The sequence below is a fragment of the Anoplopoma fimbria genome, chromosome 10 (assembly GCF_027596085.1).
Source record: "Anoplopoma fimbria isolate UVic2021 breed Golden Eagle Sablefish chromosome 10, Afim_UVic_2022, whole genome shotgun sequence".
Lineage (NCBI taxonomy): Eukaryota > Metazoa > Chordata > Actinopteri > Perciformes > Anoplopomatidae > Anoplopoma > Anoplopoma fimbria.
In genome coordinates this window covers 171,224-243,312 of record NC_072458.1, presented here as the reverse complement: position 1 = coordinate 243,312, position 72,089 = coordinate 171,224, and the positions used below count along the sequence as shown (strand labels likewise).

The 72,089-nt window shown below is 40.4% G+C and overlaps 4 protein-coding genes across 5 annotated transcripts; 3 read left to right on the top strand and 1 right to left on the bottom strand.

The window, feature by feature from the left end:
* The first annotated feature begins 38,295 nt into the window (after positions 1-38,295).
* Positions 38,296-43,998, top strand: gjb9b (gap junction protein beta 9b). Of its 2 annotated transcripts, none has more exons than XM_054606068.1 (3): positions 38,296-38,337; positions 41,854-42,352; positions 42,832-43,998. In XM_054606068.1, exons 2-3 carry the CDS (start codon positions 41,963-41,965, stop codon positions 43,258-43,260), a joined length of 819 nt encoding a protein of 272 aa, XP_054462043.1. In that variant the 5' UTR covers positions 38,296-38,337; positions 41,854-41,962; the 3' UTR covers positions 43,261-43,998. The 2 variants fall into 2 exon arrangements, with proteins under 2 accessions (XP_054462043.1, XP_054462044.1); XM_054606069.1 differs by lacking the exon at positions 38,296-38,337 and adding an exon at positions 40,393-40,422.
* A 4,352-nt stretch (positions 43,999-48,350) lies between these two features.
* Positions 48,351-54,183, top strand: pef1 (penta-EF-hand domain containing 1). The gene is made up of 5 exons (XM_054606349.1): positions 48,351-48,430; positions 49,843-50,119; positions 51,668-51,823; positions 52,439-52,582; positions 52,767-54,183. The coding sequence occupies exons 1-5, from the start codon at positions 48,410-48,412 to the stop codon at positions 52,994-52,996; spliced, it is 828 nt and encodes a 275-aa protein (XP_054462324.1). The 5' UTR covers positions 48,351-48,409; the 3' UTR covers positions 52,997-54,183.
* A 2,423-nt stretch (positions 54,184-56,606) lies between these two features.
* On the top strand, positions 56,607-58,507 carry smim12 (small integral membrane protein 12). Its single transcript, XM_054606438.1, has 2 exons — positions 56,607-56,682; positions 57,608-58,507. The coding sequence occupies exon 2, from the start codon at positions 57,636-57,638 to the stop codon at positions 57,906-57,908; it is 273 nt and encodes a 90-aa protein (XP_054462413.1). The 5' UTR covers positions 56,607-56,682; positions 57,608-57,635; the 3' UTR covers positions 57,909-58,507.
* An 8,453-nt stretch (positions 58,508-66,960) lies between these two features.
* On the bottom strand, positions 66,961-70,957 carry gja4 (gap junction protein alpha 4). Its single transcript, XM_054605905.1, has 2 exons — positions 70,829-70,957; positions 66,961-69,131 (listed from the first exon to the last, which is right to left on the bottom strand). The coding sequence occupies exon 2, from the start codon at positions 69,120-69,122 to the stop codon at positions 67,974-67,976; it is 1,149 nt and encodes a 382-aa protein (XP_054461880.1). The 5' UTR covers positions 69,123-69,131; positions 70,829-70,957; the 3' UTR covers positions 66,961-67,973.
* Between the last annotated feature and the right edge of the window lie 1,132 nt (positions 70,958-72,089).

Here is a 72,089-nt window from a genome sequence, read left to right as displayed (position 1 = left end):
CGTACCCAACATTAGCCAATGTGAGAGGGTCCGTCCGGGCCCCCTGCACACTATTAACCCACTTGCAGGGCCACTGGACTTGGAAAATGGAGAATAAGGGGATTTAACCCATAGGAATACCCCCGTGTGTCTATGAAGGTGCATGCATGTGTGTGCTGTATAAGCACGAACATGCAGCGACAGATAAATGTGAGACTTTGCTAGCTGAGGCATGAGGCGCCTGTGTAAGTGTGTGTGTGTGGTTACGTTTCCATGTCAGTAGAGGCGAACACTTGCCTGGAATGTGTTCACACAGGCAGTCAGATGAATGAAGCTGAAGGGTCGGAGTTGAGCTGCGACAGTGGCAGCTGTCAGCGCTGTGGTGTGTGTGATGTATGAGCTCATCTGTCACTACCAGTCCCTTTTCTGCAGAGGGGCTGGAATAGCAATCCAACGTCATTTCCAATTCTTCCCTCGGTTAATTCTCATCTTGTATTTTTACCAGTTTTATTGTTTCTTTTATTGTTTGATTTACATTCATTCTCTTTTTTCTCTTTGTTTAAATGTTGGCACGGGTGAGTGAGACTGGGTAAATATTGGTGGTATCTCTCCATCGTCTTGAGTGTTGTGATGCAAATGTTTGCCTGTAGATGGGCTTGACAAGTGAGAAAAACATGGATATGCAATCACAAGATTAAAACTGGAAAATACATTAGTTCCAATCCATTTCAAAAGGCATATAAATCATTAAAAGACCCCCCAAAAAAAGCTTTGGCTATGTTGCTGCTGATGTTGGCAATAAATATATATAGATTTAAATATATACAGTTTCAAGGCTCTCTCATCTTAAATAAAACACATGCACGCACGCACACACACACACACACACACACACACACACACACACACACACACACACACACACACAAACACACACTCATGGTGACACATTTATAAACACAAATATTCATATGCACAAAGTCCCTGGCCAGCGTTCAGCCGCCAGACACTCGGACTGAATACCAGGGGACACTCTGGTGCCACAACGGCAACATGCAGCCAGTTGGCCACACCTGAGTCAAAACCCACAGAGTATGAGACACAGAAGCCGAGCAGAGACGCAACCAAACACAAATACATTCTGTGATTATTTGTGTAAAAGACTGAGATGAAGCCCAGGGGATACAATAAAAGAAAAGAATGCTGACAAAGAGAACGCAAACGACTCAAAATAACAAACTGAATTCCTTGTAGGCCAAAGTTGCTGATGCTCTGTGTGCTTCACTTCTCACCGATCTATACCCTTATGTCTCGATTATTAGGTGGTTTAAATAGATCTGCATAATGAATGGAAAAAGAAAAATAAGTTTTTTTTCCAAATAAGTGCTGCTCAGTGAGGGCACAGATGTTGAAAATACACTCTTCAGCCCCCCAGATACCCACGGTGTCAGATTCTCCATGAAGGAAATATTAATAGCCGAGTGTAAGGTACATCTTTGAGATGAAGTGCAACAGTAGGAGATGTGTTACCTCATGTCCTCCCTCTCAGGCCGTCACCACTCGGATCCCTTTATGGCCGTCCATTCTGTCCTCGTGAATTACATCACACATAATTTCCACCTTTGTTCATGCACGGCGGTGCCAAGAGCCCTACTACGCCTGACACGTGTATAAATCAAAAGAGAAGTTCCCCGTTTGGATTAACTTTGCCGGATACGAGCTATCGTCGGAGCCATGCTGTAATGTATGGACATGAGCGTTATCCGTACACTGTGCCAAGAGCACACGCCGAGCCAATCGAAAAAAAGCGTGACAAGTGCACATAAGCATGTTTTATATTGCTGGTTTAATGCCTCACCATGTTTACATCAATCACGTTAGAAGGGAACATGCCCTTCAAAAGCAGTGCGTTGGGTTTTGGTCTTACAGCAAGCTAGCTTTTTGTTTTTCTGAGGTTCACTTGTTCGCTGTGACACAGAACAAGTCCAGGAATAACAAATGGCAAAACAATATGCAAAGAAATAATCTGTATTGAATCTCTTCCTCTTGTGATTGTTTGCTTGTATTATTTTTCTTTGTCCTCCACCGAAGGTTTTTGTGTCTTCCTGTGGGGTTCCATTGCACGAAGTGACAGAGCACTTTGTTGCATTCAAAGGACTAAGGAAAAATACCACCCACACAGGCTGTGACTCATGCGGCGAACACACGTTTGCATAACTCAAAATAATTGCATAGCATCCATCTCCAAAAAAATTCTAGTTATGCCCTTCTCTCCCTTTTCAGACATCATGAAATAAAATGTACCACATCAACCAATTGTCTCTTAGGCCAACGAGCTTACTAGACACAATAACAAACCTGCCATTTAGTCAAAGAGTGAAAGAAATAGATACCACAGGCCACGATCTGGGCCAGCATCCACAGATTTGAAGAATTTTTGAACTGCTGCCCCCCAATTAACTGTATGTTCGTTTGTGAAAGTGCCGCTTTTCTTCCTTGATCTGGCATGCCACACACTAAGGTCTTTAAATTCAAGCCGGCTTAATGATGAGCCGAAGTGGTCACCGTGATCCTCTCCGACCCGTCTCTTTATCGTCTCCGGTTAATGGGATGTCTCCATTAGCAACAGCAACTCTTTTTCCATTGCAGGGAGAGGAGGAACTAAAATAAATTTGTGGGCTGGCAGTGCAAAACGGGACGTGGCAAGGAGTGGGATGGTGGATGCTTCACGGCATTGTGCTCTGTGCCGCCGTTGTCAAGTGTAGGTGTGCGTTTTTCTCTTGTTTTAAACAAGGTCTGTTGTTGAAAGCCGAGTCATAGAGTACATTTAGATCCCAAAGGCAATAAACATATTTTACTGTTGGTCCAGGGTGGCTGAATTCTTTTCTTTCTTTTTTTTTTTTATCCTTCAGGCTTCTAGTGTCTCTATCACTCTGTCTTTTGTGGGGCTGGTGGTCTCTGAGGCAGCAAAATTCAGTGTTAATGCATCACTACCACTTGCCAGGCCTGTTGGAATAGATTTTGAAGAGGATTTGTAAGGACACAATGCTAGGAAGGAGGAGATGAATAACCAAAGGCCCACATTTTTGGCCTTATTGACAAACAGTACAAATCCTTCACACATATATCTCACTGCCTATTTTCACGCCGTCTCTCTCGTTAGCACACACACGTTCATATTAAAACCACTAAAACAAAAGCGATAGTAAAAAAAAGTGTAGTTTCAGATTAATAATAAACAATATTTGATATAAAATGGTAGGGCATTTCCTTTGGCAGAAAAAAAACAAACTAATTTCCAACTGACAAGCCAAACTTTATGAAAATATGAAACATTAATTGTGCATGTTTGATGCTAAATACCTCTGCTGCAACCAAAATGCTGACATTACATCTTCATCCAGCAGTCGATTTCTGAATTATTAAAACAGCTCTAAAAGTATAAAGTAATAAGATAGATTCATTTTTAGCCAGAATAAGACATACACTATCCTGGATCATCAGTGTCAGTGTTCATTCCTCACTTTCACACTGTGAATAAAAAGTTAAGTGTCCAAACTGTGCAGCTCCTCAAGCAAACACGTCTGGAGAAAAATATCCCAAAAGAAGGATGACATGACCTTTGAAAATTCCTCAGGCAGCCATTTGATTGGCTGTGAATGAATGGCTACCCAAACCCCACTTGAAGGATACAGTATGAGAAATTGATTTATTTGTTGTTTGCCTAAAGGTTAGATAAGTGGGCTTGTTAGAAGAAATATGCTGATAGTCTTTTAAAGATTTTTGGTTTTTTAGGTTCATTTTCCATTTCCCCTGCACAAAGCTAGTTCTCCTCTGCTTCCATTCTCCACATCTGTCAATATCCCTCATTGCGATTCTGTACATTTGCGCCGGTCTTCCTCCATCATTCTCAGCTGTTTCAACTGGAGTGTTTCTTTCTTTAGCTGGTCTTTCGATCACCAGAGTCTTTTGTTCTGCCCTCCTCCCTCATTCTCTCCTCATTTTTTCCCGTCTCTACAGTCTCTCAGTGGCTTTGTCCCTTTCGTCTTTTTCCATCTTAGTTCTCAAGTCGTTTCAATTCTTTTCGTATGCTCCATTTCCTTTCTTCAAATCTCTATATATTCCCGTCTCAGTCTTTCCTTCACAGTAAGTCCCAAGCAGCTCCTCAAAGTACCCATTTCCATTTATTGTCAACTTTTTTGTCTCGTCATTGTTTTACTCGGTCTATTCTGTTGCACTTTTGGTTTCTTTTGTGTAGCTCTGTGAGGTCTGACGTCACCAGACAGGAGAGCTTGTTGTTTTTTTGCAGACACTAACATTCAACTTTTATAGATTTAGTTGGTTTATTCTAGAATTCTGCCATATTTTGCCTTCATTTTTGTATCCATATTTTCTCTACTGCCAGCAGCTGTAATGACAGATGTGGATGTTCCATTAAATTCCATTAAAAATTGGAGGTTTGATTGACAGGTTGCAACTCACCAGAGTGACCGTGCGTGTAAACTGCAGTCACTTTTAGACATGTCTAGCAGACACATGGAATTTACTTACATATTTACAGCTGCACCTATGTGCTAATTTGCAATTCTGCCCATGTGTTCTTCTTGGGAATCACAAATAACAATGAGATTAATTTTTCAAAATGTCAGAGAGTTCAACTCGTGTGAGAAATTAATTAATTATAAAGTTAGATTACAAAGTTAAAGACAGGCTCCCCAGTCTCCGCCAGCGCTCCGAGCAACATCATTTTTGATGCATAGAATAATCATATGCAGCAGTCATTAATTATAACTGAAGTACCTATTTTGTTATGTCACTTGGAAATCACTTGATACTAGGCGTATGTTTCCATAAAATGTTTACCAAGGCTTATACCTACTAAAAGACAGATTTCAACTTTCTTTTTATACTCAATATCAGATTGATTATTGTTAATTATATGGCATCTGTTCTGTCTTAGTCTTCTGGAACAATGTTTTTTTTTCTTCATATTTGTTAACCTTGGGGGCTTTATTTTTCTTGAGGTACACTTTAATCAGCAGCACAAAGGATAGCTCAGATTTCGATTATAAGACACTCTTATTCACTAGAATAAACCTGAAATGACAGCAGTATTTATTTAACATGCATGCTGTGGCTTCTAAAGATTAAATATTCTCTGTCAATCTCTCTTTTGCGTTACAGTATTTCTGTGGTAGGTAGGGCATCAGTAAGGTGGTCATTAGATGCTGCAGTGGAGCATCGGAGAGAACGAGTGGACAGTCACCACGGTGAGAGATTATTTAGCACTGTCCTGATAACTGTCTGGCTGCTGGAAGAATAACTGGCTAGGATGCCTTGCTCAGTAATCTCTCTCCAAACTGAACCAAGGCAACAATAAAAAAAAAGTCATACTGTACAGGCAGGAAAGCAAGAGTGTGCATGTGGATATTCCACTGGCAATCATTGATCTCCTCGGGAACTTGATAATAACTTTAACACCAGCTCCTCTAACTGGAGTAGAGTTTTCCAACATCTTTGAGGGTGGGGTGATTTTTATAAGGCAATGGTGTTATCCACAATGCAGATATTCAAATATTAACATGACAATGATATTAAATCACACACAGAAATTGCAGCAATACCAGAAGTCATAGTCTAGATACCATGTTGTCGATTGCTGCTTTCCCTTTTCATTTACAGTTTTCACATGAATCCGTGAATTGAAGTACTGTGTTCCATCAAAGATTCAATGAAATATACTGTATGTAGGAGGATTACAACGTGTAAAGCTTAAGGAAAATGTTATGCTCTGGAAAAGAAGAAGTTTGATTGACGGGTGGTCCAATCATGCTGGACGAACAAAAGTGTCTAAAGCCAATCTGAATAACCACACTCGGAACTGTGAGTGAAAAACTGGCCGCTGTTGAGGGTGAAGATGTGATATCATTGAATCATGGGAATAACGGAGCATATTTTCACCTGGAAGGCATTCATAGTGCTGCACTCAATCATAAAGTGCCACAAGTGAATGTATAACAAATGGAGAAAGACAGCCAGCCCCCCCCACCCATACCCTGAACACGTCTTTTAAATATTTGAAGCTATGAGAAATAAATGACTAAAAAAGAGTCAGCTGACTAGCGCTCACTTTGGTGCATGAAGGGAAACAATGAAGGCTCTATGAATCACAGGTGAGAAGGACAGAAATGCGTCAAGTTTGCAAAGCTAAAAAAAAAAAATCAAGGGCACCCAACTGCTTTCCTGATGTAACAACCTGAATCTTTTTACATCCAAAATCATGACTATTTCTGTTTGCAAGATGAATCAAACCACAAAATGGTTCAGAATGTATGTTGTTCTCTTTTGGTATCCATAAGCACAGGCTGTGTCGTAAGAGGAGAAACTGACAGCAATGGAGAAAATCATTTGGACAGTCCGGTAATGGAGGTTTGCTTTTTTGAGTGGTAGGTACTTGTTGGTTGTTTGGCATTTTCCCAAATCACACCTACTAGTGCTTCGCTTGCCTTCGCCCTCAATTGTCTTGCCAAAAATAACTCTCTGGTTTTAGAGCTGTGCATGCGCCCCCACACACACACACACACACAAACCTGCACTAACTAAATGGTCCTCCAACATGGCTCCCATGAGTGCACTGCAGATGTTAGATGTTAGCGATATGCCTTGTAATGATAATAACCAGAGTCTGTTTCTCAGCTTCTCACCTCATTCTCCCTGTATCCCTGCCTATTGTTTTACTCTCCATCACCCCCACACACACTCACACTCACACATAAGGCATGTATGTAGCCATCCTGTGATGTTGTTGCTAGGTCACATAATGGGTTAGGGGCCCTTCGGCCATCGGGTTCGGCCAGAATTAGCCTCGTTTCCTACCAGAGGATGGGCTGTTTAAGCATGTTACCAGGCAATTAAGCCCTTGTCTGACATTGGGGTTTCTTGTGACGGATGACAATCATTATCACATGCTGGACAAGAGGATGTCAAAGCATGATAAAATGGGGCTCATGCTGCCTCCATTCCATTCTTTATTTTTGCTTCTATCATGTGTACCCAGTGCCCACATGGTGACAACAAACCAAAGGGCAGTGAACCAGAGTGTGGCCTTAGAACCCATGTTAAAACAGGCTTATGAGACCCAAACCTCAGATGACAAAGACAAAGTGTTTTCAACAAAATTCTTGTGAATGTTGGCAACTCAGATAGAATGTGTGGGACTGTCACAGCCAACAAGCAGAGATATTCTTTGGATAATTGCTGGAGCATTGCAAGCCAGAAGATTTTGGGGGTTGATCACACACATTAGAAAGGATGAAGCAACGCTGGTCCAGCCACATAGCGGAGAGGCAAATCACAGATCTTGAGAAGTGATGTGTTGGAAGAAGACGTTAGCAAGACGCAACGCTGCAGAAACAAACAGCCTCGGTAGCTTCAGCCATGTACCCAAAGCCATGTTTTTTCAAACCCAATGACAAATTTTCTTCAATTTATTACATTATTGAATCCACTTCTAAAATAATTTCAAATCCTCAACCCTTTAAAATGTATTTTTTTTTTTCGGTTTCCATCATTTTCAAGTGAAATTACTGGATCTTTAGAATTTTTGAGAAACCAGGAACATGAACAGTGATGCTGGTGTGGTCCGAGGTGAAACAGGTTTAAACTTGTCATATTCTTTTCTTAACTTTCCTTTTCCTTTTGTTTGTTTGGTGGGCTCGTGAGTTTGTCCAGGTCAGATAAAAGCCAGCTTTTTTGTGAAAAAAATCTGGCCCTTCTCAGGTGCAGCATCAGGTGTGCTACAGCGAGCAACACATCTCATGAAGCTGTGTTTCCTAGGCCAAAGTAGTCATGGTTGTATTTTGAGTCTTTTCTCCTCCAGAAATACTGGGTTTAATTGGTCACTGATCATATTTCATCACAAACACGTATTTCAAAAGATGACAAATAATTCTGAAAAAGGCTGAGTATTATTACTGCTAAATATAAAACATCAGGCAGAAATATTTAGTTTAGTAGTCAGTTGTAATCACAAAAGTGGGAAACCACTATTTGTTTTCCCGCACTGTCTATCCCTTAGCCTGTTTCATTACACCTCGATCATGCACACAAAAAGCCTCTTGTCACATGGGTCTTTTGTGGAAACATGCATGTTTGTCTTGACAACTTAACAATGATAAGCAACATTACAAAGGCTGTCCTCGTGTGAGAACGTCAGAGTGCAAATGTGACACGTTTCCTTTTGTTACAATGCCATTTTGAGTACCCATGTTCTTTTTCCACACTCACACTTTCTTTCACACACACAAATATATACACTCGCAAGTCACCTCGCATGACTGGCAGACCCTATGTCTGCTCCCCTGGGCACTGCGGCCCCTTTTATTAGAAATGTATTCTATCAGTGCTTTTAATGTAAAAATGCAATAAAGTCATTTCACGCCATGTTGAGCAACTTTGCCACATTATTGTTAGGTCTCTGTGGCTTTCTAAGGGGGAGGCCAGACCCTCAACCACACACACACACACACACACACACACACACACACACACACACACACACACACACACACACACACACACACACACACACACACACACACACACACACACAACTTGGCAACCTCGTGTACCTCCTCTGTGACAGGTATAGAGGAATAGAAATGAACAGATGAACAGCTCAGTAAATCCCTGTGTACATTTGGGTTGGAGTGGAGTCAGCAGCGAGAGAATGAGCCCTTGTGAAAGTCTGTAGCATATGGATTTCACTGGGATGTCACAACATATTGTACAGTGTGGCAATGACACATTGTGGGGTTCACAGTCAGAATGATGTCATCATTAAACAATAAAGCAAACGCAAGATCATACTGCTGGAGAATCCCGCTGCTTGCCTCCTTTAAATTGCATATTTCTGACTGTATCTCTTCTTTATCAGACCCATAACTTATTCAGTCGTGATCAAATATGGCTTATCATTGCACCATCTTATAAACTCTAGTCAGAACACATTCAGGCCCTGCAAGATCTATTTTTCTCCTTCAAACCGACAGTTTTGAGAAAACAGCCCACAGAACCAACAAACTTCTGCTTGCAAACTTTGCACAGCAGGTACTCATGGGAGGGTACTGAAAAGACAGTGGTGGAAGCTGATGAGTTATGCAAACAAATCAGTCAGGGGAATGCTCATTATTGTGCATTTTTGGTTTGTTTGTTTGTGTAGCTTTTTTTTTTCTCTCTCAATGGCTAACAGTGTTGTCTCATCTGAGAGCTGCTCATCTCTCGGTGACATTGCACTCCTCTCCATTTGATATGCACACCATCTAGCTGATTCAAAATGTTCTCCTGCACAGTGCCAAAACTGACATGGCAACTTATCAATGAGGGTGCTAGTAATCACTGTGCCTCTATACTCTCTCCTATTCAACCAGCTTCTTTGTCAAAAGCTATTTTCTAGTGAGGAGGTATAATGACCACGAAAGGAAAGGCAGTTTTGGTAAGAGGTTTTATAAAAAATTTAAAAAAAAAAAAGCATTAACTGTTCTAAACTAAAATGTGAACCTTATAATGTAATTTATTAATAATGTCCAATTAGTGCCTCAAGTACTAATGGTTCATTTCTGTCTGGCAGTGTCTATTTGGCTGACAAGCTCAATTGTGCTCTTTGACCACTTTGCTACTAATTTGGGATAATGGCAGCATGTTCCTGTTTTAAACAAACATCCGCCTCCTCAAAACAAGATGGCCTTCTGAATGTTTCTTAAATCTTGGTGTGTCTTTACATCTTACACTTTCTCCGGGCTGTAATTTCATGGCAGTACAATGGTTGGCACTACCAGCACTGCTACAAGTAAGTATTTCCTTGCCTGAAATGTGCTTAGTTGGTTACTTAGGTATTTTCATGCCTAATGTAGTACACAAGGTACAATGATGGAAAGAGAGTGTTTGTTTATCTGATATTAGAAAGAAAATCTTAGGACCATATCCTTTAAACTCATTGTGATACATAATGTTTTGGATTGTTGTGGCACAAGCCTGATTTCCACCCCCAAAGTAAGGCATAAATGGATGTTGAAATGCTCCTTAAAAGACTATTTGCATATCAATATTTGTGCCCGCTCCACCACTCAATAAACCTGTCAATGATAAATAGGGCAAAGATGTGGAATTTCGTCGTCACATCGGTTCTCTAGTGCCAGAGCATCTGTGGTCATTTGTAGTGTCCATACCACAAATACGTCACATGTTTCTGCAAACCATCATTGTAGTAAATTCTCATTTTTATTATCAAACATCAGAAGGAAGATCAATGATTTATTCACAACATGGTTCAGGATAAAATTCAGCGATCATTAACATTTAAATGATGACTCAAAATGATGAAATTCATTCCTCATAAATAATTTGAAGTTAATAAATGTGCTTTTGACAGATAACTCTGTTTAGACCACAGAAGTAATAAGTATCAGTGAAATTGGTAAACAACCTAAACAGTCTCACCTGCAGCTATCTCAGCTGAAACCATGTGTACGCTGGTTTGAAGCAGGCTTATGCACACATTCTTCCTTTATGAATCCCAGTTTATGTGATAAGACGTACGCATCATTTATACAACTGGCCCCAAGTGTTTTCAGCACCGTGCTATTCAGTTGATAACTGTTTATCCTATTAGTATTCAGAGACCAGTTCTGTACTTGATAAAATGACACAATAACTACAAAATTACACCAAATAATAATAAATAAACTCTTAAAGACCCTCCAACCGGCAGACATCCAGATCAGCATCAAAAAGATTTAATGCACTCAACCTCCTCTGCTGGCTGTATTTAAGCCTTCTCCTTCAGCTGATTGAATCCCTTCTGCCACCTGAAGGCATCCATTGTTAACTTCAATCATGCACAACCTGGCTGCCCCAAAATAGACACACGAACGTCTGTGCTTCAGCGAACACATCAGACTCAGGTAGAACTCAGCATTAACCAGATTTTTGTGCGACATCCTGGGATACAATTAATAAAAAGGCCTCAATGAAAATATCTTGGGACTATTAAAAATAATTTCCCCTCTTTTATCCTTCCAAGAAACCCATGACGCATGTAGCTATTGCCCCTGACAGCTTTGTGCGTCAGGCCTTCTTTAAAACTTGTCAAATGTAGTGATTCATTTAATATTTTAAAATGCATATTTTAATGAGAACTATAGCTCTCGGTTGGATAGTTTGTGATACATTGCTGTGGGTGATAACTGATAACGGTCTTGATAGTCATGTAAACAGGATTATAGAAATGTGTCAATTAATGCAATCATAATCAGCTTAAACAAGCCGCTTCACTTAGTTTTGGCAGCAGGGGTGTTATTTTCACATGTATACGTAGTCAAATCTAATTAAATGCCATCGTATTTGTTCGAGCAAAAACAATCAGGACTTTTTTTTACTTCGTACCAATTTACATGAAGCCTAAAAGAAAGTCCGGAACTTCTTATTTTTTTGTGGATAGTTGTGTTGTGAAATGAAAACGTGGAAGCGTATTGAAAAAAACATGAAATGGACCAGACTATCCACAAACGAGAGGCGCAGCATCTTCTTCTGGACCAAAACATTTGCAATGCTGAGTCTTACCATTCGGATCCTCTCAGAATAAATTGGTTTTCCCATTTGGAAAACCAGTTCTCTCCATTTGGTGAGCCATACTTTTCATCCTGTGATTTGCACAAGTGTTTGAAAGGGATGAAATGAGAAATACAACTTACTGAGAGGAAAATGATGAATTGTAATGCCCATATATTCCATCTCAGAGTGCTCAGCATATAAGCAAAAGAACAGGTGCACACTTGAGGATATCCTCCTCGACCTTGTGTAAATGGCCTAATATATTATTCTGGTCTTGCAATTTTAGAATAACAATACGTGACGGCCGTATCTTAGGCTTAACAGAAGTGGACAAGACAACAAATTGCTAAATGTGTGTGCGTGTGTGTGTGAATGCAAACATCAAACGCATTTAAAGCTGTTCATGTGAATTAATTTATCAATGCACAAGTGTGGTTGCATTGGACAAACATCTACACCTCGTTGTGCGATACTGTACACTGCTGTGTCTCTGTGTGGATCCACTTGTGCCTCTGTGTGTGTGTGTGTGTGTGTGTGTGTGTGTGTGTGTGTGTGTGTGTGTGTGTGTGTGTGTGTGTGTGTGTGTGTGTGTGTGTGTGTGTGTGTGTGTGTGTTGCGGCAGTGCTGTGATCGTCCTGACCTAGAAAAGCACTGAGACAGAGAGCTGAGACTCTCTGCGCGGTGACAGAAGGAGGGGGAATCCAAGCGCCGGTGCTCAGCTTCAATGAGCCAGGCGGCAGACTCGCTCTGTCAGTAGCACCGCCGCCGCTCACCCCCCCCCAATTCCTCCCTCCCCACAAACTGAAACGATGCTGTGGAACACCGCTGCTCCAGGATGAGGACAGGCACCAATCAGAAGTTCACCGTGCCCCTCCAAGAAACTATTTTTGAACAAATTTGGAAGGCTGCTTGCATCACTCTTGCCTGCTGCATCAAAGATGCTGGCTGTTACTCTGCAGCAAATCGAACGCGATCGTGCTCGCCTTTTAGTTCACTCCGATTCAAGTTGCATTAATATTATATGCTTTGAAAAGCAGTATCTTTCAGACGCCGTTTAGAAACCTCAATACCAATCATCCGCCCATTACACCGGGTTTAAGCAGTGTGTCCATGTGGTGTCATATTTCTGGCAGATTTTTTCTAACGCCGCTCAAGAGGACAAAGGTGCCGGCAGACAATGCTTAAAAAACACTTTCATAACCTTTTCCCTGATAGCAGTTGGTGTTTTCAGATCTATAATTGAGCCTGTCCCTTTGCTGAAAAATGCTGTAAACAGATAAGGAAGGTGAGGCGACAAGGGAGCACATCTGTGATGTATCATGGCAACTGAGGCAGATGGAGGAGAGGGCTGTCATAGGAAGGCCATTCACAGCTGCACAATAGATTAGTCACACACCCTCACAAAATACACACCAGCACACATTATCCTATAACATCAATCAGGCAAGAGGCAAGTATATTGTCTTTGTGATGAAAAGATCCTTTACTCCACAAGCAGAGTCAAATTAACTTTGTTTAATTACAGCCCCAGCTTCCCACTGAGCACAACAAAGACAAGTGACTGGTACCCCAAGCATCCTGTGTGTGCATTATTCACTGACTGATAATGACCCATGACTTATATTTAGTGGGAGTAATGTGACACATAGGGCTCAGGTGTTTTTTTTTGTTTTTTTGTATGAAGGAGCATCCAATCAGACACAGCAATCAGAGCTCCCGACATCTAACTGACCCAGAATCTTCCCGTCTCATCCACTTATGATAATGTCAAGTGCTTTGTGCGTTCGGACCGTGTTTGAGGAGACAGTAAAGTTGAGTGAGACGAAATTGCAGCTTCTTAAAATAGCCTTAAAAAAAGTGGGCAGACTTATTCAGACAGACTTTTAGTCTTCAGATGGAGATCAGAACACGTCATCTTCTGTTTCGAGTGTATGTACAGGGGAGACAGAACACCACATGAAAATATATTCTTCCAGCTGATGTCATTTGATGTCAGACTAGCTTTCCTTTCTCGGGTCCCCCGGGGCATTTAAGACTTTTGTTCTTTTGAGATCAAACAGTCGGGCTAAACTGCTGCTCTGTCCAACCAATTAACATCCTCTCTTTCCGCAAAGGGATGAAAGTTGGCATTCTGGTTATGTTTGGTTTTCGGCAAGTGTGTTGATTTATTGCACCATCCTTCTCAGTTATGCATCCTTAAGCCAAGCCAGCGGTGATAACTGCAAGTAGGGAAACCCAAACATAACACAGGAAATTAAGATATAACAGCCTTTGGTTTGTCTTGCAGTTGATCTCCCGTACATTTGATTTGAATTTGCTATTCAACAAAAACAGGTGCATATGATGTATGCACCAATTAAATCCAGGGATATTGTCTAACTGACAATTTGACACATCTTTGCATTACGTCGGTAAAACAGACACTTTTGCTGAGGTCCTTGAAAGTTGCCGGAACAGCTCTGGACTGGTTTTGTTTGAGAAAAAGTGTTACCTCTGTAGTGTAGACCTGAATCAGGCATATGCAAAATACACACTTACTATCCTTACAACATTAAATACTTACTGTCAACATCTACCCTGTATTTTACGTTGTGTTCAAGCAGGTTGGATTTCTTAAGAAAACAGAGATTACTTGAGTTAATTAAAGGGTTTTGCTTTGTGACACAAAGCAGGAAAAGAGCAGTGTTCCACCAACACAAACAGAGCGGAAGACAGAATATCAGATGGTGAAATGAATAAAAGATTATCTTAAAATTACTTTCAACGTTATTGTTCCTTTTAATAAAGCAAAATAGGAAGCAGATGCACATGTTTATCCAAGTGTATCGTGTTTGTCACACATAAGTTTACTGTAATATTTCAACATTTTGGCAAAGTTAGATTGCAAAAGATGGATACCAAGTTCATGTCTTTATGGTAAATATTAAAGCTTAAGCCATAAACTGGATAACTTAGCTTAGCATAAAGAGCCTGGCTCTGTCTAAAGATAACCAAATCCGCCTATCTGCACATCATAAAAAACAATATGTGGAAACAAGACGTTGTGGTTTTACGGGGGGTTATGATTTCTTGGCCTAGGGTGACTTCCTGGTGTCTATACAGGCAACTTCCTAGTGATTGTTTAAGAATCAATAGCAATTGGGACATTAATGCTTTCAGTCAACCAAATCATGTTGGGCTCTGCAGTTTAGATGTAATTATGATAGGAAAAACAGGAAAGCAACATGTTGCTTTGAGTTGAAATATTGATCTAATGCTTAGCTTAATATAGCTATGAAGTATGAGGAAATAACTGAATGGGACTACTTTTTGTAAATGGTCAAAGTGCACATGCAAAGCTCCCTGTGAAGCTTATATAACAGGGAATGAGCTGTGCAAAAGATAAAAGCAATGTTGTTACAACTCTGAAGCCAAAACAACCAGAACAATGAAACGTGATTCGGGAACCATGTACTTATTAAGACGCAATGAATATTCATATTGCAATTTGAAAAAAAACATGTGTCAAACAATTAGCTCAGCCACGGTAAGAATTAAAAAAAAAACGGGCAGATAGCAGCCAGCGACATTACAGCAAAAGTTATCAGCTGGCAGACACCATGACATGGCCCAGTACAAAGACCTGGGAGAGCAAAACAAACAACGAGCAGCTTCAGCAACCTTGTAGCATATTTCCAAACACAGACTGAACAGAGCCAAGACATTAACACAAACAGCAACCTAGGAGAAGTGAGGCCGTGCTTCCCCGGCAGGTCAGCAGAAAGATCCGGTATCCACTTAAAAAGGTGCCAATGATGTCCCAAGGTGAAGCTAAGCAGGACAGCAGAACTCCAGTCTCAGGCTAAAGTGTTAGGTTAAGGCTAATAAAATAAAACAGGGTTGTTTCTCCTCAAAACCCTTTAGGGGCAACATAGCTGAACTCTTAGTGGGCCTGCTAGCTTTATTAGAACCAACAGGAGTGCAGCTAACAAGTTTCTGCAAAGTTGGCTAATCAGCAGTGCAGCAGCAGCTGCTGGAGTAAGGTGAGGGGGGGGGAGCTTTCACACTTTAAATAGACCGCCTTAATGGAAAAGGAAGTGGAGAATGTCATGTGACTATAGCAGCATCACAGGTGCATTTCCTTACAACTTGCAGGTTGTGGTGTTTAAATATCCAAACATGTATGGCGTGTATGCAAGTTGCTCTTACAATTCTAATTTGGTCATGCAAGTGGGTTGACTGTTGCATTTGTTTGACTTTGGTGTACCTAACAAACTTGAAATTAAGTGTACAAAGTAAATAAGCTCCATCAGCAGCAACATTAAAATACACAGGTATTACACGATCTGATTAAACCGCTGTTCAGGTTGAAGCTGGGCACAGCTAAGCAGACACCTATCAACCTTCAGATATAACACCTGCGTGAGTGTGTAGGCCCTTAAGTTACAATTTAATAAATGATTTAATTAATTTAATAGAGTTTGGTATTTTTTTCTTTACACTGTTGTATATTTTATTATCTAAAGAATCTGGGCATGGGCAGGATGGGGATGGGGTACCAGAGAGAGTAGTGGAGAGTACCACTGTATTAACCTGGAGTGCAAGATGTTTTATTTATTTACATAGAATCAGCTGAGAAGCCATCATTGGAAACTGTTTGGAAAGAGGCAGGCACTGTAAAGAAAATACCTTGCAGGTTATTGGATGGCCCATCTTTCAATCCAACTCTTACCAAAGCCAAAAGGAGAAGAGGGAAAACATAATTTCCGTCGAGAATAGCCTTCAGTGCTGTTCTTTGCTTTGTTAAAAGAAGAAACACTCTCCGGTTCTGATATAACTGATGGATTTTTGTGTAATAAGCAATCCCACGATTCTTGTGTGATCTCGTGACATTGCGAACATCAAGCTGTACGTCAGTAGGAAAGAATGAAGGACAAAAGTCTTAAATGGGAGAAATATGCACAGTCTAGCTTTGTATCTGTATCTTTTTGTCTTTCTCTCACAAGCAGAAACACACATACACTTACAGTTAAGTACAATCTCTATGCACTGGGGCCATCTCACTGCAGGGTCAGGCAGAGAAAAAGACGTGGAGGGGGGGGGGGGCACTAAAAGATTCCAATAATGAATCCACGCAACAGAATGATAGATGATCGCAATGAAATCAGAACTGGTTTAATGACAGCATAATGAAGATGGGTGAAATTGAGGGTGTGAGGCAAGAGTTAGAGAACATGAAAGTCAAAGCAGAGAAGAAAGCGCCAAATGTAATGAAAGTGGCACAAGGGAAAATCTATACAAGACAGAGCGTGGGGGAGAGATGGAATGGTAGTCCCCCTCTGCTGCAATAAGCCTCCAGCAGTGAGGGTAAGAGGCAGAGAGGCCAGTATTCCTGACAGAGCCTTATCTCATCTTCGCCCTGGAATAAAACCCATTTTTCCAGCCCCGGGACAATAAAGCACAAGGTTACCGAACCTCGCACCCGTGACACCCCCATTTAGAGAGGGGCCTCGGCCCAACATAAAAATGCATAACACCATCACCATGCTGAGAGGTAGTGTATGACACCAGGGCCGAGCTCGCTGTGCCTCTGTGTGTGTATACGTGTGCTTTATAATGCAACAGAAGTGTGTTCAATTGCAATGTGTAGTTGAGCAGATAGAGTTTATTGGGGCAAGCAAAGGTATATACACTCCAACGCTGTCATGCTTGCTGCTGCATTTTTTTATTTTTTGTTGCTGTTTGTCATTTACATAAGGGTTAATTTAATTGCATTGTTCATAACCTTGAAGAGCAGGAGAGAAGTAGCATCCGAGTGTGTGGACGTGAGAGTGTGCATGCGTGCATTTAAACAATTGAATGTGCTTACACACACATGCATTTTTGTTTCCCCTGGGATTTTATTTTGTGACGTGAATGTGACAAGTGGCTCCTCATCATTACTAAGTGGATTGAGCTGCGTGATGGGCATATCAAGCGCCCTCAGGAAAATATGCCATGCGAATCATATAATGTGATTCTCGCCTGTCGTAATGGCTGACAAGTGTTTCCTGCCGGCCCCTCATCCATCCATCCGAGAGCACTGTCTCTCTAAGCTTCGCCCGAGGAGACGTGGAAGCCGAGATGATAAGATGGAGAGATCGACAGGAGAGAGCTAAAAGAGGGGGGGGAAAAGGACAAGATGCCTTTGCGCATTGCTTCGAGCCAGGAGATGCCTACGAGTCTTTAAGTTTCTTGTCTCATTCGCTCACAAAGAGAAGGCAGAAAAGTGAAATGTCTGCTGTGACAGAGAAATAGACTCTGGCAAAGGGAGTTGCAAACACAGGGTGGCTAAGGCTAACATTTGCCCACAGCTAGCTTCCTCTCGGACACACACACACACACACACACACACACACACACACACACACACACACACACACACACACACACACGAGAGATGCTAACAAAAAGCAGCACACCACCACGTACAACATTTAGCCTGCTCTATATTCTCATATTATGCTAATGAGGTCAATTCATACAATGCATGTTTGGCATCATGGAGCGGTTTGTGCAGTTCGCAGAGCATTAACACCGATGTCATATTCTTTGCGAGTCGGTAGCAAACTTCTCTTCAGACACTACCATTTGGCCCAGGTGTAGGAGCGGCTCAATGTCCTGGCCTTACCTTTCTAATCAGAAGGAGACATGCAAAACTGGCCAAGGACCAGCCACCACCCATTTGAGGGAAAGGCTTCTCTGGCTCACAGATTTAAACGAAATAGCAGTACCGAGCCAGGCTCTGGCATCCAAAGACTCTTTTAATTGCTTGAAACAGTATAAAGTGGGAAAAGGAGCTGTTTGACTGGAAAGTACACTTATCTAATCTCCTCTGAACTATTTCGCTTGGAAATACAGCTCTGGGAAAGCCAAGACAATTAGCACCGTTTAGAACATACTGAGATAGATCTTGGGCAAATTTCAAAAGTGGTTCGGGGAAGATCATTGGAGGATTTTGAGTTGGGACTTGGCACTGCTATTAAAGATATTAAGATTCTTCCCTAGCATCTGAAGAATGAGATTACAATGGGGGTGTCGTTTCATATAGGGACCACACATTTCATTTGTCTGGACGTCATTAAATTGCTTTTGTAAAAGCAATGTAAGAGTAAAATGAAATCATTAAATATAGGGCAGCTTTATGCACTTATATGCTATATTTAACTGTCAAATAGCTCCCATATTAGCCAAAAAAGCTACATGGCCAACACAAATGTATTAATGCAAATGTTGTCCCTACTAGTAGTAGTCTAGAAAGATAAGTATACTATTTTTCATTTAATATAGTGCAGACAAATATTGTGATGCCGGGTAAAAACTGCCTTTTTGTATGCACATACATCATACACATCATCAGTGAGAAAGGGAAAGTGTTTGTGCCACCTTTATTTTGCACTCTACAAGATAGAATGCTGCAGGCGCCACTGATCTCTGAAGTAATATAACAGCCTTAAACATCAACCGCCGTTATCGCAGGATCTATTCTCTCATTATTGGCAACGAAAACAGCACTAGAATGCATGATATACTTGTATTCCCATCATCTGCATTGTGAAGTAAGAGCTTACAAAGTGTACTTGAGGGCAGCACCACCGCAAGGCAATTTGCAGTGTGAAAAATAGCTATACTCAGCTAGCATTATTTGACAATGATGAAACGTTAGCTCTACATTTTCCTTTAGGTGTTTGAGACAGTGCAGAAAACTGTAAAGAGGTGATGGAGGCTTAACTCCACCTAGCATCAGGGACTAAGCCCAACAACTTGGTGTGTTTCTTTGGTAGTGCACATGAGGGAGTTTTTGTGCGCGGTCTATACTTGTGTGTGTGTCTTTGTGTGTGTGTGTGTACAGAAGCCCTTTATCAGATACTGGCAGAGTAGAGCACAGGGAGATCGATAGAGCTTTGGCCTGAAACAGGGAGACAGTACCTGGATCTCAGCCGCTCTCCACCAAGCCTCTCATTGATCTTCATTACCTCCACAGACTGGAGCTTGAGCAAGAAGGAGCCAGACGCGGTGGCCCATACACACAGGAACACATATTGTACACACTCCCACAAACGTACGCATACACACATGCACACACAGAGAGCTGTACAGTCACAGTAGTCTCTCTGACTTTGAAGGGACCTTAAGTGAACCGAGGCCAGACACACCATTAATCGTCTTTACATTAACATTAAAAACTTGGCAATATCAGACATAAGCCAGAAATCTGAATATCTATTAGTTTTTGTTTTGTTAAGAAACACATTATTGGACTCCTGTTTTCTAAGATTTTATGAGATACGCATAATGTATTACAATTGAATTAAGAGCTTCAAATGGGGCCCCAACATATTGATGTCAAAATGGACTAATTTTAACTTTTGTATTCAAAATAACATCAAGCTCATGAAAATTCCTTTTACCTTTATGGTTTTCAAGTAAAGCTTCAAATATCGGTCGGCATATTTTATGACTCAGATTTATGGTACTGTTTGATTGCTGCTAGACCATCCAGTTAATACAGGTGCTTGCAGGAGACTAAACAGTTTTTGACCACAGTGAAAAATGTTTTCTTTGAAAGGCTAAACAGCAAATATGGATTGACTCAGAATATTTGGGGCGGCTGTGGCATAGTGGAGAGCAAGGTAGTTCTCCAATCAGAGGGTCGGTGGTTCGATACCCGGCTTCGGCAGTCGATGTGTCCTTGGGCAAGACACTTAACCCCAAGTTGCTCCTGAAGGCCATCGGTGTGGACTGGATGATGAATGTTAGTTAGAGTCTGATGGTGGCACCTTGATGGTAGCCTGTCATCAGTGTGTGAATGGGTGAATGATATGTAACATACTACTGACTGTAAGTCGCTTTGGAGAAAAGCGTCTGCTAAATGACTGTAATGTAATGTAATGTATTTGTTGGATGAAAACAGTCATTTTTGAAATGATTGTATCTATTCTTTTTCCCAATAAATTTTCACTTTTTGCATAAGGACTATGACAATAAAAAAGAAGAGGACGTACCGCGTCAGTGCACGTTGTGTATGTTTGGGAGAGCGAGAGGAACAGTAGGTGGAAAGTAATGTTTCGGTGAATTATTAATAATTTTAATTAAAATGGGATCATTATCAGCCACTTGTCATGCCTCTGTGACCCACTGGGCTGCTCTGGGTTCCAGACGTTGAGAACCACTGTCTTATGGCAACCATAGGCTGTAAAAAATATGGAAAAAAATAGGTTTTAGCCCCCATAGGTTTTTGAACAGCTGCGGAGAAGCTCAAAGTGGGTAGTGCCATCTCAGCAGTGACGACACAGCCTAACCCTGGTCTAATCCAAAAATGGGCAAAAGAGGTGGATCTTTGGTGGAACTGAGTGACACAGCAGAGCAGACAAGCTAAGGAGACCTGGTACAGCATCCACCTCTCACTCAAAGCGGGCACGCCTTCAATTATTCCCTACTTTAAGCCTATATATAACGGATGAGTTATTTAAAAGAGAGACCAAAATAAAATAAAATTACTAGGCTGTAAAAAAGTTTATGTCTGCTGTAAAGTTGAGCATTTTAACATGGGGTTCTATTTTATTTTATTGGTTTATTTGGTAGGGACAGTGCACATTAATAAAACAATTCTGTTAATGTGCCAGAGTTAGCCAAGAGGTAATTTTTCATCTGTAGTCCCTAGACAGATGTTACAAAGTCACCCTGGCACCATTTTTTCTCCTTTCCTCTTTTTCCTATGATGTTGACTCGTTTTTTGTCACTTCCGTGTTGGCTTGATTTCTCAGCACCTAAGCTTTCACAGTCTAATTAATACAGCTGGTGACAAGTAAATAAAGCTCATGTGGAAGATTGGTGGAGTTTCCTTTTAATGAATTGGAGCCTATGTGTCTTGACAGAACAGCAAAGTTGAGCAGAATGATATTACATATTTGAACATACAGGTTTCATAATTATATCAAAGCAATAATGAACAGTAAAAAGCTAAGCTATTATGTTTACAAGCAACATGGAATGATTGAGTAGAATTCATGGCAAAAATTATTACGGTAATTAAATCACAAACTAGTAAATGCTCCCATGTTTAACACATTTTCCTAGTTGTTATTGGGAAAAGTAAAATGATTATTGTTGTTACACCGTTGGTAAGGCAATGTTTTGCATACAGCTCCACATCACTCATTTGGACTACAACTTGACTTTGCAAGGAAGCCTCTTTGGACCTCGTAACAATTTGCTGCTACAATTGGGATGTTATTTGTATCCGGGAGCCTTTAAAAAAAAAAAGCGAGATCCAAATCTCAACAGGCGATAATATATAACGGTTGTACAAAATAAAAATAATTCGAAACATAACTCTATTTACGAAGCTTTATTGGTTCATGTCCAAACAATGTTTCTGTATTCATTTACACTATATCCCAATGGGGCACCCTTTCTACTTTATTATTTCCACAAACAATAACAACAAAATTGGATGTAAACATTTGAGGTTTTAATCAAACCCCAACTTTCAATTAAGCTGCTGAAGGTTTTGTCTATTTGAAGGGAGTATAATTACCTCATTCAATTCAATTATTGAACTGAATGTCCTTCACAAAGCAATAACAAACAAGCAAGCGAAAGCTGTTTTTAGTCAGCGAAATGGCTTGAAATACCCATGTAATCCTTTAAAGATTGTTAAACACTCACAATCCAAGACAATTTACAGTCAACAAAAGCAAACAAGTCCACACAGCCGGTGAGGACGCCAGGTCTGGCGCGTGGATTAGAGAAGTTGTTTGTGCATTGCTTGTGTCTCTGTTCACCTTGTCTCCAAGAAGCCAGGCATTTAATGCACGCATTACAAAGTGAGTTAAAAAAGGAAGAGGAAAAGCAAGGGAAGAGAGCGAGTGAATGAAAGGTGGTTTATTGAATAACCAAAGCTCTCAGGTGCCATTCTCCCCTTGTGACTTAAGTTAATTCAATCCCCCTCCCCCCCCCCCCCCCCGTGTCCCATCAGGCCTCGTCTGGAAGGAGACAGCATCAAAGCAGAGCCGGAAAACACTAAATGATTGTAACTCAATTGTTGCTGGGCCATCATTGATTGTTTGCCCGGAAAGAAGTTGGAAGAGAGACAAGACACTTATTTTCTCCACCTCTCCAACCCTCAGTAATCACTTTTTGGAATGGATGTGTGCGTACATGTGCATGTTTGCACCTATAAGGATGAAGAGGCTTCTGTGCACTGAGCTTTCACCTGTACTTGAAAGGTATAGGCACACAAAGCACTAATGAAGCACAAAGTAATTACAGATTAGGGGACAAATTGCAGAGCGCTCTTTGGTCACACACATAAGTTGGATATTTAATTAAGTGCCCACATTAGTTTGAATGCTTTCACACACTTAAAGACTGCCACTCTCAATTAATATTTTCTTGTCCAGTGGTCCATACTTTAAAGTCTCTGTTGTGCCTTGTTATTCATGAGAACTATATTCTTCAAAAAGCATTAATCAAATCAAATGCTAAACAAATTACAAAAAGGGTGCGAATGAACTGCCTCTGCAGACAAGAAAGTTGGTAAAGGGCACTTCATTTTTAGAAAGTCTGGAAAGCAAAAAAACACAGGAAATCAGAATTTATTTGCAAATCACATATGAAGGTGGTTTGGAATGTAACACTCATCGTTCTACAGATCCGTCTTAGTCTGGACGCTCTATCAGCTCAAATATAGGCAAAGAATGGAAGTGCTGAGGAGAATATGTGCTGCTACTAGCAGAGAGCTAAAGAGAACAACAACAGTCCGTTGACAGACCAGGCGTCAAACTCCAGGTCCGAAAAGTGAAGCCAAAGTGGAAGCGCCTTAAACTTGCATTCTCTCTTTAAGCCAGCTTTGGGTGACTCCTCTGGCTGCAAAAAGGAGACAGATTGTCTAGAAGTCTACAAGAAAATTACGTTTCTTCACACTTGATTTATAACCTCATTAAAGATTGTAAACATGAGTTACGGTCTCAATCGCTCAATTCAAGTCTTCTTCAAAACAGCATGATGTTCATTTAGAAATCATGGTCCTATTTCGAGTAAAATAGACAATAAAACAGATACGTTTTAGGGCATGGCTACCTTGGGAGTGAAAGGCTGTCTAGAAGTCTACAAGAAAATGACCTTCCTTCTCACTGCGAGAAAACAACAACTAGATGACAACAGCCAAAATGCCAAACTTGAGGCTTTAAAACCGTAGTCCACAAACCTATGGGTGACGTTTCGGTGACATCAATTTCTTGTATTCCGTGTATGTGCCAGAAAGATAAATAAATTGTCTGCTGGCACTCTAACTTTCATTCTGCTTACACCTGCTTCCCCCTAACATTACAATATATAGACCAATATGTATACCAGCCTCCACCATCGCTGAGTTTGTCTGGTGCGAGTTGTGTAGCACGGCTTGACAGCGCGGTTGTATTGAGGGCGAATGCTTCTGAAATGGTAATCGGCGGTACCATCATAGTTACTGATACCTACGTTGTTACCACAGCAACCCATGTAGATAGGTTGGTGATGCCTGGACAAAAAATACAATCACTTGTAAATAAAGCATCTCATTAAAAGCTGTAGTAACTTAAATGTAGGTCTGCATTATCTAGAAAAGAGAGAGAGCAAATGAGAAAGGCGTAGAATACAAACTTCATCGGCAAAAGGTTAGCGCTATTGCAAAGTGAGCATCCTCTACAGCAAAACACTTTATCTGTTACGTTTACATGTGGCTTGTCCAAGAAAAAAGGGCCCAGCATGGGGCCAGAAGACAAACGCTGTGGAAGCTTTGTCATCTGTAACAAGAAGTGTGCCACAGGTGAAAAAAAAATGGATTGACTTGAAAGTGATTGCAAAAAATGGGATTGCAGAACACAAAAGAGATGTCAGTGTAACAGGAGGGGGGCCGAGTACCACTTCAGTGTGATCCATAGATGACAAAATAGCAGCAATTATTGCTGAGAAGTCTCAGAAAGCCATCATGTCTGATGGAGATTCTGAGAGATGAACTCCACCAGAGGAGGCAAGAACCATCAACATTTAGGGTACATAATACGTTGGATGTATAGTAATACAGTAATCCAAAAATAATTGCTGGAAGAAAGTTACAACTGACTGCCTTAACGTTCTTCAAAATTGCTAGACACTGCTCCACAAACCAGCTCCGAAATCTGCTTTGTGTATGCTGCTGGTCTTCCAAGATGAATTTCTAAAGAAAGAAGATGTTATAATCCGGAGCATTGTGGAAATTTAGGAGGTTTTTATGACGAATATAGACCTAGGCTTTTATCAGAGACGTCTCGTCAAATAGTAACAAACTGTATATAAGACCTATACTTGGAAAGCTTATCACATATACATCAACACTGGGAAGAGGTCAAGCAATGCCTGAAATAATGCTTGACCTCAAATGTCTAAAGTTGAAAATCATTGTTCACCATGCTGATATTGTTGGAATTTGTGTAATAAATCATAATTTATGCAGAGACATGAGCTCATACATGGTTAACAAACATAACTGTTGGTACATGACCAAAATCCATAGAATTAGACAAAGGGTACCTTGTTGTCCTTACAGCGTAAATCCCTGAATGGTGGAGAAGCAAGACAATCCTTGAAAAACGCACTCAAGAAGACACTTGTCATCAAGGTTGAAAGAACTGCTTGAGTAAGTCTTTGGCGCTTCTAATTTGGCATCTATCTTTTCTTATTACTTCATTAAGTTGGTTTTGACTTTCTAGGGACACTACTCTACTTGATTTCGCTATAGCACCCACCAGCATCCTCCAATTCCCAGATATCCTCCCAGCTGACTGTTTATATTTTAATCTGAGCTGGAAGAACATTTTGTAGATTGGGGGTTGCTATTTTAATTAAGGGCCATACTTGTTCCAGTTACTTGGGACTGAAAAATCCAACATTGGTCAAGGCTCAGTTGAGATGAGAAATGGTAACTACCTTTGCTGAGTGTTATAGGCTGAAACAAATGTCAGTCAGTATCAGGGTGATACGTCAAAGTTAAGTCTGCTTTTTAGCTGTTAAAGGGGACTCCACACATAACAATAACGTCAAGCTGTAATATATTTTCTTGAAATACTCTTCTAGCACACATTACAAGTTGTTGTTGAAAGAAAAAAACAAAACCTTGTATGTCTTTGTGAAGTTGAGGGTTTCCCCAAGTTATTTGCCCCATAAGAGGAACTGCAGATTAAGGTTATTCAATACCGTCTTCACCATTGCACTGTGAACTTTGCCAACTGGGATGGCACTGATGGTTATGGGGTGTTTCCCAAATGGGAAAGGAAAATGTTATGTGCTCTGGGCAAGACAAAGCCATGAAAAGCCCTGTAAGCTCTTTCACTTGTTCTCAATTCATTTTTCATCTCCAGCATTTTAAAAGAAGAATCGTGGTCATGCATATTATGGTCCATTACGTTGGAGGTGATGCTGCATAACAAGTTGTTCAACTGCAATGAGAAGTCGTATAGAGCAAAGAACAAATAAGTGGAAATCAATATCAGAAGCTCTACATGTCGTTTGATAAAAGGTGTTAATGGGTTTTTCACTGGAGATAAATCTATATATATATATAATATCATGAAGTTCTGGAGCTTGATGATTTTAAACTGGATTGAAAGCTCCAATTCTTGTTTACTTGTTTTCTCCATGCCACTTCATTGCATGTAGGTCATCATGCTGGGTCACTTGGAGCCAAACTGAATAACAGCTGAAAAGTCATAACACAAAAACCCCTGGAAAATATTGAGGCTGAAAAAAGGCATGAGGAGAGTGGCACTGTTCATTTGCAAAGTTTTAAAAGTCATTGCAAAGGTTTAACAAAAAAAATATATATATAAATGCCTTCAACGCTCAATTTATTCCAACTCCAATGTGGCCAAAATTCACCCAAATTAAAGAAAATTAAATCACGTCATTTGATTTGCGGTAGTAAGAGGGCTCTACAAAGCCAAAACATTTAGGAACGTGTCGCTGTCCAAGTTCCGCAGCACATTAACCGCTGAAGTCCACATGAAAACCAAAGTTTAGTTTTTACCGTCCATGATAGATTGATGGATATGTCAAGCTCTTTTTGGCCACATCCATCTCGTTAGAAAGGTCACTTATGACTCAAATCACTGACATGTTTAATAGTCATCTGAATTGGCTGCAGTGAGTCACGCAGAGCGTTTTTCTTTTTCGCCATAAATGTGGATCATGGATGATTTTTGAGCTTCCTATGTGGGCTGGCTTGGTACGTGTGAACAAGTTGAGTACTTCCTCTTAATGCATTTCCAGAACTTTACCACAACTCCTCTTAACCCACACCATTCAATTTAACTTCCACATCACAGTAATTTTACGGTAGAAAATATAGACAACAGGAACTGCACCCAAGTGCAGACAGTAGTGGAGGCAGCAGAATTATTTGAGTGATTTATTAACTCTAACTAATTGGAATTACTTACAGAGTCCAAATGAAGCAGTGAGTCCAGCAGGCAGGTAACCAGAAAATGCAAAGACCGGATACACAAAACAACTCATTGGGAAACATGATTCTATGAACACAAAAAAATAACTAAACACAAGGGAAAGGACAGGAATGCTACACGGAGGAATTAAGACAAACTTGCAAAGAACAAAGAAACTGAGCTGGTACATGTAGTGAATTAAATATTAGGCAAGTGAGAGCAGGAGTTGAGGTGACTTTTCATTATTCTAACGTGTCTCCTCATTTCCTTTCCTCGTGTCTTAGTCCCGGATGGCGGGAGATTCGAGCGAAGGCTGTGAGGAAGAGAGTCGAGGTGAGAGGAGTCGTGGCAACAGGCCTTTAACGAAATGAAACTTTTTTTGCCTTGGAGAAGTCATTTTAAATAGACATCAATTAAATTTGATGTGTGGCACAGATGTCCATTGTTTTGTTGTACACCTGTATATTGCCATCTCATCATCAGAAGAGCATAACAGTGTTCATGAAAACTATATATAAATATGATTGGGCGATACATATATTATATACAGAAACCTGTCTATCTCTATGACAACATTTAATACAACAAGTTAGTGCCGAATACAAGAGAATATTCTTATTGATAAAATAAAACTGGCTGCTCTTACAAACCTCATGTCACAATTATAGCAGTTGCATTGAATGTATCCTACATTCAACGATATAAAACATAAGTAATATCAAGGTGAAATTGCATTAAGGAATGCGGTTAGAACAGCGCGTTACAAGGAGCTACACAAAAGGTGAAATGAGATCTGAAATGAGCAACGGGGAATAACAAAATAAAACACTAAACACTAAACATGAATAAAATGAATGAATGAAAAAGCAAAACATAACCTCAGGAGCAGGGTGGATTATAAGAAGTACAGGGCACTCTGTCTCAATTACTCACACACCATTAGTAGTACAATCTTTGGTAGACGGTATAATCACCTAACTCGACCGAGCATTTCATAGTAATTAAAGGGCACTGCTCTGACTGACAGGATCTGACTACCAGCAGTGTGCATGCATGTGTATGTATGCACATATTTCTGCAGTAGAGAACCAAAGCTAGAATAAAGAGGTAGTGCAATGATCGTTATGAGCCGAGTCATGTTTTTTCAAGTGGTAACAGTTTTTTTTGCTACTGAAACAAAACTAAGTGGTATTTTAAAATTTGGAGAGCCTTACATATCAGCAAAATATGAAAGCTGCAATTAGTGTGATTTGGATATTTTAGATTCTGAATAGGAGTCTACTGAGGTACAAACTTGGTCTCAATGCCAAAATTGATGGCTTTCCAAAAAGCGAACAAATAAAATGATGAAAATATCTGTCCTTAGAATTGTCAGGCAATTAGGCATTCTGTACAGAAGCCAACACTTCAGTTAGATTATCAAAACATTTTAATTGGGAGGTAAAAGGGAAAGTGAGCACAGCCAAACATGTTGATAAAGCCCCTCATTGCTTTGAGCTGATATGATAGGTGTTAACAATGAAAAGTTCAGATGATAGTTTTACCATTCACCTAAGCTCTCTCTTCCAAATAAGTTTGGCTAACCTGGGGGTTCGTTTAAATCCTGAATGATCACCTGACTGCTGCAACGTTTCTTGCCCCATCTGTTTTCTTATTAGTCATGCTTGTGGTATGGCTCTGGTGTAGAAATGTTGGTTGGTAGGTCTACCACTTTGGTCCACAACTACCACAACTATTGGATGGATTACCATGAAGTTTTGAACAGATGTTGAATCTCAAAGACTTTGGTGATCCCCATACTTTTTATCAGGAGGCAGCAGCAGGTTTGCAATTATTTGTCTCTTAAGACGACATGAGTTTGATACATTTGTCTCTAAGAAAAGATTTTGACAACAACTGGATTGATTGCCATTACATTTGGTAGAGATATCATACCCAGAGGATGAATCCTAATGATGTTGGCAATCCCCTGACATCTCCTCTAGCGTCAGCAGCAGGCTCACAATTTTGGTTCAAAATCAAATCACTTGACAACTTTTGGATGAATTGTCATGAAATTTAATACAGGCATTTGTGTTCCCCTCAGGATGAATTCTAATAAAGTTAGTGACCAGTTCACAATTTTAAATTTGTCAAAAACTTGAGTGTTTCATACCCAACACAATAAAAATCACAGCTGCAATACCCCACTGTTTCTCTGTCATGTCCAAAACATGCTAAGTCAACATATGGAAACAATATGACTTAAAAAAAATAAATGTCAGCAACAGAAAGTTATTCACTTATGAACATTGTTTTTAAACAAACGATTTGTTCACATTTTAGCAAATTGGTATCAAAAGTATCCTATGTCGAATATGCTATTTGACATTCCTTAATTCAAAGTACTTTGATACTGAAGAAAATTGATTGTGATTATTCTCAGTCAAGCTATGAAGTGTCATTTTCTAAGTGGTTTTAAAGTCAGTATTTCAAAATGAACATCATTGATGATGAGATCCAGAGTGTAAGAAAATCAATGTGATTCATGTCTCTATGTTAAGATTTGATAGATTTATGAGTAAGATTTTTCGACTAAAATTCACCTCATGAAGTATCTCTTCCTTTTGATTTTGTCTTATGGAATGCCTATTTTAATTACAGGCCATATCCTGTAACTTTGATACCGTTAACATGATGAGTTAAATTACGGAGGAGCAAAGTGAATATTTCCCCACCTCCCTTTGTAATGTTAATCCCGTCCGAATAGGGCATAAGAGTCTGACAGTAAAATAAATAAATAAAGAACTAAATTCAAATGAATGGAAGCCATCTTTAAATCAAGAATCTGATATCACAAGATTTAAATTGCCTTCGAACAAGGTGTAGAATGAGATTTATAAGTGGATGTTTCTGGAATATTGATGAGTCTCCTTGCAGAGAAGTGGGAACCCCCCAAAGGAGGCAACCAATCTGCACAAGATCTACCATAATACCATCTGTTGTGTATGAATTCCCATCACTTGGCATCATAACACTGCATTATTATGCAGGGTCACAGGCTAAAAGCATCATTCATGTCTCCAAGATAATTTAAGATAATTCCTGAATATCATCATACAGTATTCATGACATGAGAGGTTAAAATAATAATACATTGTCACATGAGATGTATTCTTTATTCATTTCAGTTTTTGTAAACCAGGAATATAAATCAAACAAACAATTTAAGTTTTAGGCAGGGATCAACATCCAATTAATAGTCCTGCAATTATTAATAGACATCACAGACGATACACTGTTGAATTATAAAAGGTCTGTTTGCTCTAGCAGACAACAAAACCATGTAGTGTAGTTTTACATGCAGCTCACTGCTCTCTGAAACACCACAACCACTGCCAGACCCACATATAAAAAGGAACAGTTGCTCACCAGAATAGCAAATCCTGACCTACTCAACATAATAGAAACTACTAGTGCAACAGGAATGTTCTTTAACTCTATCACACATAAGTGTTGCAAAACATAGGTTTGCAATGACAGCCCTAAACTCCAATTTTTGAAACAGTGGGTCTTGGATTTCACACAAAAGTAAACAGAGCAGGTTTCTCATTAGTTGATAACTGGATTTAGTCAGCTTGAACTACGGCTGTCACTAGCAGATTTTATCAGATTTACCTAAGATAATGCCAGCATTAAACAGAAACAAAATCCTTTTCCAGAGCTTACTTTTTAATGGTTTCAGCTGATTAGTGTAAAAAAACAAGAAGCCTGTCAATGAAATATGCACATGTGGGCTACACACGTGATGCCAAAACAACTGAGGGTAAAGCTCTGTATGTCCCAGCTGAGAAGGTGCAGCATTGGAGGGCAGAGCTAGTTAGTACAGTATGATAAAAAAAATGTTTCAACATAACCCTTTTAGTTTGGAAGCTGTACAGCTCATTCAGAAGGGAGACAGTGAGGCCATGTTTGTATTTGTTTTTCTGAAAATCTGGGCACAGATTGTAGACATACTGGTTTTAATGTTTGTTTAGCCAAGGCAGGATGTCGTCATCCCAGGCCGACGGCAAACATCCGTGCCATCAAGAAAATACAATGGATGATGCAACCTGCTGCTGGTTATGAGGAGAAAAAAAATGGGTTTGGTCTGTTTGCAATTTCGTTTTTTCCATTTCCAGTTTTATTTCAAGTTCTGTTTGTTGTTTCAGATTATCATGCTCCAGTAGGAGTACTTACTCATTTGTAGAGTTGTTCAAAGCTCAATGCTGCACTTAACAGATGAATTGCCTTCTCCTTCTCCACTTTCAAATTGACTTGAAATATTTTAATTCAAATGTTCATAACCAATCTCATTATCATAATCTGCCGTTTTCAAAAGCTGATACTTAGTACACATATTGAGAAGGGAATCAGAAGGAGAGTGAAGAAACTCATCCAAAACAGAAGCCATTATCAAACTCTCTTAACTTTAAAACCACTGCAAGTTTGCACCATGGTACATCTGGAATATATTCATTCAGCAAACCAGTGGGTCAAACTAGCAGAGACAACCAATGCCCTCTGTAAAACAAATCACCTCAACTCCAAACAAAAAAAACATGTGTGAATCTCCTAAACAAATGCACCAGTAACCCATCAGAGAGGAAGTTTGAGTACTTACCGCTCTGAATCATAGTCTGTATATAAGAAGTAGAAGTACTCACCGTGACATCACCCAACGGTTTGTGGACTCTCTTGTTCTGCAATTTGATTAACGCCATCTTTGTTTGGACAATTCTGTGGTAGCAACCTGTCAACCTAAAAGGTAGCCACGTCCTAAAGCATACCCTGCTTTATCTTTAATTCTGAAAATCAAATCCCTGAATGGGACCTAGAGACCTGGAGGTTGCCGAGATAAACTATCACAAACAAACTGGTACATTATTTAGGCTTACAACTACCAAGAGCCTAATTCAAATGCAAACACAGGAGGAGCGCCCATTTTATCACAGCTCAGGCTCAGTTAGCTAGACAAAGATTAAGAGTTATAAGGAATTAGAACAACATTTTAATTGAAACTAAGCCAAAAAAAACAATAAATGAATCTGTAGTTTGAAGATCAATGGTGTTTGAAGGCAAATCAAAGAGGAAAATCGAACCAAAAAGTGTAGATGATGATGGTGAGAGAGCAAGAGAGACAACATAAGGAGCCGGCCTAAGTAACCTAGACATCAAGGAAGATGGCTCCGCCCATCTTAACCTGCAGAGGGAAAAAAGAGGGAAATAAGTGTTGAGTAAATTGCATGCTAAATTTAGTGAAAAGCAATATTGATTGCAATCCCAGTGGTGAGCCGAGAACATATATATATATATATATATATATATATATATATATATATATATATATATATATAGGCAAGCAATCACATTTGTAATAGAAGTTTGACTCAATTTGTACATTTTATGTGGAATACATTAAGTATAATTAACGGCTATTTGATTCGCTCTAATCAGTGGCTCTCAGCGTAAATCAGCTACCAGACAGTTTTGTGTTTTTCCAGTCAATCTCTTTTGACAAACCCTTTCTCTCCACAGACCAGCATCCCATGGAGACGGTGAACAGAGAAAGGCAGAGAGAGAGAGGGAAAGAAGATCGTGACCTCCTCGAGGGGGCATCCTGACATCATCCACAGTGGCGGTGGAGACATGGTGCTGTCACAACACAAAGCGGGGGATGGGGGGGGGGGGCAGCTGGCTCGGTGTCACCTGCTCTGACACGCTGGGGGATGACCCAAGCTGGAGCAATGACTGTGACAGTAATGGGACAGGTCTTTTGGGTGTTGGTGGTGGTGGTGTTGGTGGTGGTGGTGTTGTTGGGGGTCGGGCCAGGAAAGAAACAAGAGGAGGTGGAGGGGTGAGATGTGGGAGGGCGGTTTGTTTATCAGAGAGGGAATGCACAAGAGTAGACAGAATGGCTGTGTCAGCATGGATGGATACAGCATTGTTTGGATATTTGAAGTAAAACTGTTCAAACCTGACAAGTATAAAGCTATTCTGTAGCATATTTAAACATTAGTGTATCATTGTCAAATCAATAGTGCTAGTTTTTGCAAATAAACAGACTAATGTCAAAAGAATGTCAGACTCTTTTTTTTGTTATCCATAGTTTACCTCAAATAATATCATATTTACCATAAACGTCTTTTGGACATTTGCCTTCTCCATCTATGTAGTTTGATACAGAAGCTCTCAGTGGTAAGGGTCTTATATTTCTCTTAAATATCTTGAAATTGAAAATTGCAGTACGCTTCAGTTACCAAGTAAAAAGCCCTCATTTTCTTTGATTTCCCATGCAGATAATGAACTTGTCCCGCCAGTTTTATTTCACACATTTCTAATGAGACTAATTTAGTAGCTTCAGTATTACAAGAATATGCGTGTGCATGCTCAGCCAATCAGTCCGAGCCCATTTAATCTTTTGGGGTTCTGCTCTATAAAGAGACCGAGGCAACAAGACTCCTCCATGCATCCAGGACTGCCAGCAGGCATTGCGAAGAATATCAGGGGTGCAGAGGTGTAATCCACCATTTCGAGATACACAGCTGAATGGCGCTTTCCACAAGCAGTGTGGGGAGAGAGGTGTTGATCCAGTGATTTGCTCATTTGCTTCAGGTGTCTCGTTCCTACAACGTCTGCACTTTCAGGAGGGGAATGGAGAAATGTTATTTGCTACAGGAAGAAAACATCCAGTGATACATTCCTTGGTGGGAGTTTCGTTTCATTCTTTGGGGCGCTGAGAACATTTGTGAACCCACATGTTCAGGCAGGCCTCTCTTAAATTGTTGTCAATAAGCCTGCCCTGCAGCCTCACAGGAGAGAGTTTCTTTTGCATTTTTCAGTTTACTCCAGATATATCTTCTCCCAAAAAGAGCTCTAAAATCACATGGCTTTCAGGCCGAATCTGCCCTTCCCCACCAAAACTCTTTTAGAATTAATTTAGTAAAAGATGATCTTTGCACATCTGTGTTCAGACAGTTGCATTGGAGAATAAGTAATGACTCCATGAAGGTTGTCTGATCGAAACGCAGACATTCAATAAATTAAATGTGTTGACAGGTTGCAGGAGCTGATTTTATTAATTTGGATCAAGAATGAATCAGCCAGATGTCTTTTAGCCTTCTATACATAACAGAGAAGAGCAAGGAGAGGTTGCAGTGCTCTTGTCTCTCTCATACTGCTTAATGGCAAGTGTTATGTGGAATGCATGACTAAGTGGAGGCACATACAATAGAATAGAAAAGCGTCTGATCACAAGGCTGCTAAGGAAGGGTCAGGAATGGACCCTTCCTTAGCTATTTGTGATTATTCCTATACCTTTGTATAGCCTTGAGCGTCCTTGATTATCCTGTTTGTTCTTCCTGTTTTGGACATTTTGGGTATTTTACAAGTTCATCCACAAGGATGCAGGACTTGTTGTGCAAGGGGAGCTTTCACAGCTGTTGTTCCAAACCCATGAGCAACTTGCTTTAAAATGTTGGGATATGAAATCTTTTTTTTTCTAAACAGTGCGGCCAAAGAAAACCAAGCATGTAGATCCACCTGAATAAGGTAACAGGGATCTGTTTCAGTCATACTGTGGTCAAGTTTGTGTGCAGTCAGAGCTCAACCCCTCGTCCTGCTGGAGGAAATTGTTTTTGTGCTTGTCACATTTACATCATTAGTTGCATTTTTTTAACTATTAGCAAGAAAATGATGAATGATCTGAAGAATTTATACTGAAGCAAACTGTTATGAAGTGTCTTTTTTCTATCATGTGGATTTATTGACGTTTTTCGCAATGGGCAGCAGAGATAATGATATCCTCTGGAAGTGTAACTGGATGATATGAAATTAATAAACTGCTTCACAAATGTGTAGGGAGAGAATGACATTCAGGTCCAACATAATGGGATGATGGAGGATAGTGAAAGAGAGGTGCTCAATTTTAGCTTCTTTGCAGCTTGCACAAACTTTCACATGCTAGTCATTTGTGCTAATGTGGCCGGTGCATTTAACCTTTGTCAACTAACATTGTTTCCTGGCAACAGTGGTGACCACCTGCAGCAGGAAAATGAAACACAAAAAACTAAAATACACAGTACTTTTGTCCAGGAGACCGGTGTTTGTGTCATGTACAATAGTAAAAGCAAATTTAACATTTGGTCAACTGAGTTGTTAGGCACATGAGTGGTTTGTGTCGTTAGTCACGGTAATCGTTAGCAACGTGACTCTTTTGTCACTCGCTAGTGACCTGAGTTGTTAGTCACACGCTGTAAGGCGAGTCCAGGTGGCAACCTCCGGTTCTGCCGAGTGAAGCCGAGGGGGAAGTGTGTTAATACTTGCATTTTCTCTACTGACCAGCAGTGGGCGACTCCAATTGCAAAAAATAAGTCTGATTGTATTGAAGTCTATGAAAAATGAATTCTCATTTAATTCATACCCTCAGTAAACATGGTAAACATGAGTTTATGGTTTCAATAGCTAGTTTTAAGTCTTCTTTAATAAAGAATGATGTTCATTTCGTAAATGATGGTACAGTTTGGAGTAAAATGGACCATAAAGCAGAGTTTGCTTTAGGGCGGGCTTACTGTGATTGACACGAATACAGTGTCTCTACATCACACCTCGGCATTCCAAATATGGTAACTTGCGTTCATTGGCTGCAAAATAAACAACATGGCGCAGAATCAATCCAAGATGGCGGCGGCAAAATCGCTGAATTCAAGGCATCATAACGACAGTCCACAAACCAATGGGTGACGTCATGATGACTACGTCCACTTCTTATACTCTTCTTATATACAGTCCATGGGCGAGTTGCTAGCAAATAAGTTAATGTCAACCATGCTCTTTTACCTAAACCTAAGTAAGTGGTTTTGTTGCCTAAACCATAACTTCCTGTAACCACAGAAGTTTATTTTGAAAGGACAGCATGCACAAAAGAAGCATATTTTGAAACACCAGCCCGACAAGTTGAGAACTAAAGCGAGAGATGTACTTAGTGTGTCAACACAGATGCCAAATGGCACCGACTTAGCTGAAGTATTTCACGAGTTGGGAGTTAGAATTTGTCTGATTGGGTATGTGAATGTAAAAATGGTTCGTAGCTCTCAGAACTAAAACAATGCCACTCAAAGTCAATTGATATCCTTATTCGTGGTGGACACGTGAATTAAACCAACCCACTTGACTATGCAATGGTCAGAGCTAGTGACGTAGTATTAAATATTGAGAAGGGCCGCTTGTGGCAGGCGGGATGGAGGGTTGATTTCAACCATGAGACCGGGGCTCGACACAATTACACATTTAGCACAGTCATGCTAAATGTGTAATATCATGTTCCTTCACACCACACCAGTAGATTGCATGTTGTGACTATTTCAGCCCGTGAGACTGTGGTCTGTGATCAGTGTGCTGAAGTAGGGGGCTGGTGAATAGAACCCTAATAGAGAACAACAAGTGATCATAGAGCTATAGCGCTGATATCAATGCTCAGTCTCACCAAAAGGCTGCTGGTATTTTAAATATTAAATCTGTTGCTCAGCACCGATCATCTGGAACAGCATTTTTTTTTAAAGTATTGGTTATTGTCACCCATCTCTATAGCTTTTCTTGGATGCTGCCTTTCTTTATCACAGATGATGTGGCTGCTTGGTTTTAATGGGAAAGATGAGATCCTCTGCTTAACATTTTTCCTCTCTCCCTTCCTCTCTTTCTCTCTTCCTACCTCAGTCAGACAGGAGAAAAATGCAATAAAATGATGGAGCATCAGCATTCTCTAGAGGCCAATGAAAGGCATAACATATTATTTGTAAACACATTCATCTTTCCCTCTGTCTGATATTTCTCCCGTCGGCTTCCTCTCAGTGCAAAATCGTATAATATTGAGTGCATAATCCAGCCTTGTGGAGACTTTACTGTTTTGAGCAAGGTACAATCTCACTGGTATGCTGTAACAGGATGAACCAAATGAGAAAACACGCTTTGTGGCTTTTAAGGAAGTTACAAGTGAGATTATCTCACATGATATTGGCACACCCGAACTGAACTATTCCCTTTTTTCTTTTTCTTTTCCTTTATCTGTTTCTGTTTTGTCCACATAGTAACAACATTGGGAACCTAACTAATTTTCTGACATTGTTCTGTGTTCATATTTCCACATATTCATGTTCTAAAGTGTACCTATGGTTGCCTGTTTGCTTCCTCTTACTGTATTTGATGTATTCATGGCATACACATTCAACATGTGGGTGTGTCAGTATATCACTTGGGGAAGAAAAAAAATGAAACAAACAAACAGTTAAAAGGAAAATACCACAACAGGTCTGCGTGTCCCTCCCTCCTGTGGAATGTGTGGGATAGTTTGCAGTGAAGACACATCTATTATCTTTGTCCTGTGTTTATTTTGTTTATGCTTTATGTGTGTGTGTAAGGGCTGGGAAGAAGTAAATGTGATGCAGTACTTTGGGATGTGAATAAGATCCCATAGGGGATTTTGGGTGTTTTGTTTTTTCTTTGTTTTTTAAGTGTTGACATCAACCGAGTATCGGGCCTGCTGACATCAGCTGGCCTATTATGAGTTTTCTTTTAAAAACTACTGACTGTAATTCCCCTTGTGATTTCATTTTCCTTTTCATTCAGAAATAATGTTTTGATATTAATCAGACTTTCATATTGTGTAAGCTCAGAAGAAGAGCCTGAAATGTATCTTTTTGTGCATTTACAATCATCACAGTGCACAGTAGTAACTGCAAGTTTAGGACACCAAGGGGGATCTAATGGTTAAATGCACGAAGACAGACCTAAGAACTCACACTGGCTCACTTTACACTGCAATACGCAACAGTTTCATATCATATACCATGAAATGTAGGTCTGTCACCTGTTTGTTAGCCACCTGCCTGTTGCTTATATTTGGGTCTAACTATCTTTATCACATCTTTTTCCATTTCCAACTGTCTGTTACACTGTTTCTCTTTCCTTTCTCTGTAGTAGCCTCTTTCATTTCCTCTCTCTTCCCCAAAAAGAACCAACCCTGAGGCAGAGCTGCCCATGAAAAACAAGTCCAACTTGAAACTGCCAGTGTGTGAGTATATGTAAGTGTATGTGTGCGATACTCCACCTGTCCCTCCCATTCCTACCACTTTCAGCAGGTTTACACCTCAAAGCCAACCCCCTTTAAAATATCCAGGTGAGACCGAGTCAGTTAGCACTGACACAAGTCTACAGGAAAGGGACTTCTCTATTACACTGCTTCCCTGTGTCTAAGGTAAGGGGTTCTGTTTTTATATATATATAAGAAGTGTTAGATCAAGAATGTACATGTAATGCAGATACATTTCAGTGTGATATCTGAGGTATACTAGAAAAGATTCAAGGGGACAAAAGGGACACTGAAATGGCAAGACTATTGTTCATTCTGTTCCTTTTCTATTATACGAGTGAAGCAGCCTGGTGCGCACAAAAGAGTGTGATTTGTAAAGACACATAACTGGAAGCTGTGCGAATAAAACTATACAAGGATGGCTCCTGCTTAACTCCTCCGGCTGATACGCGTTACCTTGAAAAATGGACAAGGTCAGGTTGAAAGTATAAAGGCGAGATGGGCGAATGACAGGAAAGAAAAAAGAAAAAGGGCTGGGAAGAAGAAAAAGAAAAAGGAAAGGCTCACTATAGAACACCAACCCCACCTTGTTAGCTGTGAGTATTGACTCATACAGACAATGTAGGAAAAATATTTGCAACTAGCTCAACCTGTACAGCGAGTAACAGTTAAGGATCTATCACTGTGTCAGATGAGGTGCTTGTGTACACAGTAGGCTAGATAAAGCTGTAGACATTAAGAAGAAGAAGATAATTAAGGTGTAAATTGTAACAGGATATTTTCTAACTACCCCAGTCTATAATACTGTACCTTTCTCTGTGATGCTGAGAATGTTTTTGTCGTTTTTCTCATGAGAATCACAACTCTTGTACACTGTGTTAGACTCCTAATAAAGCCACTAGAGCTGTATTTTCATTGCACTGAGAAGGAATATTGGAATCACATGCATCACATAGCCTGAGGTTTCTCAGTTGAGAAAGCATGATACGCACGTCTGTCACAACAAAGACAAACACACGACAAAGAGATAGACGAGGCCGGCTGCTGTCGGTACGGAAGGAAACATTGCAATCTAGAGCAAATAGGAAAACAAATTGTGGTCCAGCTTTGCCATCTCCCGGAGACAAGATTTACTGTTGTCTGTGAGGTTTTCCTTTTTTTAACTATCCGGGGCTGAATGTCACCTCAAAGTTTGTGTATGCGTGAGTGTGTATTTTGTAAGGAATTTCGGAGAGAACTCAAACTGATAAATTACATGTTCTAAATAATACTTTTGGTTGTGTTCTCCACTTAGGGCGGCTGTGGCACATGAGGTAGAGCGCTTGTCCCGTAACCACAAGGTTGGTGGTTCAAGCCCCTCTACCGGCAACATGCCGAGGTGTCCCTGAGCGAGACACCTAACCCCAAGTTGCTCCCCGGGCGCTTCATTGCAGCCCACTGCTCCTCCGGGATGGGTTAAATGCAGAGAAATAATTTCCCCATTGTGGGACTAATAAAGGATTGATTATTATTATTATTATTAGAGGTAGATGTCACATCAGCAGTGATGGAACGTACCTGGATTTCAGTAGCCTATGTTGTGACTGTGAAGACATTCATTGAGTAAAGTCTTTTCATGCTGTGGAATTTAATAGTCAGGACTTCTGGTTGAGAGAGGAAATAGCAACTGATTTGACAGCTATATGTCTACAGTGATGCCAAAATGCAGAAGGAAAGTGTTTCTGAATTCAAATACTTTGGATTAGACGAGACAGAACTGAAATGGAACAGTGGCTGTTATCCGACTTTTTTCTCGGTGCACCATGTAATTGTGTAGGAGAAGCATTTTTTATGTTGCTGAAAAGAAACTCCTAGAGCAATCCTTCCTCATGTTAATGATCAAATATGTAAAAATATGCAAATATGTTTGCATCGTTCAGGCATCTTTTTGAAGCTACTACAAGGAACTTTCATTTTGTGTTGATGTGGCCGTAGTGTAATTGGTAGTGTTTCCAAGCACCAAATTCCTGTTGGAAAACGTCTTATTTTACTGCAGCAGGGTCTGACAGTCTGACCCTGCTCTATCCTGGTTCTGGTTCTCCCGTGTCTTTCTTACCTCCAGCGGGCCTAGCAATACGGACTGGGTCTCCAGCAACCAGACCAGTGGGGACTGGTCTGGTTGTTGCAAGGCATGGAGCTGTAGGTTGAGGTTGGCAGCAAAGCCGGATCTGGGTCCGTCCGCGGTGGACTGGCTGCTGCTTACATAACCAGGTAAAAGTTGCTCAGAGTACCCTTAAACACTCATTATTTACATACATGCACACACCTATATGCAAACACCTGAGAGAGAAACAAATGAGAGGAGGATACATATGCGACCAAAGAAATCTGAAAGCACGCAAACACACACACACACACACACATAGAAAAACACATAACTGGCTATGCAGTTCATGCATAACAGTTCCTCTTTAAAGTCTAAACACGATCAGACCATTAAATCCACATGGTGCTTTTTTAACTAAAATTCCCTTTCTGTCTCAGAGCACGGGTCCCGTGGTACGATCAAGGCCTGCTTTACATACTCAAATGAAACGCTTTCCCTGAACACTTTGAAGAACCAAGACTTCAATGGGCACTTGGGGTTACAGAGACGGCTTTGGCGGCCTGATCAGCCTCACTGTTCAAATAGCTGACTAATCGAGATGAGAGTATTGGTTTGTCATTTCAGCAAAGGGAGGCTCCGATGATGACTCACCCACTGGTGTATAATGAGACAGTGCTGTAAAGGCAGCTCTGTGTAAATATGGATCCGATATGACTGGGAATATGTTTGTGAAAATGATGCCGCTTTGTTTTGTTGCCTCACAACTGATCACCACTTCAAAATTGCTTTTTTGTTTGTGATTGTTTCCCCATCTTGCAGGGATGGGGAATGACAAAATATAAAAATTGTAATAGCTCTTTGTGGTATGGCTATTATATAGTAATACAAATATAGATGAACACAAATTTAAAGAGGGGCCTTGTCCAATCTGAGAAAAATAACCCTGATGATGCCATAGTGGTGTCATCAGGGTTGTGTCTGCTTGGACTTGTAGACTAAAGATCTATAATAAAAAGTATGCATTATAAACTGACACAAGCTGTGTTTCCATTCGCATATTTTGAAGCACATTTTGTAGTAAAGCATTAGATAAGCGGGCAGAGAACAGCAGATCTTGATAAAACTAAACGTTTTTTTTCACTTGCATGAGGGGATTTTTGCCTTTGTCAAAAAACAGTTTATGTGATAAATGGATTATGGTAACGTCTTCGATGAATACATTTATTTTATTCCTTTTATTGCAACACTTCAAAAGTTCCTTTAAAAACGCTTGCCGATGGAATAGAAATGTTTAAATGTGGGCATTTACCAAGCAGGGAGGGTGTAATAAAAAGACACAGTCTTGTTGTATTATGGGGAATATAAGATCCACCGAATTTTAGGGACTGAAAGTCAGGAAATATCAGCCGCTGCATTGATTGTGACCCTTCTTTTTAAATCATGCTTATCTCACACAGGAGATTCTGTTAAAACCTTGCTGCAAATATATAAAAGGAGACTGTGCGGTGCTCTCTATCTACTAATCGCAAAGCCAGTTTTTCACTTTGACTGCTTAACCTTACTTTAATCTTCTTTGTCTTTCTTCCTTAACTCAGGCTTAGATCATCAAGAACCTCATCCCACCAGCCCCACCTGGTCCTCTGAGGAGCTCCTTAATCTCCTTCAGCCTCCTCCGTCCCCTCGTCCACCTCTAAGGCAGCAGTCATGAACTGGTCTGCTTTGGAGGCCCTCCTCAGCGGGGTTAACAAGTACTCCACCGTGTTCGGCCGCGTGTGGCTCTCCATGGTCTTCGTCTTCCGGGTGATGGTGTTCGTGGTGGCGGCCCAGCGGGTGTGGGGCGACGAGAGCAAGGACTTTGTTTGCAACACGGCCCAGCCGGGCTGCAACAACGTGTGCTACGACCACATCTTCCCCATCTCCCACATCCGCCTGTGGGCCCTGCAGCTCATCTTCGTCACCTGCCCGTCGCTAATGGTGGTCGGGCACGTCAAATATCGCGAGAAGAAGGACATGCGGTACACCAACTCTCACAAGGGCGCCCATCTGTATGCCAACCCCGGGAAGAAACGCGGGGGCCTGTGGTGGACGTACCTGGTAACTATAGAGTATATTAAAGTGCATTCTTGGCGTCATGCTGGAGTTGTTAAACTTAAACAAGAAACAGAAAATGCTGTGCTTCGTCCTTGCCTGGAATTAGTCTATGCGGAAATGTAAAAAATAATAGTCATGGCTATGTACAAAAGGCAGTAGAAAACATTTTCGTAATTATAGATGATTTGTTTTGTCCTGATTGCAGGAAGAAAACATGTTTTTGACCGCTTCTCTTGTCACAAGTTTCACCATCCATCCACACTGGACTTAAGCTGCATGAGTCATGAGTTTGCAGTGGTTAAATATGTAATGCATTAGGTCAATTGTCTTCTTCCAGTTATTATTACAACAAACCAGTAGTTACTGAAAAATCCCCTAGATATTCTTCGATGGATGGGCAGGCATACGGACTTTTGCCTTGTATATGTTAAACTCGCAGAAACATGTGTCTCCCAGTTTAACCCTTATGAATCTTTTCATAGGTGAGTCTGATTTTCAAGGCAGGCTTCGATGCTGGCTTCCTCTACATCCTCTACCACGTCTACGAAGGCTACGACATGCCCCGCCTGTCCAAGTGCTCCCTGGAGCCCTGCCCCAACACGGTGGACTGCTACATATCCCGTCCCACTGAGAAGAAGATCTTCACCATCTTCATGGTGGTCTCCTCTGCTCTCTGCATCCTAATGTGCATCTGCGAGATGGTCTACCTCATCTGCAAACGCATCCAGAAACTCGTAATGAGGAAGAACGAGTCACAGAGGAGGCTGTTCGCCGAGAATCACGAGATGACACCGCTGGCTGCTCCCAGGTCAGAGTTCAGGTCCAAAATATCGATGAGAGTGGATCCTACGGCCTCTATCCAAAATCTCAGTAACATCAAGATGGAGGAGGTTCCGTCTAAGAAAAAATGATGCACAATATGGAAGCGGCCATGTTGACAAACTGCACAAAGAACTGAAGGGGCCACTGCAAGCAAATCGATTCATCAGCCTCCACGAGGAACTGCTGCTCAACACAAAGAGATATCCATCAATTCAGGGAGTTATGAGGCAGCGTTTTGTAAATAGTATGCACACCTTATGCATGCATATTAACCCCTCAAAAAGGAAGATTACAGAGGAAGTTAAAGGGTTTGGAATAGTTTATGGAAATTGGTGTGTGCGTGTGTGTGAGAGAAACATAGAGTAAAGGTGTGGATGTGAGCATGTGCGTATTTTAGTTTTTTTTTTATGTATTGTTTGCCAGTAGTACAGTGTGTTTAAGCTTATTTCAGGTTTGTACTCTGTGTAAATTAAAGTATACAAATATTCTAAGACCCAAAGTGATGTAAATACAGCATTTAGAGCGAACCCTGTCCCTGAGCATACACACTGCCCCCTAGTGTACAAAACAAAATAAAGCACTTCCGTTAGGGGTGACACAGTAATCGGCAAAAATCCCCTGAAGGGTTTTTGTTCGAGGATATTCAATATGAAGAAAATGATCTTTATTGCTCAAGAGGTACTTTGACTCCTGTTGGTATTTTGTGTTCTCATGCTATTCAATCTTAATTGTTCATTAATGAATGTGTGATACTTATGAACACATTGAAAAATTATACAAAAATATGTTTTTATACCCACAAAATTGGTTACTCTTTGAAATTGAATGAAGACTCCAGAATATATATATATATTTTTGTATTTATTGTTGTGATGTATAAAGTTACAACACTGTTAAAATATTTCTCTGTGTTTGTCCTTTGTTCTTTTTGGAAACATTTTCAGAATTGTCATACATGAATCCCAATTTACAAGAAAATAGAAATACAGCTTAGAGAAAGGAAAACAAAGATGGACACAGATATATGTAAGGATAAACACATAATGATTATTTATATAAAAGCAGGTCAACAAAAATAGCAGTATATATAAAAACAGTAGTTAAATTCCTTGTATGTGTACATATTTGACAATAAATCTGATTCAAATTGGAATTTATAGCTTTAAATGAAGGGATTGTGTCTGACTGTGAAGTTAGGTATGGGAAATAACCTGAAAAAAAGTCAGATAAGATAAGATAAGATAAGATCATCCTTTATTAGTGCATTAGTGCACACAAGAGACATAGTAGAAGAAGACAAGATAAAAAATAAAAAATGAAAATAAAAATAAATAAAAAACAAGTATTATAAATAAGCAATAAAAAAAAACAGTAGAAAACTGTTAAGCATTTAGATGGATCCCATTTAAGACCAGAGCATTGTGCTTTAGAATGTATAGTAATAAAAGATCAAAATGAGATTAAAATACACCCTGATTATAGGAAGTGAAAACTCAAGCAGACTACCAGTGAAACCAGTCTACATTATAGGAAGTGAAAACTCAAGCAGACTACCAGTGAAACCAGTCTACATTACAGGAAGTGAAACCTCAAGCAGACTACCAGTGAAACCAGTCTACATTACAGGAAGTGAAAACTCAAGCAGACTACCAGTGAAACCAGTCTACATTACAGGAAGTGAAAACTCAAGCAGACTACCAGTGAAACCAGTCTACATTACAGGAAGTGAAACCTCAAGCAGACTACCAGTGAAACCAGTCTACATTACAGGAAGTGAAAACAGACTACCAGTGAAACCAGTCTACATTACAGGAAGTGAAACCAGTGAAACCAGTCTACATTACAGGAAGTGAAAACAGACTACCAGTGAAACCAGTCTACATTACAGGAAGTGAAAACTCAAGCAGACTACCAGTGAAACCAGTCTACATTATAGGAAGTGAAACCTCAAGCAGACTACCAGTGAAACCAGTCTACATTACAGGAAGTGAAAACTCAAGCAGACTACCAGTGAAACCAGTCTACATTACAGGAAGTGAAACCTCAAGCAGACTACCAGTGAAACCAGTCTACATTACAGGAAGTGAAACCTCAAGCAGACTACCAGTGAAACCAGTCTACATTACAGGAAGTGAAAACTCAAGCAGACTACCAGTGAAACCAGTCTACATTAAAACAGGACTACCAGTGAAACCAGTCTACATTAGCAGACTACCAGTGAAACCAGTCTACATTACAGGAAGTGAAACCTCAAGCAGACTACCAGTGAAACCAGTCTACATTACAGGAAGTGAAAACTCAAGCAGACTACCAGTGAAACCAGTCTACATTACAGGAAGTGAAAACTCAAGCAGACTACCAGTGAAACCAGTCTACATTACAGGAAGTGAAACCTCAAGCAGACTACCAGTGAAACCAGTCTACATTACAGGAAGTGAAAGACTACAGTGAAACAGACTACCAGTGAAACCAGTCTACATTACAGGAAGTGAAACCTCAAGCAGACTACCAGTGAAACCAGTCTACATTACAGGAAGTGAAACCTCAAGCAGACTACCAGTGAAACCAGTCTACATTACAGGAAGTGAAAACTCAAGCAGACTACCAGTGAAACCAGTCTACATTACAGGAAGTGAAACCTCAAGCAGACTACCAGTGAAACCAGTCTACATTACAGGAAGTGAAACCTCAAGCAGACTACCAGTGAAACCAGTCTACATTACAGGAAGTGAAAACCTCAAGCAGACTACCAGTGAAACCAGTCTACATTACAGGAAGTGAAACCTCAAGCAGACTACCAGTGAAACCAGTCTACATTACAGGAAGTGAAACCTCAAGCAGACTACCAGTGAAACCAGTCTACATTACAGGAAGTGAAAACTCAAGCAGACTACCAGTGAAACCAGTCTACATTACAGGAAGTGAAAACCAAGCAGACTACCAGTGAAACCAGTCTACATTACAGGAAGTGAAACCTCAAGCAGACTACCAGTGAAACCAGTCTACATTACAGGAAGTGAAACCAGTCTACATTACAGCAGACTACCAGTGAAACCAGTCTACATTACAGGAAGTGAAAACTCAAGCAGACTACCAGTGAAACCAGTCTACATTACAGGAAGTGAAACCTCAAGCAGACTACCAGTGAAACCAGTCTACATTACAGGAAGTGAAACCTCAAGCAGACTACCAGTGAAACCAGTCTACATTACAGGAAGTGAAACCTCAAGCAGACTACCAGTGAAACCAGTCTACATTACAGGAAGTGAAAACTCAAGCAGACTACCAGTGAAACCAGTCTACATTACAGGAAGTGAAACCTCAAGCAGACTACCAGTGAAACCAGTCTACATTACAGGAAGTGAAACCTCAAGCAGACTACCAGTGAAACCAGTCTACATTACAGGAAGTGAAACCTCAAGCAGACTACCAGTGAAACCAGTCTACATTACAGGAAGTGAAAACTCAAGCAGACTACCAGTGAAACCAGTCTACATTACAGGAAGTGAAACCTCAAGCAGACTACCAGTGAAACCAGTCTACATTACAGGAAGTGAAACAGTCTACATCAAGCAGACTACCAGTGAAACCAGTCTACATTACAGGAAGTGAAACCTCAAGCAGACTACCAGTGAAACCAGTCTACATTACAGGAAGTGAAACCTCAAGCAGACTACCAGTGAAACCAGTCTACATTACAGGAAGTGAAACCTCAAGCAGACTACCAGTGAAACCAGTCTACATTACAGGAAGTGAAAACTCAAGCAGACTACCAGTGAAACCAGTCTACATTACAGGAAGTGAAACCAAGCAGACTACCAGTGAAACAGTCTACATTACAGGAAGTGAAACCTCAAGCAGACTACCAGTGAAACCAGTCTACATTACAGGAAGTGAAAACTCAAGCAGACTACCAGTGAAACCAGTCTACATTACAGGAAGTGAAAACTCAAGCAGACTACCAGTGAAACCAGTCTACATTACAGGAAGTGAAAACTCAAGCAGACTACCAGTGAAACCAGTCTACATTACAGGAAGTGAAAACTCAAGCAGACTACCAGTGAAACCAGTCTACATTACAGGAAGTGAAAACTCAAGCAGACTACCAGTGAAACCAGTCTACATTACAGGAAGTGAAACCTCAAGCAGACTACCAGTGAAACCAGTCTACATTACAGAAGTGAAAACTACAGACAGTGAAACCAGTCTACATTATAGGAATGAAAACTAAATAAGCAGACTACTGTGAAATGACTGTAATGTAATGTAATGTAATGTAATGTAACATAATGTAATGTAATGTAACATAATGTAATATAACATAATGTAATGTAACATAATGTAATGTTATGTAATGTAACATAATGTAATGTAACATAATGTAATGTAACATAATGTATGTAATGTAATGTAATGTAACATAATGTAACATAATGTAACATAATGTAATGTAATGTGTAATGTAACATAATGTAATATAACATAATGTAATGTAACATAATGTAATGTAACATAATGTAATGTAATGTAATGTAACATAATGTAACATAATGTAATGTAACATAATGTAACATAATGTAATGTAATGTAATGTAACATAATGTAATGTAACATAATGTAATGTAACATAATGTAATGTAATGTAACATAATGTAATGTAACATAATGTAACATAATGTAATGTAACATAATGTAATGTAACATAATGTAATGTAATGTAATGTAATGTAATGTAATGTAATGTAATGTAACATAATGTAACATAATGTAACATAACATAATGTAATGTAACATAATGTAACATAATGTAACATAATGTAACATAATGTAATGTAACATAATGTAACATAATGTAATGTAACATAATGTAACATAATGTAATATAACATAATGTAATGTAACATAATGTAACATAATGTAACATAACATAATGTAATGTAACATAATGTAACATAATGTAACATAATAATGTAATGTAACATAATGTAACATAATGTAACATAATGTAACATAATGTAACATAATGTAACATAATGAGTAGCTCACAAAGCAATGGCTCCTTTTAGTGAGTCATGCCTATGTGTTATGTCGTCATCCCTTTTCCACTCCACCGTCCAATCAGGAGCCGGAGACCCGGGTGCGGCTGTGACGGACCCGGAAATGCACCAATAGCTGCCTACGGCGAGCCGGACGGGGCAGCGTCTGTATCCGCCTTCGCCTTGTTGAAGTCTGTCAAACATGAGTTTCCACTACGGCCAGGTATGAATACTGCATTATGTGTTTGGTCTATGTTCATTAGAATAGCATGTTTGTATTGTTGAATAACGGTGTTTGTTGTTGCATCCCCTTGTTATAACCTAACGAATGTTTTCAGCATATAAAAACACAAGTAAGTGGTCGTTATGTAACATAATGTTATGTTATATAATGTAATGTAATGTAATGTTATGTTATATAATGTAATGTAATGTTATGTTATATAATGTAATGTAATGTAATGTTATAATGTTATGTTATATAATGTAATGTAATGTAATGTAATGTAGTGTCGTTAGCCCTCCATGTGTTTGCTGCTACTTGATGACCAGCCTCAGTGTTGTGTTGTGTTGTGTTGTGTTGTGTTGTGTTGTGTTGTGTGTGTTGTGTTGTGTTGTGTGTTGTGTTGTGTTGTGTGTGTTGTGTTGTGTTGTGTTGTGTTGTGTTGTGTTGTGTTGTGTTGTGTGAGCCTGATGTAGTTCAGATTATGTGAGTTAACATCAGCTGTGTGGGTTGTTTTCTTTTATATAACATTGTTTGTTTGATCTTGAACTCTTCAGATCTTTCTAAAAAGCAACAGTAAAAGGACAATGTCTCACAGTAGTGATGGATTGAGAGTAAAGTTCAGAAGTAGGCTATTACCAGCAACATGTAGAGAAGTTAAAAAGTGCTGCTGGGAATGAGCCTTTTAATGGATACATCAAACTGTTGGATTATTATTATGATTAATGGTTAATTAATCTGTCAGCAGAAATGAAAAGTTGAATTGAGATATATATTTGTCCAACTTTGTATCCCTTGTACAGTATTACAATGAATCATATTTGATCAACTAATTACATGTTTTGTAGTGTTTATCATGTATATCATGTATATATGTATAGCATAGGTACCATTGATATATATATATATATATATATATATATATATATATATATATATATATATATATTTATATTTATATACAGTACCAGTCAAAAGTTTGGACACACCTTCTCATTCAATGGTTTTCTCTATTTTTTTTATTTTTATTTTCTACATTGTAGATTAATATTGAAGACATCCAAACTATGAAGGAACACATATGGAATTATGTGGTAAACAAACAAATGCTCAACAAACCAGAATATGTTTTATATTTTAGATTCTTCAAAGTAGTTGAATGAGAAGGTGTGTCCAAACTTTTGACTGGTACTGTATATGTGTATATCATATATATGTATATCATATATACCATTATATTATATTATATTTATATACATCAATAGTACTCAGAATGTAACACTTTAGCTTTTAATGGTCTTTATCTCTCTTTCTCTCACAAGAGATGCTATAAGAGGCTCCATCTCCCCCAGCATGGTAATCCTTGTATGTATCATGCAGTCTCAGTGAACTTGTCTTTCCTATCACTGTAGGGCTATCCAGGAGGAGGCCAGCGACCACCAAGTGCTCCATACGGGGGAGGCAGTGGTCCTTACGGGCCTACCCCCTCAGCTCCATACGCAGGTGCACAACATCAACAAGGGAGTCCTTATGGTGCTTATGGAGCTCCAGGTCAAGGAGGGCACTACGGGCATGGACAAGGGAGTGCACCCGCCGGGCATTATGCGGGCTACGGGGGACAGCCTCATGGTGGACAGCCTCATGGTGGACAGCCTCATGGCGGACATTATGGACACCATGCTCCTGCAGGTAACTATAGGCTGAGACTGTAGCTGCTTCTCGGGGCACCGCTGACTGAGCGAGCCGAACAGGCATATTCTGAACACGAGGAGACTGCAGATGGGCTCTCGTTCCCCTTCTCCATTGCTTCTCACTCATTTTCAATCTCCCTCACTCTCTGGTGGGATGATGGATAGAAAATGACTTACGTTCCCAGACAGTCGTGTAGAGACAGGGTTCAGTTTGTGCCCCTCAGCAGGATTTCACGGCTGGAGTGATGAGTCTGGTAATACTGAGTGAGGGCTAAACAGAGTAAGAGACAGATGGGTAGAGAGTGTGTTTTGTGTGTGTGTGTTTTGTGTGTGTGTGTGTGTGTGTGTGTGTGTGTGTGTGTGTGTGTGTGTGTGTGTGTGTGTGTGTGTGTGTGTGTGTGTGTGTGTGTGTGTGTGTGTGTGTGTGTGTGTGTGTGTGTGTTTTTGTGTGTGTGTGTGTGTGTGTGTGTGTGATTACACTGTTTCCTGTAGCATCTAAGCTGAAGTCACAACCTGAAAGCCGATGTTGCTATCACTCCCCCGAGGGACAGAATCCATCAGGGTCCAGCCTGAAGTGTCACCTGTTCCTCTCTCCCCATTCATTTTTCTGACAATCAGCCCTGCCTCCCCTCCTCCCCTTGTCTCACACCATATTTTCTAACACACCCTTTCTCTTCCCTTCATGTACTCCGATAATGGCTCCTTGCCCCGAACACTTGACCCTGCAGCTACTTTTTTTTTTCAAAACCTGTGCCTTATGAAACACTGAACCTATGTAACTAAGGTTGGGGAGGTATTCTTCAGCAGATTACTGGTTTCCCAACTGTGTCAGTCCGATTCTTTACTCCCGAATTGAGCTGTTTTTCCTTTAGAGGGAGATTATGAAGTATTTTATTGAGATAAATGGGTTAGTTGAATTATTAGATATTATTTAAGCTGTTTCTGTCGAAGAACAACACAATTGTAATGATACTCTTATCTCTTTTCCACACAATACAACTGCATATAGAATGTACTCTGTTGTAGGAATTATATTAGGCATATCATTCCTCTATAAAGTACATTCCATGCTAAGTCGTTTACCAAATCAGTGCCTCCTAAACACCAAGGCTTAAAGATTGAGTTAAGCACAGATGTATTGTTTTTTTTTATGATCAACTTGCTGCTCGAGAGCCAGCTCAGTTTCAACTGTCAGACAGTAGCAGTGTGTTCCTTCATCTCTCAGCAGATAAATAGTTGTTTTGCATCCGAACAAGGCAGCCGCCTCTTTTTCTTAGCTTTTTTTTAACCATTCCTTTTAACATCCCCCAACCCCCTACCACACACACATGCACATGGTACTCCTCAAAGCCTGACAGCTTCACTGAAATAATAAACTGTTGGAAAATATAATGACGGGAAAGACCTATTGAAAACAGGAAAACAACAACAGCAACAGCATGCTGAGGAAAAACAATCTTGTTGTGATGGGCATCGTCAAAATGATTCTGAGCCACTGCTTCTCTCTTCGCCACCCCATCAATACTCTGATTCTTCCCCTCTGTAGGTAACCTCCCTCCTGGTGTTAACCAAGAGGCCTACCAGTGGTTCCACACTGTTGACACGGACCGCAGTGGCTTTATCAACCTAAAGGAGCTGAAGCAGGCACTTGTCAACTCCAACTGGTCTGCTTTTAATGACGAGACCTGCCTCATGATGATCAGTAAGTCGAACCGTCGCAGCCAAATGAAAAGCTCAACAGTGTGAGTGTTGAATAGGTAATCCATGCTTTGATAGTGTTTCTTGAGGAAAAATGGAACGATGTTAAACACAGTAAAATGTTCAGAGGCCTTAGAGACCTAAGTGTCTACGGCAAAGTGGATGAAAAAAAAGTTATTTGGGAAAAATAAATGGATAAAGGTGTGGCGGGACAGAGAAAGTAGGCCGGCTATATAATGGTAAAGCCCTCTAAATTTCCCATACTTCTAAATAGAAATGACTTGTATTTCTAAAAGGGGGAAGTTCGGGCATCCTAGGGGAGTCCGCCGGAAACTGACGTATTCGTCTTGGTACCTGTGTCCCGACATTCCAGTGGTGTTTGTCAGGCAGTGACTCATGTGTTCCAGTTTCATAATGAGAACTGTGTGACTCCTGTGTGCTACTTTAAAAAAAAAAAATGATGATAGACATGATGATAGACAAAGGGCACTTTCGAAACATGCCCAAAATGCACCTCACATTTGTGTCCTGTTTTGAAGAAAAAAATGGAACTAGGACCGGAAAAAACATCTATAAGTCTTGTTTGGCTAAACGTCCTGTGCTTTGTATTTCCTGTTAGACATGTTTGACAAGACGCGGTCCGGTCGAATGGACATCTTTGGCTTCTCAGCACTGTGGGACTTCATGCAGCGGTGGAGAGCGCTCTTTCAGCAGTACGACAGGGACCGCTCAGGATGCATCAGTGGGGCGGAGTTACACCAAGGTAACCCCGTTTGTGTTAGTGTGAAAAAAGAAATAAAAAGCTTCAATGAAGTGGCATCCTTTTGTAAACAAATATGACCCTGATTGGGACAATTGGGGTTTTTCAATCTCACACCAGGATTTTCTATAAATTAAGCCTGAAATAAAACCTTTCAGCAGTCCTATCTTGTCTATCTGTCCTCTAGCCCTCGCTCAGATGGGCTACAACCTGAGTCCACAGTTCTCCGAGACGTTGGTGCGACGCTTCACCGCGCCAGGCGGACGACCCGGCATCCAGCTGGACCGCTTCATCCAGGTGTGCACCCAGCTCCAGACCATGACGCAGGTCTTCAGGGAGAAAGACACGACCATGACGGGCAACATCCGCCTTAACTACGAGGATTTCCTCTCCGGGGCCGTCACCAGGCTCATGTGAGCCTCGCTCCAGCGGCAATCCCTCTGCACTGTGGAGTCACCCTATCATTCCATGTTCAGGTCATATTTTGCTCGGTTTTTTTCAAAGCTCTGCCATAAGTGCCTCCATCTGTATGTGTACAGTATATCAGCCAGAACACATCATTGCGTGGCTTGTTGCTGTAAGGACGTAAAGCCTTACATCATGCATTTGAACAATGTTCATTGGCTGTTTAAAAAAAAAAAAGGTAGCTAAAGCCTTTACTGGATGGCTTCACTTTCACCAGGCGCAAGTGTGAAAGTGATTGTTTCAAAGGTGACTGATGCCATAGAGCATCAGTTATATTTTATATTTTTTACCATAATCTGAAAAAAGCAGCCTTGTTTACACATTGTTTGACAGCAGCGTTCCTGAAAATAATGAAAATAATTATGCTGAACAGCAAATTCATACCCGATGAATTTGCTCTATATATGCGGCCATAAACATGTTCCTGTGCCATTAAAACAATATCAGGAATATTCAGCATCTCCAGAGGGAGTTTCCATGCAATGGTTGCACATTGTATTGAACATTGCTTTATATTGTTTTATGTATAATTAGCCAAACTAGTGCCACTTTTTCTAATATTTGAATTATTCTACTCTTACATTTCGTGGGGTGTTTGATTTTATTATAGTTTTCTGCTACATTGCACTCCTGTAAACCAGTATCAACCATAAACGGAAACAATTATCCGTGGTGGAGAAAAAGACCATTAAAGCATTAAAAATGGTTCCTTATTATGTTTTCCGCTTTCCCATTAATGAAATGGATCTTCAGTGATTATGGGGCCAGTACTTTAATAGATAAAACACTCCACTGAGGTGGTCTGAAATCAGTTACCGTCATGGTTCTTAATGCCAAAAACAAATAAATGCTTTTCTATCACGTTTGGATGTATTCATGTTCTTCACACAAATGAAAAAGCTTGGCTGAAGTTTTGTTCTGATCTAATAACAGAGAAAACAGGGTACTTAAATGGAAGTAAATCACTTCAGAATTGATATTTCATCCAGCATAAGTACAATTGTAAACAGAAGTCACAGCAAGTTGAAATCCAGACCTCACTCATGACCTTTGCCCTCAAAATGTCCCAAATGTGATACTCATTTCTCCTTTGTAGGGCAGAATGGCCGCACAAAAGAGCAAAAAAATAAACACATCTGGTGCTTCTTTCCCTCACCATCTGTTACTCTGCTTCATCACAGTCTCTGTCAAGAGTCCTCCTGCTTCTCCTCGTCTCTTTCCAAATCAGAGGCGATCCATCAAACTCTCTTGTGCATCTTTTTTGGTCGTATCTCACATCTGTCTAGTCCTTGCCCCTGGGCCTCCATCTTAATATAAGGCTAAACTTAGCACTTTGTGTCACATTCTTCCCTGCCATCTGACACATCACCTGTACATGGATGTGGTTTTAGTGTCTGGACCATGCTTGAAGGTCTCAGCCCACAGAGAGGCCATTTTCTGGCTTATGTGATTCAGCAGTGATTTAACCCAAGTCCTGATTGTCATTTCCTGTGTAATGAGGGAATTTCCCACCACTGACCAAGCTTGACATCTGTAATTACCTGGGGCGAATAGCAGGTCTGTGGGGCTTCAGTTAGCGGGGAGGCTACGCTTCACTCTGTCAGCCCCAGTTTGTGATTTGGAGTGATAAAATGGTTGTGTTTCAGACATAAAAGTCTTGGCTAGTGCAGCCTTTAAATCTCATTTACTAATAAGCAGGAGCTGATGAAATAATCCTGGCACTGCTGGTAAAGCAGAACTGGCACCAGTAATGTTTTACCCGCAGGGGATGAGCACATTTCAACTTTATCTGACATGACTTATCAAATGCCAGTTTTGGCAAATACAAGATGGACAGCGGAGAGGTAGGAACTGCTTAAAAGAATCATTCTGAAGCGTGACGTATAATCGCCCACACAGAGTCCTGTTAATCACAATCATTTCAGCTGTCTCTAGAAGTAATGATAACATAAAAATTTGGACTTGGCTCCATTCTTTTTTTTAAATGTCTCCCTCTGCACAAATGACCAATGAGTCGGAACCGGTCATCGCTCCACGACAGGCTGCATTCCAATCGCTATAGATCAGCCCTGTGCCCCGCACGCTGCATGGCATAGTTTGGTGGAAAACTTTTGGGCCTGCGAGCTGAAATATCAGCGTCATCAATCATATGCAGCCTTACAAAGACCATTTACCGATTCACTACCCAGAAACTGCAGTAGCATATTTTCTCCCCCCGAACCCTATAGTCAATGCTGCAATTTATGGTTACCTGCCGGGTGGCTGAAACGTACACAATTTCTCTGCATCCCTCATAAGCAGTTAAAGTAAACAAAAGCAAAAGTTTTCATGCAGTTTACCAAGCCTCTAAAAGCCTTTACATGTCAAACTGTGCTTTTTAAGCGAAAAGAAAAATATCATGACACTTGAGGGCTTGTTCACGCCTTGTTTGCGTATGACACACCGCTGACTGATCTGTCAGCCTTTCATGAGTATTTTCTGCAAGAATGCCATCGACGTTTGAACACCAAAAGAGATGGCATTTTAATGGCTTTCAGGAAGGGATAAACATCCATATATAGGCTACGTTATGTAAGAGCACAGCCCCCTCAGACTATAAAGCCACAAAGCATATGCTTTTCAGGTTCTTTGATCATAAAGCATGTATCAAGTCTAAAGATTAATGAGACATAATTGTATAAAATGTAATTCATTATTGTGGGGAAATTGTTGTTTCAGTTGTAAAAGGATGCCCCGAAATATAAACCTTATAATACTGTTTTATTCACATAATATGTAACCCTATTAGTTGATCACTGACTCTGACCTCTAGTTTCATTTCTCTTGCAGTGATTCCCTGTTTTATCCATCTTAAATTTAAAATATGTATTTTATATAGTTTTATATAAGTAGCTTAGTGTTACATTACATTACAGTCATTTAGCAGAGGCTTTTCTCCAAAGCGACTTACAGTCAGTAGTATGTTACATATCATTCACCCATTCACACACTGATGACAGGCTACCATCAAGGTGCCACCATCAGACTCTAACTAACATTCATCATCAGTCCACACCGATGGCCTTCAGGAGCAACTTGGGGTGAAGTGTCTTGCCCAAGGACACATCGACTGCCGAAGCCGGGTATCGAACCACCGACCCTCTGATTGGAGAACTACCTTGCTCTCCACTACGCCACAGCCGCCCAGTGTTGTACAATGTATTTAATACAATCCACTAGCAGTACCAGTGGCACATATTGTTGGTTCCCTTTGTATTTGCTTAAACAAATAGTGTAAATACATGTTATATTTAGTTTAGTTTAGTTTAGTTTATTTGCACAATTGAAACATAACAAATAACATTGATAAATGACATTACAGTGCAGGAAGAGGCAGAAAGCCCACTGGGCTTATTTGAAGCCTCCACCCATATAATATTTTAAAAAACCACAATACTATAACGAATACAAAAAGAAAACACATATGGTATGAAATATGTCATTCATCCCAATGCAGTACCCTGTGTTCACCACTAAGCGGCGCTAAAGCACCGAGAGAGACACAGCGAGGATTCTTCAGCCAATGAAACGTAACCAGGAAGTGTCGACGGTCACACCGGACATGACGTCACTGCTGCAGCAGCGTGCACACGGTAGAGGTGAGTGAAGACTAACACACTGTAATGATTAGAATATACAGCACAGACATGTTTCTGCTGAAGGCTTTAGCTTCTGATTAAACAATAATGAAACATTAATGAGTGTTTATTACAGATGCTCTGACATGTTCTCATGTCTTAGTACGGATGTGTGTGAAGCAGCTGTGGTGAACTACCTGCTGGCTCTCTCAGTCTCAGCTGTGTGTGTGTATGTAATGTTATGTAATGTAATGTAATGTAATGTAATGTTATGTTAATGTAATGTTATGTTATGTACTGTAATGTTATGTAAGGTAATGTAATGTACTGTAATGTTTGGTTGTTGGACTGACAGGCCACCATGTGTGACGTCTCTCTGACGTCACACATGGTGGCCTGAACTGGTTAATTGTTACAAACACAAATTATACACGTACAGTACCAGTGAAAGGTCTGGACACACCTTCTCATTCAACTATGAAGAGTAAAATATAAAACATATTCTGGTTTGTTGAGCACATAATTCCATATGTGTTCCTTCATAGTTTGGATGTCTTCAATATTAATCTATGATGTAGAAAATAAAATAAAGAAAAACCATTGAATGAGAAGGTGTGTCCAAACTTTTGACTGGTACTGTATGTCTGGATACAGTAACGTCACATTCAGTGTCTTCTTTTTTTATTTCTAATAAAGACTTAACTAGCTTTGATTTGATTATTTTTCTCCTTTTATGGTTTTGATAAACCGGTTGGAACATAAACTCTTGTTATGTAATGTAGTAATACTTTAATGTTGGTCTCCCATTGAGTTCAGTTACATGTAACTACATAAGAGCTCTTTTATGTATGAATAGCTCTTCACTTTTCCCTCATTCTATATAATTGAACACTGTAATCGATTGTTAATGTAAGATAAAACACGCTTTTTTTCCATCCCTATGCAGCACCCGGGAGCCGAAGCGGAGTGCAGCCATGTGGCCTCTAGTCTTTACAGCGTTACGGACCTATGCCCCTTATGTCACCTTCCCCGTGGCCTTTGTGGTGGGAGCAGTGGGCTACCACCTGGAGTGGTTTATCCGGGGGACCCCTAAACCCAGAGAGGAGAAGAGCATCCTGGAGCTGAGGGAGGAGAGGAAGCTGCAGGAACAAGAGGGCATGGACGGTACCCAGGTGCTCAGCCTGAAAGACAAACTGGAGTTCACACCTAGAGCTGCTCTGAACAGGAACCGACCAGAAAAGAGCTAACCCGTGTTGGTGTGAGGGACATGCATTTACCCTCTCTCAGCAGAAGTGCATTGGGTGCCACGAGGGTGACGCAGAGGGGGGAAAAAACACCCATAATTCCCATTTAACTCAGCCATACATCCTCACTCATGCACCAGCTTGCCTGTGTAAATATCTGCTACTTTTTAGAGTTGAGAGGGTAATTAAAAGGAACCGTATTTGGTCTTTTATCAAGTCAAACACAGCGTATCTGTGCTGTATGGGATCATTTGACCTTCTCCTTGAAGTCACACTAGCTTGTTAATGCATTGACCAATGACTAAAGTAAGATACTATAATTATAACACATGAAATATTGAGCGTCTGGTTGTTAAAGATATTGAACTGATGACAGGGTTTGATGGGGATTGTTCTTTTTTCTGTGTTATAGGTATCTAGTTGTGTTATTATTACACCAATGTATTTGTGTCTCTGCTGTTAAATCGCACACAAATGATGCACAAGATGTCAAAGATGAAACACATTTTCATGTTCCAAGCCTGTCAAAAAGTATTTCTCCTTTTAATCATTTCTGTATGTTGAGAAAGGACTGATTGTGAACATAAAAGTCAAGGAAATGAGAGACAGGTCTTTGTTGTAGTTCTTTTTATCTGGTGTAACCTTTTGATGGTATGTGACAAAATAAGCCAACAGTGTGGGAGGTCGCTCAGGATGTTTAAGCTGCTTATAGTCCTATTGTCTGGAACATCTACACAATACTTTCATTTTAGGAAGTCTGGATGGTTTGAACATCTCATGTTATAATTATGTGCGTTATTGAAAATAAATACGACGAATAAAGGAATGTTTGTTTGCTGAAAGTGCTGAGTTAATTCTTTATCACCAGTTCCTATGACTGATTTTCTCAAACAAAGTAATTTTAAAAATCATCATTTTTGATTCAGCAGCATTGTTTCACTTTCAGGTCTGAACAAATATCTGTTCCAACTTGGTTCTGAAACAAATACTGCTGCCAAGGACAGAAAGTAACATCAAAAACAAAGGAAGGAAGTAATGACTACTGTTCAGTCAGCTGCAAGAAGGAAATATTTTCAAGGGAATGCGCTAGACAAAGTAATGAATTCTGCCTCAGGCATGATTATGAAGTCTGGATTTTTATAAATTATTCAAATCTGTCTTAAAATGTATCTGCAGCTGTTGTCTGAGCAACAAGTCCCTAATCAAGCTGATTCACAGATAGCTGGTTCAAGAGTGCTTTTAGGGTGAGCCAGATACAAAGGTTGCTTTTTTTCCTCACAGATGTGAGGATTTTAAATGAAATATTGTTATTGAGAAATCATCACAACTTGTTAGGGCAATTATCACAGTTTAAATTAAAAAATAAAGTGTTATACACAAAATGAAAAAAAGGTACCCTTAAAAAAAAAGAACCTACCCTAAAATAGAAAGATACATCTGATAGTCAAGAGGCAGATATAACCACAAAACATGACATTTTAACTATGACGTTAAGATGAAGAACATTTAAACCATTCAATTAATTTTGAATTGGAATATGTTTTATAAAGGTCAGTTGTTTGACTGAACTTGTCACTCACTGTGTATCAGCATTCACTCATAACTATTTGTATAACAACAAATGACACCAGTAACACAATGCAAGAACACACAAAAAGTCGCTTTTTCTGAGTTCCAAACGGCATACTTTTTGTTTTTACTTTTAATGCATACTGCAGCTGTCAGTAAACAGTGCATGTAGTATTCATTCATTAGGGACATAATACTCCCTCATATATATACATAGCACCTTAAACTTTGACCCTCTTGCTCATATACATACAGTGGGTACGGAAAGTATTCAGACCCCTTTAAATTTTTCACCCTTTGTTTCATTGCAGCCATTTACTAAAATCGAAAAAGTTCATTTTTTTTCGCATTAATGTACACTCAGCAACCCATCTTGACAGAAAAAAACAGAAATGTAGAAATTTTTGCAAATTTATTAAAAAAGAAAACCTGAAATATCACATGGTCATAAGTATTCAGACCCTTTGCTCAGTATTGAGTAGAAGCACCCTTTTGAGCTAGTACAGCCATGAGTCTTCTTGGGAATGATGCAACAAGTTTCTCACACCTGGATTTGGGGATCCTCTGCCATTCTTCCTTGCAGATCCTCTCCAGTTCTGTCAGGTTGGATGGTGAACGTTGGTGGACAGCCATTTTCAGGTCTCTCCAGAGATGCTCAATTGGGTCTGAATACTTTCCGTACCCACTGTATACGCTGTACAGAGGACTGTGGGTCTGAATAGCCAGAAAAGAATGCTGTCCTGCATATTGCAAATCATGACTGGGTGCAGTAGAACATCCTGGTATTGTTGGCATAATGCATTTGATATAAATGCATTGGGACATACAAAATAGAATAGTATTGAAGAATAAACCAAATGTGTAATATACACTTTGCTTGCATTCCTCTGATTTCATGTGTTTTTAAATCCTTGAAGTAAATGTTTCTGTGTAAATTGAATAAGCCAGCCTGAACACCCATGTGCTTTCCTCTTGGTTTACCCTTTTGTTATGTCTCCAGCCTCCAGGCTTCAACTGGTAACCCTGTGTTAAATGTCACATTGCTATGAATTATGGGTAATTCTCTTAGGCAAAGTCTGCAGAAATGCAGGCTTACAGAAAGTGTTCATTTTAGGTTTCAAAATGTGTGTGAGAGAGCCCTCAAACACTCGACGTTTTGACAGTGGGACAGCCCACAAACCCTCATGGACTTTGCAGGTACTCACCCCAAAAGTCTGTGACTCACAGACTTTGATGTGCGTTGACGCACATCGGTGTTCAGTCTGGCGTAATACATTTACCCCAAAACATTAAGGATTAAAGATGGTACATAAAAACACATGAAAGATAAGATAAGATCAGATAAAATAAGATAATCCTTTATTAGTCCCGCAGCGGGGAAATTTACATAGGTAGCAAAAGAATGCAAGCAGAGACTTTATTACACAGCAAACATTTCTATTCAATTTGTTATTAAAGCTTTTTTGACAAAGGGGAAATAGACTCATGCTGTGAGGCAAAAGCCTGTAAGACGTTCAAATCAGGGAGTAAAAAATATAAAAGAAATACCCACGATTGTATATAAAAGGATATGACGTTGTCATGGTAACGTAATATGTTACTGCAAAGTGCTTTCACATTCGTATTTACACCATTTCCGGCCCTTACAGTCTCTCACACTCAACCTTTTATCAGATGATGTCAAGTAAAGCCCCTGTGGGTTCGGGGTTGAAGGCTTAAGGGGGACATTGGGTTTGGGCCTGAGTCTGAATGAGGACTTTGGGATTGGGCCCTTACATCCATGTATCTATTATCCCTGTGCATGCTGGGAGGCCCGACAGCCTTCTATCCCTATGAGTGCTGATCATTGTCCTAACTCTATACTAATGTTGCCTTTATTTCTAAATAAGAGAGCACTGTTCTAAGAAGAACCGATCAATCATTTGACTCTGTCAAACAACCCAGTTAGCTGGATGAGAATGAACGGGTTCATTTTAGCCTGATAACAGTGATTAGTCACACCATGATTGAAGAACAGGGCCTGAAGCAGCATTCGTGATGTATGAAGCTGTCGGCGGATAAGCATGTTACTGTGCAACACAGTAGTGTGTATGTACAGCCCGTATCATGCTGTTGGACACAGATCACAGTTGGTCGTGCTGCCACCTGTCATTTCTGTTAACTTCTCTTAAAAGATCTAACTGTACAATATATATAAATGTTAATGTGAAAACATTCCTGTTGATACATGCATGAGCAGAACAACATGAGGCTAAAATTGACTTTATCCTTTAAAGGGCAGCTTTCATTTCTTTATCTCACAATCCATTAGTAACGTCGCAGATGTATATGGTAGTCCAACAAAAACAATGATTCACTGCTGTACCCTTTCCTGTCTGATGATTAAAACTATGGTGTGCTGTTTTTGAATAACATAGTGTTGAAGAGAAAATGTAGGAAGGCTTTGGTAATGTAGCCGGTACTCGACATGAGCTTTCATCTCCCTGTGAAGTCAAAAAGTGGGGAAAGTTTCCACATATTCAATCAAGAAAACCTTTATTATCCTCATTATTAAAACAAGAGGGGTGATGTGGTCAGGGAACAAAGACTTTAATAAGAATCCACCATCGATTTAAGGAGGAGAAGTTACTCGTGTCATAAAACGCTACAAAATGAGAAAACTTTACGAAGCTTTTTAAATCCGACACGTGGTAACTCGCGTGCACTTAGCGAGAACTCTAATTATTATTTTGTTGACACTTTTACTCCAGTCCCGCGGTCTTTCCTGCATTAAATAATGAAACAGAACGGTTTCATTATCTGTCCGCGCCCCAGGAGTTCTCTTAATGGATGATAACCTTTCCGGAGTGCCAGGATAAGTTCTGCTACGTTACCCTGCCAGCTAGCGAAATGGGGGAAGATTATGAGGCCCAGATTTACATTGGCACCGGAGTGGTGAACGCTTTGCTATCGGCAGTCATCAGCTTGTACTCCCCCTCTTTAGTTTGCTATCAGTGGAATGACCCGCTCCACTGCCGTGACCCAGCTTGTGCATGTTTGGAGAGTCAATTACTTCAAGGTGGTTGGAAGTTTCCAAATGAAACTAGAGAGGATGGAGAAGTCGAGATGCAGCTTTATTATACGGAGAGAGTTAACAAGGAGTGTGGTGTGTTTAGGTGTGTGAAAGGTGTGTGTGTGTGTGTCCGCCTGGGAACAATCAGAGGACAGGTTGGCCGTCTAACAATGGCCCACAACTGGACAGTACTGTGGGAACCGAGGCTCCTGGGAAGGGAGGAGGATGTTGGAGGTGCTCCATTGTTCCTGCTGGATGATGGGGATAATGGGTGCGGGTGATGCTGGCTGTTCCTTTTCTTTCTTTTTTTTTTTTTAAGGAGGTCCAATCTAACATCCTGAGTGGACAGGCCGGAGACTGTGTTCCTTTTTGCAGCATAAACAATAGAACTGTCTGCCTGGTGGAAGGGCACCACATCCCCTATTATACAAGCCCACCAACACACACACACATAGAATCCAGGGATACAGGTACTGCTGTAGATCAAACTTACACACAGATAAGGACCTTAAACATAAACGAAAAGGGGCTCACACAGAGGTCAAGGTAAAAAATATTTTCACAGGGGCATTTAAAGATGAAAAATGTTCACAAAACTTCTCTGACAGCCGGATGCATAATATAGTTGTACTAACTGAACTGGTTGACTCAGATATTATTATAAAATCCGATATAAAGAATAGTTTGGGTTTATGTTGTCAAATGATTTATAAGTGTTGTTTCTTAATGTTCCCATCCTGTAAAAAAATGTAGCTATTTCAATTTTTAGTATTTCAAATTGAAACATAATGATTATCCAGAGAAAAGACCTTGTACGTCTTCATTATTTCCTAAAAGATAAATATGATGTTTTCTTTGGCCTCTTTGGGGGGGCAGCAGAACATTGACTTTTTCGCCTTAATTAGCTGTTGTTGTGCATGTAAACAAACAGTTGCCTATTTATGCTGAAAACATACAATGGGCACCATTAATATTCATCTTAAGGTTGTGTTTCTGGCCATTATTCACTGTCCTATTTTGGTCTCTGCCGATTCTAACTTGCTTTTTAACTTGCTACATGCTCCATACGCTCACCAGATAGTTACCAGCTTTGTCTGTTGTTTGGTTGTGGGCAGGGAGCATACAGTTGGTTTAGCAGAGCATTTCAACTGAAAAAAGCTGGAGTTTATGACCGCAATGTACAAATATTGATTACTGCAGCTTTAATTTAAGCACCTGGATATTAACACTTAAAGACTCCACTCTAAGTTTTAAAAATCTACCTGTAATTAACCTTGACAACCCACAACTAAAGAGAAACCACCAAGTAAACATGCACAAGTAGCCCTAGTGCATGCCGCGCCCCACCTCAAACACACGGACACACGCTCTCTCTGTGCGATCTATAAATGGTACCAGCCCTCTCAATTGACTCCAGCAGCACATCGGGCACTTAGCCCATTTCCCTCATCCTTCACTGGCCTTTGATGGGGTGGCCGTGACATTAGAACAACAAAACACGGGGGACGCCGGGACAAAACAATGCAACAATGCCCACCGCAGCCCAATTGTCAGGGCGAACAATCCCAAAAGGACTAATCCCAGGGGAGGAACAATACTGGAACAGGAAACACCCACTTCCTATGCAGTGTTTAAATTTAGGAACTGCTGAAAGCATTTTTGTCTTGTTTTGTCGGTTAGCACAAATGCCCAAATTAAGGACTGGGTGCTTGGATGTGACATTGTTATGGATACAGAGAAAGCAGAGCGTCCGTATTGTGTGTATGTACGTCGAGTGAAACAAAGGGAGTTGGCACACACGCAACGCTGAATGCCTTTCACACATATACACGCACTATAACATACAACCCTGGAAGTGGTCTTTGCTGAGCGAGGCCCATTATTTCCAATTACAGCCAAATAAAGAGATCTTGCATAACTTCGACAACCTCATTCCCCTCTTAGGATGCTATTCTCAGCCCTGCTGGTCCCTTGTTTATATATACATCTGTGTGTGTGTGTGTGTGTGTGTGTGTGAAAAGTCTGAGTTTTGGGACGTGAGTTCAAGCTGGTCATTCCTAACTTCTTGAGTATTTGTTTGAATGTTTCTGTGTGTGTGTGTGTGTGTGTGTGTGTGTGTGTGTGTGTGTGTGTGTGTGTGTGTGTGTGTGTGTGTGTGTGTGTGTGTGTGTGTGTGTGTGTGTGCCTTCTCTGCCTGTTCAGGGTGTTCACTCGAGATATGCAGGGCTATGGCAGTACAGCAAGCAGGAACTATGACAACCGAGCAACCCATTTTGGACAGACCTGGCACATAGGTGGGCCCTTTGAAGACGACCAGAGCACGACTTTAAGATCTTCCCTACAAGAGAGTTGCCTCTGGGCATAACAGTTGGCCTTTTAAGAACTGCTGGAGCCCTGAAGCTACTTAACAGCACTTTGAACTGCTTTACAGTCCGAATGCTTATGTACTATAGTAGTGTGTGTGTGTGTGTGTGTGTGTGTGTGTGTGTGTGTGTGTGTGTGTGTGTGTGTGTGTGTGTGTGTGTGTGTGTGTGTGTGTGTGTGTGTGTGTGTGTGTGTGTGTGTGTGTGTGTGTGTGGGTGGGTGTGTGTGCTCTCATTCCCCAAAACTGAGAGATTGCATTTCTTTGTGTGTGATCAGCACCATGTGGATTCACCAACAGAGTGAGGAAATGCATCAGCAGTGACTTCAACAATGTGAGGAAGTGCAGCCAGAATGGCAGTTGATCCCAGAGGACGCATGTATGGCCGTTAAGGATGACCTGTCACACAGATTGGGGTCTTCACAGCTAATGACTCCCGCTTTTATTAACCCAGCTGCACACAAACAAATAATCTCCATTGTGACGGTTTTATTTGAACATCCTCTGAAAGCTGTGTGTTTCTGATTTGATTGGCCTGAGTTTGGGAAATTGTCTAGACGTGATTATTAGGTTATCAAGCCAATGAATGTGGGAAGAATTTACTAATTTCCTGACAGAGGAACATGTAGCCAAAACATCATTTTCACATGCACTGTTATTGGGCAATTTCTCTGGCGGGTAGGCATTTACTGTACAGAAAAAGAATGGCTGTTGGAACAGTTGTTCTCATCTTTGCTTCACTGAACAGTTGGTTAGAGTTTATTCTGTGTAAAGAATAGAGCGGGTCGTCGGGTTTCTCCGGCTTTATCGGCTATAAGAGAGATGGATGTAAAAAGGGAGCTCCGCTGTTCCGCTGCTGGCTTTGGTTGGCAGCAGAGGGACGATATTGGGTCGCCCCGTGCAATCTGTTCCGTGACCCTCTGGCTTTTTGTGAAGAAAAAAAAACTCACATGAACAATCGCATGGACACGTGCACACAAGTGCACACACATGCACTAACATAACAAGACTGCACGGGAATGCCAGCCAAGTCTTTGTAAACAGGCATTGAACTGGGCAGCTTCAGCAGGCTCTGTTTGGATTGTTCTCTCAACGGTATCTGCCAATTCATCCTTGACACAGGGAGAGGCTGCCCACAAAAACATTTCACTCTGTGGACAGAGAAACTGTTTTCTTCTTCTTATTATTATTATTATTATTATTAGATCATAAAACATTTAGATAAAACTCCAGTAAAGAAAAAAAAAAACCTTTATGATTTCTGTTTTTCAGCTGCTTGTTGCAGTTCTTGTTTGGCCTCGCACAGTTCAAGCGGTTTGTTTTATGAGAACCTGTCTTACTTGAATTTCCCATAAACCCCTTTCCTGCCACAGATAACCGCTTATCGTCATTGAGACTGTTCGGCCAATTGATGGAAATGTGCGCCGTATTGCAGACAAAAGACATATGGCTGCATTCATCCAGAGCCTGGGCGAGCACCTTTGTTGAAGGTGCTGGATTTTTATCAATTGCTCTCCACGAAAAACAGCATTAACAGGCAGGACTCCCCAGGGCATACTAAAGAGGTCCAGCATAAAGTGCTGTTCCACCTTGTATGAACTTTTACTGGCATAAAAATTGATGCCTTTCTTCTCCGTACAGCCAGCTACGGATTTGAAAACAGCCATTAAATCAAAATGATTTCCCTCCATTCCCCCCCCCCGGAGGTTATGCCTGTAAATCTCATCCAATTCTCCATACATCCATCTTTCTGTTATTCCCAAAAGAGCTTTCCCTCGAGTGATTCAGTGCCTTTGTATTATGACACTATTTGGATAGAGGTTTGACAAAGAAGTTGGACAGAGAAGCAATACACACTTCAGAGACATTTTCCACACACAGAAATCTCATCCCAATATTCTGAAAGGAAAAGGAAATCAAACCATTCTGTACACAAGAGATTAACTTGTATGGAACGTAGTCTCTGTATAGCATCCATGGTATATGTGTTATGTGATATGCTATATTAAAATGATTACATCATTTGACAATGTCATCATAAGTTTATGCTACTTAAACTTTATCTTTTTCACAAACAAATAAATATTAACACAGGTATTTTTCTTCATAATACTTTAAACATTAAATACAGTTTTCACATAATTACTAATTTAATTTCATTAAGTTTGCACATTTCTGTACCACTTTCAGTCCATTCAAAATGCATTTCACTAATGCATCTTTTGAGTTCTCTCTCAAGCTCTCGGAAAAAATGTTTAATTTTCATACTGGATGCATTCATCCATTATTCAGCTTTCATGAACTAGTATGCGGTGGTCCTCTCTCTCCTTCGGTCTTCATTATTAAATTACTATGGTTAACGGCAATGATTAGTCATTTACAATCCCAGAATTCCTGTGGTTTGGCGGCTCTCCTTCCCTTTACCCATGTCTTCCCGAGTCCACGTCCCCAACTTGAGTTGACCAAAAAACTTACTGGGTGAAAGGGGGAATAGACATTGTGTGTGTGCATGCATGCATGTCTTAATCCACGCAGCCATTATCCTCTTGGGAGCCGAGCAGGATCCAGAGACCAGTACATTCCACAGTGTGGACGGAGCCATGGGAGAAAAAGAGAGGAGGGGGGAGGTTCAAAGAACTCAAGGGGTTACAGTGCAAATCTCAGAGGAATATGCTTAAATCTGGTTCTACTGCACGCTCTCCCATACACACTCACACAATATCCTTAGGCCCACCGCAGACCCCCCGCTGCGCTGTTTTTTTCCACCGCCATGAAGGCATCTTATGACTGTAATCTTCTCTCATTGTGTAGTCTCATTTTCTTTGCCTTGGGGTGTGTTCCCAAAATGTTTCCTTTTGAATAGGTCCACTTATCTGGTAAATCTCTTTTTGTTTTTCTTCTGCCTGCCTCTGAGGCATCGAGTTCACAGTGCAATAGTTGTACTTTCTTCCTCCCTTGTTTGAGCTCTCATTGTGCACTCCTGATAGTCAAGTGTCATGTGCAGGATAATATTTATAAATTAAAAAAAAAAACCTGGAAGACCCCGAAAAAACCACACAGCTTTGATGGTCGTGAGCAACACGCATCACACATAATGCTTCTGCTTTGAGTGTGCCTTATGGGCCCCCTTAGTCTTTTTCCCATTGTGCTGTGCGCGTGCCTTATAATGGACTCGAGGGGAATGTGTTGTCTTCATAGCCCCCATGCAGTTCATATAACTGGGAAGCAGGTCAGCCCCAGACTCCCCGGGTCCCCAGTTCACCTCTATCGCCAGATCCCCGTAGCTCTCACAGGGGTTGGGGAAGCATGCAGCCTCACCCAGCATGGGGGGGTCGACATGGCCCCCCGCTTTGTACGACTTCGACGGATCCGTTTGAAGTTCGGGAGCTTCCTGTCGAGCCGGCACCTGGTCTGATCGAGGTAGGTAGTCTTGTTGCTGTTTACGGTAGTATTTCTCCAGCCGGTGGGAGACGGCGAGCTGGAAGAGCTGGAAGAGCTCGACGACGTTGAGGAGCAGGGAGATGGCGGCGATCACCTGAGTGTAGATGGTGAAGATGGTCTTCTCCGTGGGTCGGGAGACAAAGCAGTCCACGGTGTGAGGGCAAGGGGACCACGTGCACTCAAACTTGGCTGCGATGAAGAAGCCGTCGTAGAGGAACCACAGCCCCAGGATGAAGCCGACCTCTATGAGGACCTTTGACAGGATGCTGAATGCATACGCACACAGCAACCTTCCTTTCAGTTTAGGAGCGTCAGGTAGAGTCTTCTCAGCTCTTCGACCTTTCCCACGGTCCCCTTGTTTCTCCTTCTCTTCTGCATTGTCTTTACTTACATGGTTATTGTCCCTTTCTATCGCTCTCCCTCCATTCTTACCTCCACCACCACCTTCCTCTGCTTCCTTCTCATCCTCTTTTTTCTTTTCCTTACTGGCCATTACAGCCACATATCCAAAGTAGAAGATGGTCGGCGTGGAGACGAAGATGACTTGGAGGACAAAGTAGCGAAAGTGGGAGATGGGGAAGGCTTTGTCGTAGCACACAGCAGTGCAGCCGGGTTGTTGCGTGTTGCAGACAAAGTCGGCTTGCTCGTCATCCCATGCGGATTCGGCGGCGGTTCCCAGTACCAGCATGCGAAACAGGAAGAGCACGGTAAGCCAGACACGGCCAATGCCTGTCGAATACTCCTGGCCCTCCTCCAGCAGGTGCTCCAGGTAGGACCAGTCAGCTCTGGACATCCTCTGCTCCTAACAGGACGGACGGGGGAGAATGAGAGAGAGTTTGAGAAATAAAGATTTAAGAAGTAGCTCACATTTTGTGGCATGCAGAAAGGTTGGAACTAACTTTTTTAATATAACTGAGGATGCTAAATGAGTACAGGTTGTTTTAAGTTATTTTCAGTCTGTTCCTGTTTAAAGCTTTTCCCGTCTGTTCAAATTGTGACAAGTTGTATTTGGTGGCAAGATTAGTTGTAGTTGTTATGCAGGTCATATTTCGTTTATTGCTCCATAGCTGAACAGATTGGCTTGAATGTGCAATGTATCACCTAACTGATGTATTTTATTTCCACCACTATGTTCTCAAAGGTTTTCATTATAGCACAGCTAAAGCAAACATGTTTAATGATGTCTATAAGCTCAATTTCTATAACCTTTTCGCTATAACGGTGTCCTTTTTTACTGGGGAACACGTGTACCTGACTGCCTATTAGTTCTTATTAGTTCCATGAGCTCACACCGTTGTTAGGGTGGGCTCCAACTCCTCAACATCAAAGATGTGAAAAACAATGCCTCCATACACTAAAATGAACTAAAACAGAAACACATGGCACTAAAGTTAACATTTAATATGAAAGGAAATAGTGTGTGCTTTCACAGTAAAACTGGAGTCAATGAGTTCAAGAGAACTCAAGAGAGTTTTTAACATACACAGCATTATTATATGCAAACATTTATGAATCGACTAAAGCTTAGCTTAGTAAAATTATGGTGGGACAGATTTCATAAAGCATTGAACGCGCACACACACACACACACACACACACACACACACACACACACACACACACACACACAAATAAACACAAATACACTTGCATCTGAATAAACATCCTGTGTGTAGGAGTTGAGGCTCTGCTGTGACACTTGTCTATGTGTTTAGACTATTTATGTTTTCTTGTTATTTCTTCCCCTCTGAGAAAAGAAAACTTTTGCTAATAGTGAAAACAAAACCTTTCTGACAGGATGAGACAAGACAATGGACGGTCAGGGATTCTGGTCTGATAACTGGACTGATCCACCTCTGAGAGCATTGTCTTCAGTATCACTGTTATCTCTACCTAACATACCACCGAATACACGGATACAGTTCACTATACAGGAATAACACAAGTAAGAATTAAAGTGCATACTAAGTATAGCACAGTATAAAATACAATTAAAACATGTTATCCAAGTAATCTTTAGTTCAACAGACACGTTAAGTCACATGGCTTTTCACTGGACTCTTGATAAGTCTACGTTTAAAGTCATTTTTAGTCTTGTTATTGTTTATAAACCATATAGAATAATAAAAAATGAAATAAAAACAAGGCAGGCTAATTCAATAAATAATCCTAAAACTCAATATTAAGTATAACAAAATAGAGATTCAGAAGTCCATCCTGTAATTCACTATAGGAACGCAGAAGGTGTTAAAATAATAACACAAACGTAGAATTACCCACCAAAAGTTAATAAAAACAAAGCTAGGCACTGTCAAACACTTGTATAAATGTTATTCTGGTTCTTAAAGGGAATAAAAAACAATATCAAATACAGTTCAGTTCTATTGAAAACCACAGGGACATATGATTATGTCCTTATTACAGATTATTGGAGATTTATTTGTGAACAATCATGAACAACCTAATCTGGTTTTGTTCTTAATTGGAGAAGTTTCTTACCTTTCTATCTCGTGAAGCGGGTTTGTCTCTTTATTGGGTTCTGGTCTCAGCACTCAGTGTACTTTAATGTCTCAATCCCTCCTTACAGCAGCGATCTGCAGCTCCAGCCTTCTGTGTGTGTGTGTGTGTGTGTGTGTGTGTGTGTGTGTGTGTGTGTGTGTGTGTGTGTGTGTGTGTGTGTGTGTGTGTGTGTGTGTGTGTGTGTGTTTTACCCTTCTTTAAAAAGCCTCGATGTCATCGGAAAAAGTTGGGAGAACTTTCCCATGCCCGTTTCGTTGGCCGTCCCTCAGGAACTTCGTCCAGGAAATGGGATGGACTCCTCACAGTAGTGCTGCTCTCTGACTGGTCTGTAACTGGTCTGTAACTGCTCTCTAACTGCTCTCTAACTGGTCTGTAACTGGTCTGTAACTGCTCTCTAACTGGTCTCTAACTGGTCTGTAACTGCTCTCTAACTGGTCTCTAACTGGTCTGTAACTGAGTTTAAAGACTCCTGGCTTATATAGAAGGTTAGAGGTGGACAAGATTAAGACGTCGAGGCAGGAATGGACCAATACACTGGAAAAAGTGAGGTGGATTTATATGTAAAAAGCAAAAATACACTATAAACAAACCCATAATTAGAGCACCAGAATAAGAACCTGGTAAGATGTCACCAGGAAAATAAACCACCCTATAAATATGATTATGTATCTGCATTATTCTCGCAGCAGCCTAAGAGACTGCTTTTAAATCACCTTTATCCGTTTTGTTTTTGGTATAGTTTTGCTCATTCACTAGAAGGAGCCATCTGACTTCTTTAGTCTGGTGTAATTCTCCATGAAGCCACATAACGGCGCCAGACACCTTTGACTGCGACACATGACGATGATTAAAGCCTGACATGTGGGCTATAGTGTTGAAGAATCAAATCGTTCACCTCCTTAGGTTTACATTATGTCTGTGATTTGCTCAAACACAGCTTAACAGTGTCATAGTTTTTGATATGACATAAGGCAAACTGAAACTATACTGTGGAATAATTGTCTGAGATCAAATCTTTTGGTTTTTTTACAATCTAAAATACATTTACTCAAATAATACACTTGAGCTATTGTAGTATTGAGTATTGCCATTATTTTTGCTTTAATTGACAGTATTGTATTTAGTTCCCTTTCAGATTAAGATTTGGCCACATGTTCTTATTCCAACTTGTCACATATACAGTAAAGTGTGATTTAAGATCATCTTGTGTTTCACTTCGCCATAAAAAGGTTTATTATAG

Coding starts and splice junctions, on each gene's coding strand:
- gja4 (XM_054605905.1), bottom strand. CDS start 69,122: ATGTCCAGAGCTGACTGGTCCTACCTGGAGCACCTGCTGGAGGAGGGC.
- gjb9b (XM_054606068.1), top strand. CDS start 41,963: ATGAACTGGTCTGCTTTGGAGGCCCTCCTCAGCGGGGTTAACAAGTAC. Junction 42,353..42,831: donor GCCTGTGGTGGACGTACCTG/GTAACTATAGAG, acceptor ATCTTTTCATAG/GTGAGTCTGATTTTCAAGGC.
- pef1 (XM_054606349.1), top strand. CDS start 48,410: ATGAGTTTCCACTACGGCCAG. Junction 51,824..52,438: donor GACCTGCCTCATGATGATCA/GTAAGTCGAACC, acceptor ATTTCCTGTTAG/ACATGTTTGACAAGACGCGG. Junction 52,583..52,766: donor TGGGGCGGAGTTACACCAAG/GTAACCCCGTTT, acceptor TCTGTCCTCTAG/CCCTCGCTCAGATGGGCTAC.
- smim12 (XM_054606438.1), top strand. CDS start 57,636: ATGTGGCCTCTAGTCTTTACAGCGTTACGGACCTATGCCCCTTATGTC.